A 72,089-nucleotide genomic window follows, 5' to 3' on the forward strand; every position below is an offset into this window, starting at 1 on the left:
AGCATTTGAGTAATCTTGCTTATCTGAGTATTTCTTTCTTGTCTTATCTTAATTCCAGAGGGCACACAGGGCCTGAACATAACTCTTCCACTAGGGCCAGTCTGAGGCTGCAAGGCATGCCATGATGCAAGACTTCCAGCCTGCATCATTCTGCTCCACCTCCAACATCTGCCGCCATAATGTCTTGGGGCGGTCTTGCTTCCTTCTCCCCTCAGGTGTCCACCTGAGGGCAACAACACAGTCATCTGACAACACAGTCATCTGTTGGATCCTTCCTCAGCACATGGCCAATCCAATTCCATCTCCTCCTCCTCACCTTGTCACTGATGTTTTCTACTCCTGCCATTTCCAGAACTGTCTTGTTTGGGATATGCTGCTGCCATCTGACCTTAAGAATCATTCTGCGGCATTTGGTCTGAAAGATGTCAATCCTCTCTTCCTCTGTCTAGGTAAGATTCCAAGTCTCACATTACTATAACAATAGGGAGAGGACCAGGCTCTTGAAGAGGGAGACTTTGATCTTTCTACTGATGTCTGTGGCCTTCCAGATGTTGGCTAGCTTCCTAAAGGATGCTCTGACCAAGGCTATCCTCTTCCTCTTCCTGATGCCAGCAGTACCTCCGCCGTCTTTGGTGACATTGGTGCCAAGGTAAGTGAAGTTGTCCATCATATTTCTTTCCATGGAACCCATATTCTTTTCATCAAATCCCATCGGAGTCATATTGATGCGCAATAAGCCAATGTCTCCTCACAAGACCCCTATATCTTGAACAAGGCTATCTACCCTCCTGTTAACCTCATCAAAGTCACCCTGAACTTGGGAAATATTTCCTTGAAATTGATTTATTTCCCCTTGAATGTGGTCAACAACCCCCTTCAGGAATGTATGTCATTCCTGGATCAGAGAATAAAGCTACTGGAAACTGCATCTCTCCAACCCATCAAAATCAGCTATCAATTGCAACAGTCTCTGCTCCCCAAACTGGGTGACAATATCGGGGGCACCCTCCCCCTGGGGCATTGGGGTGCTACACACACCTGGAGCAAACATCAAGCTTAAAGAAGGCACCCCTGACTTGCGCGGACTGTGCCCTCTTAGCCATTTTCCCCAACCCGAGTGACCCAGTCCAAACTAGGCCTCTAATTAAGTCCCCCTTCCCAAACAAAAGGAAATGAAATAACAGTCCATTTGAATCAACAACCCACAAAAGGGCAAAATATAAAGAACAAGGTACGGTTTCAATACAAATCTTGCCCTGTGTTTTTCTTAAAAATAAAAATGATGTAAAAAAATTAAAACTCATGCTTTTTGAATTATTGAAATTCCATGCAGAAAGATCATACAAATCTTTTTTCTCACATGACCTTCCAAATGCTAATTGTGACGTCATAAACTTGTGCATTTTCCCGTATTTTCTTAAAAAGTTGCAGGAGACATCAATTTTCAATGGAATTTTCTTTCAGATAATATTGTCCACAGGCATCGCCCACAAAGATTTTGAGATATGTGATTTTTCAAAGAATTTTACACAACATATCTAAAAATTAACGTGGGCGACGGCTGTGGACACTATTTTCTTAAGGAAAATAACCCTTGAAATGGGTCATTTTGAGGCTTTTTCTGTTTAAAATAGAGAAATGCATCAAATTAATGACCTCATATATCCAGAATGGTACTCCATCATGCTATATTCTTTCCTGATTTATTACAGTCATATACTCAACTAATATTTAAGCCAGTTTCAAAACTTTTTGAAAACTTTAAATTTTTAGGGCACAATAAAGCTAAAACCATACCTTCTTCTTTACATGTAGTGGCTAACCTGCTTAACTACAAACACAAGTATAACCATACGTACAAAAGTAAATAAAATAAACACTGCTATCTTATACCTCGGAAATAATCCAAGATAGCAACAGGCATAAACACGTGCAGGCAAAGCATTGACCCCACTGTCAAACTAAAATACCCTGCTCGCAGTGCCAATAATGTATATCTATAATAACTATAATACCACCTGGATATACAGTGATGGTGGAAACAGAGAAACACTATGGTAAAATAATCTGCGTCTTACAATGTACAGTACAGTACTATACAATAATGCAGCTGACAAAAACATGTCTGTCCTAGTCAGCAGCAGAAAAAGCTGTACACTTCACAGCAGGTACATATCAATGTACTTTCTATATGTAGGTTGCAGGGCAATTCATGTCTAGCTCCTCCAGGATAACTAATGTTAATTAGGAATATAGCTCACCTTATGTCTGGTAACTTAACCTTTGCCGGGCTCTCCAGCTGTCAAGTAGTGCAGTGCTTCTGATTGGCCTTGCTTCTCTTCATCCTATCAAATGAAAGTCAAGAGGTCAAAGTGTGACCCAGTTAAGATCCTATCAGAGATGTTTCTGAATATGAAACAAATCTGAAAATGAATATGAAACAAATTTGATTCTGAAATACATGTATCTTGATTTGAAAACTTAAAACATAGGTAATCAGAGATTACAGAGCTCACCTCAACGAATGTTGTCTTTAAGTAAGGCAAAGTCCCACACTAAACTAATAATCTAGGAGTGTGCATCCCTAGATGCAACATTTATGCAATTTTGGTCTAATAGGCCTTGCAGTTACTTGGGAATAGACTTATCTGAAAACTTAAAACTTGTCACTCATCCAGAAAATGTAAGTCAAATCCAGCATCTGAAGCAAGTTTGAGATTGTTCGTCCCTTGATGCATCATCCATGCAAGTTTGGTTCAGATAGGCCTTATAAATACTTGGAAATGAGATCTGGTCCAAAACCTTTAACCTGGTTACTCATCCGGAAAATGTAGGTCAGATCCAGCATCTGAAGCAAGTCCAGTAGTGTGCATCCTTAGATGTATCATCCATGCAAGTTTGGTCAATATAGGGCTTATGGTTACTTGGAAATGACATCTGCTCCAAAAACTTTAACCTGGTCACTCATCCGTAAAATGTGGGTCAGATCCAGCATCCGAAGCAAGTCCAATAGTATGCATCCTTAGATGCATCATCCATGCAAGTTTGGTCAATATAGGGTTTATAGATACTTGGAAATGACATCTGCTCCAAAAACTTTAACCTGGTCACTCATCCGGAAAATATAGGTTAGATTCAGCATCCGAAGCAAGTCCAGTAGTGTGCATCCTTAGATGTATCATCCACGCAAGTTTGGTCAATATAGGGCTTATAGTTACTTGGAATTGAGATCTACTCCAAAATTTTAACCTAGTCACTCATTCGGAAAATGTAGGTCAGATCCAGCATCCGAAGCAAATCCAGTAGTGTGCATCCTTAGATGTACATGTATCATCCATGCAAGTTTAGTCAATATAGGGTTTATAATTACTTGGAAATGAGAGATCTGCTCCAAAAACTTTAACCTGGTTACTCATCCGGAAAATGTAGGTCAGATCCAGCATCTGAAGCAAGTCCAGTAGTGTGCATCCTTAGATGTATCATACATGCAAGTTTGATCAATATAGGGTTTATAGATACTAGGAAATGACATCTGCTCCAAAAACTTTAACCTGGTCACTCATCCGGAAAATATAGGTTAGATTCAGCATCCGAAGCAAGTCCAGTAGTGTGCATCCTTAGATGTATCATCCATGCAAGTTTGGTCAATATAGGGCTTATAGTTACTAGGAAATGACATCTGCTCCATAAACTTTAACCTGGTCACTCATCCGGAAAAGATAGGTCAGATTCAGCATCTGAAGCAAGTCCAGTAGTGTGCATCCTTAGATGTATCATCCATGCAAGTTTGGTCAATATAGGCTTCATAGTAACTTGGAAATGAGATCTGCTCCAAAAACTTTAACCTAGTTACTCATCGGGAAAATATAGGTCAGATCCAGCATCCGAAGCAAGTCCAATAGTATGCATCCTTAGAAGTATCATCCATGCAAGTTTGGTCAATATAGGCTTTATAGTTACTTGGAAATGAGATCTACTCCAAAAACTTTAACCTAGTCACTCATCCGGAAAATGTAGGTCAGATCCAGCATCCAAAGCAAGTTCAGTAATGTGTTTAGTAATAAAGGGCTTATAGTTACTTGGAAATGAGACCTGCTCCAAAAATTTAACCTGCTCCAAAAACATTAACCTGGGCATTCTTTAGCTGAAATTGCAGCATCTGAAACCTTGACTGGTACAATGAAACACACTAGAAGCATCCTCCATGCATCTCTGACTGATATAGGCCACAGAAGTACTTGAAAAGGAAACTGCTCCAAAAACCTTAACCTGGGACGCCGACACCGACGCAGACACCGAGGGTATTACATAAGCTTCCCCAACTTCATTGAGGTGAGCTAAAAATAACACATAATTTTCAAGTAATACATTGAGAATATGATGAATGTATTTTTCTCTGTGGTTTATCTATATGCTACCTATACTGTAGAATTAATTAGTGCATAATTTCATGACGAGCATTGGTAGCTGCTCCCAAAATAAAATTTTCCGCTCTTATTTTACATGACTGAAATACACATTCCTGTACGAAAAAATCCAGGCGGAGAATAGGCGAAGAGTAAAGACGGAATCCGTCTGAATAAAGCTTGATCTCACTATTTGACATCTACAAGTCATCTCCCTGTATTTTAAAGTACTCATGCATGTAAAATTATAGGGCTGGGATGACAACTTTTAATTTTTTTCTATCATATCACAAAATTTGAGCCATGATACGATGTGTATCATGATATTTTGAATTGGATATAAAATGTCCTTTTTGTATTGAAATGGACAAAACATTTCTTCACAAATAAGAATAATTTATTTATCTGTTGTAAAACAAAATCATTTTACACATGTGGTGTTAATTATTATGTATTTCATATTTGTATCTATATCTAGCACATTTATTTTATATATTAAACCCAAAATTTTAAGTTAAGAAAGAAAACATAAAACAGAAATACTTTTTGTGATATTTCGATATTTCTTACATATGTATTGATATGCGTATTAATTGTCTTCACACAGAACAGATATTATCAGTATCTTGATATATTGTCCCAACCCTATATAAAATAAGGAATCTAGAATAACCTGCATAATGGTTGGCAATTAAGTTCATTTTTGTTACTATATTGCATAAAATTTAATAACTGAAAATCAAAAGGAGGGGGGTATGGACTTGGAAAAATTTATTTATTTTATATATTTTAAACTTATAAAGCCTATTATTAATTCTAATTACATCAGAAAATTTCTTAAAGTCTTTGATTGTTTAATAATTTTACCTGAATTCATTGTTCTGTAGTAATTTTGAAAGCAGAAAAGGAAATATTTTCATATGCTACCATCTGCCAAAAATTATAATAATCATGCAAGATTTCAAATTCAGTTTATCATTTCTATTTATAGATGTAGAATTATGAGGACAGAGAAATATGATCTTTTAAATCTTTCTCTCTAAATATATACAAAATGTTTTGTTGTCAGAAACCAGAAAGAATCCCTCCTTAACAGAAAATGTGTGGGAAGATTATACTGCAAAGGTACAAAAATTTTATTAAATGAATTCGAAAGAGCAATGTAAATTGATCCAGTGTAAGAGATGGAGTTAGGCTGCCTTACCATTTGGTAACCTTTTGGGTTGGCCAAAGACTATCCTTCTCTTGGTATTCTTGCTGGCAGGTGATGAACTCTTCTTAACCTAAGGGTCTTAAGGGTAGTGGGGTACAGCTGTCATCAATTCTGTAAAACAGAGCTATAAGATCAAAATAAGATCAAAAGAGGTCTCAATATTAATGTAGATGTGAAGTGTGGACAAGCTTAACAAATATAGGTCCTTATAAGGAAGCGAGTTCATTTTTTGGTATTTTACCCTGTCTTCCATGGTTGGCTGCAGTTGATTCCCCTTTCTGCACTCTTCTTGATGAGAGATTTTCTTCTCTACAATAAGATCAAGACTTGTGTAACTTTTATTCTATAGCTATTATCAAAGAAAGTCAATCAAGAGGTCAAATGAGTGCAATCTAAAGGTCAAATGAGTGCTTCCTTTGATTAAGAAGAAACAGAACACGAAATGAAAAGTTCACCTTCTTACCGGGTACTATTTTTTCCAATGTTGGTCCACGCTGGCATTGTGTATACCCTGTATCCTAATTCTCGCAATTGTCTCCTCTTCCTCGTTTGGTCCTGCCATCCCTCCCGAGAGCCTGTCACAGATAGAAACTAAGACACAAGATTAGTACAGTTCAAAATAACTGACAAAAAATGACAAGAAAATTCCTATAAAAGTATTATTACAAAAAATCATGTGAAGATTACATTTAATGGAATGGATATATAAAAGGAACATGCAATTAAAGAAACTTAAGTTAACTTACACAAAATAAATGTTGAATTCATCATTTCACAATATAGGGTATAAACTGAATCAAATGAAACACTCATCATAGTCTGCAGCTCCTGATGGACTGGATAGTCTCATCACCTGACAAATACTAGAAAACAGATTTTAATCACCCCACCCCCTCCCAACCCTATATTTAGTGCACTCACATGGTGCAGTGGTTCGAGTCATGGACAATTAAGAAATTTTGATTCATGACACTTTAAGTGAAATATGGGGATTTAAATTTTGACTTTAAAAGGTCATGATTGTAAATCAAGTCCAACCTTTGTGCATAATTTGAAAACTGCAAGATTTCTAAAATATCTTTAGAGAACCATTGGATGTAGAATAGCAGAAAACTAAATGACCTCTGACTTTAGATTAGTTAACATTAATAATTTTAAATTTAAAAAGGAAAAAGGTAGATCTTTAGGATGAAGATAATTCATGAAGCATATCATATGATTCATGCATTTTAATTTGAACAAAAAAATCCTTATTTATAATCTAATCTGATGTCAGGTCTGTACGTTAACCAAGATGTTGTATCATCAAGATATGTTGTTCAGTCACTGTATAAAGAGCACACTGCTGCATATATAATTATATACATAACATAAACACATACAAACATAACTTGCACAAATCATTACCCACACATGAATGTACACCTGTCATACACATATACACATGCACCTATTCATAACCACACACATTATACTACATACAACAAGCATAACCCACCATTTTTTCTTTTTTTTGTTTTTTTTTTTTTGTTTTTTTTTTGTTTTTTTTTTTTTTGTGTATTTTTTTGTTTTTGTTTTTTTTTGTATTTTTTTTTTTTTTTTTTTTGTATTTTTTGTACAATGAAGACTTTTAGAAGTCTCTGACTGTGGCTTATTCTAAGCTCTACTGGTTTAATGAAGGAAGCTAGAGGAAAGTACTTTATTGGGCTTAAACTATGGCAATATCAATTTACAATATCAATATCAATTTAGTAATGATCCAGTTGGATAAATCTCTTTATGTGGCAAGTTTTCTTATATCATTTCAACAGTCTGTCGGTCAAAATCCCAAAACGACACTGAAGTTTAATTATAATTAAACTTTGTTGCCTACTTGTAGTTTATTAAATTTAATTGAAATCATTCCAAACTTGTAGGGATTAAATCCAAAACCGACACTGAATCTTAATCATAAATTTTGTTTTTTACAGATTAACATACAAACAATTACATGTACATAACAGATAAACACAGACGACTGACGACAGAACCTTACCATCACATGATCTCTTTTTGTCTTTGACCAGTAGAGCTACAAGCTCATCATCAATTAAGTGGCATAATGACCATGTACAGGACAAGAATCCACTTACTGTACATCTAGCAGGCTGAGGTGAATTGAGGCGAGGCGAGGGTTGTGGCAGACAAACATACAGAAGAGTGTGTGCAGATGAGACTAACAATATACAATCTCTAAATGTAACATACAAAATAACAAAGGACACACATGATACAATGCAAATACTGCATATTCTTGTATAAAAAAAATTATATACCAAAATATAGAACACCTGAAGAATAAATTCTGTCTCTTTTCTGAGTAATCACACCTAAAATGTAGGTGAAATACATTATCTATTAAATGTATGCAGCAGATGCAACATTGAGACAGCATACATGCAAGTGTGGTTTGTAAGTGACTAATGTCAGACTCATCATCAGACTCATCATCAGACTCAGGATCAGACTCGTCATCAGACTCAGCATCAGACTCAACATCCAAAGAAACATCATCTGTACAAGTTTTGATCAGAACAAAAACCTAACTGCTAAGAATAAAGAGCCACTGAAGCAAGAAATATAGGTCAGATGTGGCAGCATCATATACAAATTTGGTTTGGTTACAGCATACAAGGAAGCATCCGTGGAAGCGTCGAGTACAAATTGGTTTGAATAACACAACAGTAGAAGCATCATGTACAAATCTGGTTTGGATAACACTTGTAACAAGCTGAGAGCAAATAAGATAACCTTACAAAGTACTTAAGCATAGGATATAATTCAAATGCAGCAGGAAGAGCATCCTCTTTTAATGTTTGATCTGAATACAGGACAAATAATGGACAGACAGCTATAGTGATTATAACTTATTATAATACAATAATACTCTTATAGTGTTGAAAGATCCAGAAATTTTCATAATCAATCATTGCTTATAACTGAAGTCTTAAAATCAATATATATGACAGGAATTATCTGTGTTTTAAAAAAATTATCTACTTTTTTGAATGTTGCGTTTTTGAGGAAAATATAAATTTGAATCATATAACAGTACTGCTAACACGTACGTTCCTTCAACCAAGCTAGTAACCGTTCTTGGTTTCGCGTTTCGATCATTTTAGGTATATGAACCTGGCAAATTGTACAGAGGCTTTTTACTTTGGAAAGTTTTTAAATTTCTGCAGCAACAATCGATTAGGAAATGTCAAATTGATGAATGAAAATAGCAAGCCTTGCGTTGATCAGCAATCAATTATCAGCAACAATTGTTTCATTTATAACATAATACATTGATATATTAATACAACAAAGCACTGCATTCATAGACTCAAAAAATAGTGGTATCTCAGGAACAGAGCCTAATTATAAAGGACCTGAAAAACTGAAAAATTAACCTCAATGTGGAAATGAGAATAAAATAATTGTACCTAAACTAGATAATAAAGCTAGTTAATTGAGATATTTATAAACCACACTCATATGAAAATATAACAAGAATTTTTTTGAATCAATACAATTATAAAGAAGACATCAGGCTGAAATAAAGAAAGAAAACTGAATTTACCAAATTTATCTAAAATTATAAATCTAAATTTAGGTCCTATTTAATCAAAAATTCACTTAAGAGACCCCTTGAGATGCACAAAAACACTTTACAGTACAATATAAATATATTACAAAACATAATTTAATGCACAAAACACAAACAAAATAATTTTTAACTAATTAACTTAAAGAGATGGGAAATAAATTAAGGTGGAAAATACGTAGATATACTCTAATTAACAATGAAACTCCTAAATTTAGAATGACCGAAATCTTGTTCCAATGTATACTGTTATACAAGGAAGGAGAAGAATTTATCTCAAGAAATTAAATTAATTAAAATCAAAATTAAAATATTTACCAATTCTAAATTCAATACAACCATGAGACTTTTTCTCTCATAAATGACAATGTCTAAATAACGGTGTGTGCTTGAGTTGAGAAATTTAGACAAAGCACCCACGAGAGAAAAAAATTAACATCTACTTTTTTTTAAGAAAGAATTAACCTGAGGACTGAATTCACATATTATTAAAGGCTACTGATGATTTGAAATGAATGAAAGGAAACAAAATGGTGCATAAATTTATAAAGTAATCCTGACCTTAACAATGAGAATTTAAGGACAATGAAATGTCAGACAATTTAAATGAATTCATTATCTAACAAAAGAAAACCCTAATTTTAATATACATTTTACTATATACCAGCTGGTGAAAAGAGGGGGAAATTACAGAAAAGATAACCAATTCTCACAACAATTAACCAAATCATTCCCAGGACTGCCAAGATATATATACAAAAAAAAAAAAATCAGTGCATTGTACAAAATAAGAATACAAAGTGTCAAAAAAACTCATCATGCACACACAGAATACAATGAAAATGGAGAGAATTTATTAAGTATGAAAAGTGAGCTAAATGATAATAAGAAAGATGGATTTTAGAATTTACATAACCAATAATTAATAATTTTTAGGAAAATTTAAGCCTAACTTTAGTTTTACCACGAAAAAATGGATTTAAAGAAAAGAAAGAAAAGGAAAATACTTTAATAAGTTATATCAACTTAATCAACAAGAAACTAAATTTATTGCATTTACTGCTATGTGCAGACTAATTCTCAGTTATCGAAGAAGAATAGCCTAAGCATGATAACTCTCCTGGCTTCAACCAAATTTCCCAAATAGCCCTAGGTCATTAAATGTGCTTGCATGCACATCCTTTCCGCTTCAGCAATTTTGATCAACTAAATAAATACTCTACTAAATCAAATTCTGTTTATCAACTAAGTCAAGAAAAGGGGAATTAGAGAAAATGAAAGGTCAATGAAAACTAATTCAAGTTATATTTGCCTAAATGCGTTACCTCAAGCACATTAGTTGATAGGAAAAATTAACCTACTTCTCAAATTGTTAATCTGATTTCAGGAAAAGTAAAATTCAATCTTTATAATAGAGGTAGAAATTTTTTAAACTTAATTAACTTCTTACAGTTTAATGCAATGTTACAAATATTTAAACCTTATTTTAGTTTCACCACAAGATCTTACAAAACAGTTAATTAAAGAATAAACTTAAGGCATTTATCAACTTTAACAAACATTAGTTACTCTCATGACTGACAACGTCTAAATAACGGTGTGTGCTTGCATTGAGATATTTAGACGCAGCATCCACGAGAAAATACAGGAAAATTTTAACACAAATTCATAGTCTTAAGATACTAAATTTAAAGAAAAAGGAAGAAAATTTAACCCTATTTTTCAAAATATACAAATTTTTCATTAAAAATTAAAAAAAAAAAATATTTAAATTTATTCTAGTTTAAACCTTGAAAAATTAAAATTACAGAACAGGGGAAGAAATTTAAATGCTAACTAATTTACTTTTATCACTTGAAAAGTTGAAATTAAAGAGCTAGAAGAAAGAAAATTAAAGGAATATACCCTAGTAAGTTAAATGGTATTCATCAATTAAATCAATATGCTACTGAATGAAATCCTGTTTATCAACTAAATCAATAATTTACTAAGTTAAATCATATTCGTTAACTAAATCAATACTATAAATCTTATTTATCAACTATACCAATACTCTTAATATAAATCAACTAAAGCTATATGCTACTATGTTAAAATTCATAGTCTTCAGATACAAATTTAAAGAAAAGAGAAGAAAATTAAACCCTATCAAAAAACACTAATGATTTATTAACTTTATTTTAAAAAATCAAAATTAATTAAATTTAATATAGTTTTAAGCTTGAGAAATTAAATTTAAAGAACAGGGGAAGAAAATTTAACTCTATTTATAAATGAAAAGACAACTCAGGAAAGAAAAAAGAAAAACTGTAACCCTTACCAACCAGGGAAGAAAGGGAAAACAACCCCAGTAAGCAGAGGAACATCTATAACTCTAAATAAATGTTCTACCACCCCTGCCATGGTAAGGCCTCGCCTCGCTGGACTCCTCGCTGGTGGTGGCTGAACCAGAGGGATCTCTGTCATCAGTGACCTGCAGCTAGAAAGCCGAGGACGACCCTCAACAACCTGGGCAGACGGCAGTTCCATCTCCTCAGTCTGTCCAACCTCATCCTCAACTGGAGCCTGAGCAAACAGAGGCGATGGCAATGCCACCTCCACGGTCTCCTCAGGTTCTGGCCAAGGAAGAGCCAGAACAGGCTCAGGGGATGGCAGACACACTTCCTCAGGCTGTACAAGCTCTGCCTGAGGGTCAGCAATCACACACTGTGGAGATGACACAGTCACCTCTACAGTCTGCTCAAGCTTCTCCTGGGGCAGTTCCTGTGCAGGCTCAGGAAGTGGCAGTGCCACCTCCTCAGGCTGCTGAAGAGCATCTTCAGCACTCAAAGTTTGCTTCACTCTAGTCCTACGCACCTAAAAAGAGAAAAAAGACCATGTTAAAAACAGGAATGAAAATGGTTTACATTTTTTATACAATAACAGCAAAGTGAAATATAACAAGACTTGAACACTTTTGAGTTCTCCTAAGTAAAGGGGGGGGGGGGGGGGGGGGGGAGGTTGGTAAGGACACACGCAATGTACCTTAATACCTACTGATAATTTTTCTAGGTATTCTTAATTTAAGATTATAGTGCCATCAGATGTTTGTAGACAAAAAATCAGCATGCATTACCAGGGGTTTTGAAAACATAACAATTGATGCAAAGAAAAATACACAAAAATTACTAAACATATATTCTAGATGTTTTGTTTATCCAAACTTGTTTTAGAAAAAGTGTAAAATAGCATATATAGATATTAAAATGTAGCACACAGTTCCTTTAAGTATTGGAATTCTTCAACTCCGGGGAAAAAGACAATAAAGTTCATTAACTGCGTTGCATATGTCCTTAAGTATCTGATAGACTTATCACTGCATATAAAATTACTCCAATACATAAGAGCCTGACTTGTAGCTTTTTAAAAGTCCTTTAGTAAATATGTTAGCCTACTGAGATGAAAAAAGAATAGATTCAGACCTCAAAAGCAATTGCATTGTGTGAAGTGTCAATTGCACTCTGATTTTCAAAGATTGTAAAATAATATGGTCTATTCAAGTATAATTACCACCGCAATAACTAGTAAATTGAGAGTCAGAGAAGGCCTATGTGGAATTTAAAAAAATTACATTAAAAACTATATACAGTTTAAACCTGAAGTTATCTAAAAGCTGATGGGGCCAAGAAAAAACTTCAGATATCTGATGATTTGAGATATCGAGCGTAAAATACTAAAAGTTGTTAAGACTTCCAGATCACTTTGACATATCCATGGTATTCAAGATATCTGAGTTTAAGATACCAAAGTTTAAATGTATTTGAGTTATCTCATCACAACAGAAGTTTTATGGATAACCATTTAAAAGTTTATACTAGTACAGATATACAGTAAAACATGGTTATAGCGAACACGCTTATAATGAATTGACACTTATAGCAAAGTGATTTTCATTCCCTGTGACTTTAAAATATATTGTAGACTTAACAAATACAACAAATCATGCTTATAACAAAGCAAAATCATATGTCCCTGGCACTTCGTTATAAGCGTGTTTTATTGTACATAGTTATATGATCATAAACTCTATAAGGTATTTTGTTCTTGGAGTTATATTCATAAACTCTTTAGGTGTCTTGTTCTTGAGTAAAGTATTAATGTTCAAAAATTGAAAACTGTTACATTTCATTAACAAGAGACACATGGGCCACATTGCTCACCTGAGCACACTCTCTAGGAAAAAAGCAGAAACCAGTTCAGTATTGAAAAGTTTATTGGGGACAAACTTGAATTTACTACCTCAGGATGCTTCTTAATATCAATATTACTAATCATGGCTTTGCTGTTCTTGAGCAGCAGAAATTTAAAAAAATTTTCCTATGTATTCTTATTTGTTATGTAAAACTATGATCGCCCATTGTGGCCCCACCCTACCCACCCTAAATTTGAACAAATTTGAATCTAAACTACCTGAGGATGCTTCTATAATACTATGACTAATCATGGCTTTGCTGTTCTTGAGCAGAGGATTTTTTCAAGATGATTCCTATAGATTCTTATATAAAACTTTGACCCTCTGTTATGCAACCCTCTAACCACTGAGGATCATAATTTGAAAAAAAAACTTTATTCCATAAAAATTAAGGTTGCTTCTGTATAAATATGACTAATAATGGTTTTGCTGTTTTTGAGAAGAAAGATTTTTAAAGATATTTCCTATATATTTTTATGGTAGACTTTGACCTACTGTTGTGGACCCGCCCTTCCCCTGGGGGTCATGATTTGAACAAATTTGAATCTACACTACCTGAGGATACTGAAAGACAACAGACAAATTTTGACCAGAAAATCTCACTTGAGCCTTTGGCTCTGGTGAGCTGAAAACTGTATGAGTAGCCAAATCATAACAGAAGTGGTGATGGATAGATGGATGGTTGGACAAACAAGTGTAGATGGACCTAAATGGACAGAGAAATAGACTATGTGATTCTTATAGGGTTCCTGCATTTTCATGCAGGATCCTAATTAAATACAACTGCAGTGATAATAGACCAAAGCACCATTTACATATAATTATGCAAAAGTCAACAAGAAGTCTGTGAGCAAGTTCTCAGAAGTAATACCCCTGCTTTGATGTGAATAAACGTTTATGTGAATATACACTCTGATGTGAATATTAATACCCCCTCATATTGACACTGATCGAATTTGTTCAAAAATGAATCCCACCATATGGCATGCCTAAACAATTAAGAGTGAGCTAAAATTTCAAGCATCTGTGGTGAGCAGTTGCTGAGAAAACTGTGACAAAAAGAACAAGGTTCACTTAGGGCCTTTTTTGGCCCTGTAAATTTCAGAAAAACTGAAACTGCTTGGTTTTAGTTGACAATGCAGTAAATATCATTTAGACCTTTGGTGACTGAGAATCTATCAAAAATGACGTAATTTTCTGGCTAGTCAATGCATTATGACGTCATGAAATGCGTCATTTTCCTCATATCCTGAAAAATTCTACAAAAACAGCCAATTTTTAAAGCTATTTTTCGATATTTAACATAGAGCGCAACCTCTGATCTAAAATATGCAACTATTAAATGATAGAACTATGTCTGAGGATTACAAAACATGTTTTATTTTTTAGATCAGAGGGTGCGCTCATATTTTTCCTCTTCTGTGAAAGTACTCAAATACACTTGTTTTCCTTAAAATTCAAGAACATTGCAATTCCATGAAGCCTGTTTTCCAAGATCTTTTGGCTTTAAGAAGAAAATTTTTTAATATGAAATGAAAGCACTATGTCTCTACTTTAACTTGATGTTTAAAATGGAACATAAAGTGTTAGTCAATAAATTGGTATCTCCACAGGGCCATTTTATGCATAAAGTGAACCTAGCTCTTTGGTATGGACAGATGCACGGATAAACAGCAACATATTTGAACAAAAATTAATCCCACCATATGGCATGCCTAAACAAAGAGTGTGCTAAAATTTCAAGCATCTGTGTATTATTCTGTGATGAGTAGTTGCTGAGAAAATTTCTTATGGACAGATACATGGACACCCAGACAGACACAAGGGTGAAACATTATAACCCCCTCTCCTTTGGAGCAGGGGTAAAATGATCATTTAAGACACAATGTGTTTTTCAATATATGACCAACTAAGCCCTGTCACCCTGGAGGCCTCAACCATAGGCATAGGCCCCATAAATTTCACATTTACTTTAGTAAAAAGCTAAGGTTCAATTTTTAATCAAATTTCATAAACTAAAGGAAGTCAATTCTTTATAATTATAATTAGGCAAACAGTTTCCTGTTAAATTCTTAAGAACAGAAGATAATTTTCAGAGTTTAAGGAGATTTCAATATATGTCCAATGCAACTTTGCTCCACCCTGGGGGTTGAGCCATGTACCAAGAGGCCATGATTTTTGCAGTTTTGACAAATTCAGGGCTTCCATCAAAGTTCACTGGAGCCTTTGCTAAGGTGATGTAAAAACCCAACTTTTCCCAAGAAAATAAAAATTACTAGTATAATTCATTATAATAACCCCCATATTTACACCCTCCCAAAACAAGAGGCCCATGGGCCACATCACTTACCTGCAGCAAAAGAAGCAGAAGTCAGTCTTTATTAAATTTTGAATACAAAAAAGTGGCCTGGGGAAGGGGGGGGGGGTGTCATGATTTGATCAAAGTTTTCTACACTAACTAAGAATGCTTCCATATTTTTATGACTAATAATGGCTTTTGTAGAATTTTCGAGATTTTTTCCTATACTTTTATCTTATTCTATTATAAAACTTTGATCATCCATTGTGGCCCATCCCTACGCTCCAGAGGTCATGATTTGAATAAGCCTGAAACACTACCTGCATGAAGATGCTTCCAGATGAATGTGACTAATAATCATGACTTTTTGTTTCAAGAAGATTTTAATTAAAGGTTTTTCCTATATATTACGATGTAAATCTTTGATTGCACATTGTGACCCCTCCCTACCCCCAGGGGTCATGATTTGAACAAATTGAATCTACACTACCTGAGATGCTTTCATATATATAAATTTCATTAATCAATGGCTGCACTGCTCTAGAGAAGATGATTTTCAAAGGTTTCTCCTATACATTTCAACATAACAGTTTGCTCAGCCATTATGGCCCCTCCCCTAACCACAGGGGTCATGATTTCAACAAACCTGAGTCTACAATTCCTGAGAATGCTTCCATAGAAATATAATTAATCATGTCTATACCATTCTTGAGAAGAAGACTTTTTTTTCTATTTACTGATTAAAACTAAATGATGCACATTGTGACCCCTCCCTACCACCAGGGTCATGATTTGAACAAACTTGAATCTACCATACTTCAGGATGATTCCATATTTATTTGGTCAATCACGGCTGCACTAGCTGCCCTAGAGAAGAAAAATTTTAAAGGATTTTCCTATGTATTCCAATTTTAACCTCTGATTGCCGATTATGGCCCTTTCCCACCAATTGGGGTCATGATTTCAACAAACCTGAATATACACTTCCTGAGGATGCTTCCATATAATATAACTAATCATGGCCATTGTGGTTCTATTCTAATCTCAGTGAGATTCGTCGAGACTTAAAATTTTGTACTGACGTCTCTTCTGAATCTCTGACTAGTGTCACACAAAGTGATTTGACAGGAAATATTGACCAAAATTCAAATGCTCGTTACCATCAAAATGGGTTGAATTGAATTTCCTGTCTTCTTTCAACTTTTCACTTCGGAATCCTTTTAATTCCCTATCACTATAAAACTTTCGTTTTTACCTTTACAAGGTTTAATTCAACTAAAAATCAAGTTGTTGATTTTTCATAGCCGTGTCTTATTCGTTTAAACCTCCGATGCTGAAGAGTTCCAGTCAAGGTCATAAAATATTTTATTCTACTAATTTGGGATGGAAACGAACCATAGTACGAAGTATTTCCTTCCATATGACAAATCATGGTTTTTATGTAGTTCAGAATATTTTAATTCTTCTATGTATTCCCTTGTAAAAACTTTGATCACCCATTGTGGCCCTATATCCTACCCTGGGGGTCATGATTTGAACAAACTTGATTCTAGTCACTACCTTAGGATGTTTCCAAATGAATATGTCAAATTAAAGCTAATTGCTGTTCTTGAGTAGGGCTGTGTATTGAGCAAAAAATTTCTATATGATTACAAATTACACTTCAAATTCAAACTTTTAACGACTGTAAAATCAACATGTTAACTAAAGGTGTCCATGTATTTTGTAATAATTATCTAAGATTTGCTACCTCATTAATGATAATATCATTTTTGATCAATTTTAATTCAAAACAGTAAAATACAAACTTTGGTGATTGAAATTTCCAATTTTTTCACAGAATTATATGAAAAAACTACTTGCCCGATACGTATTGGAATTCATTTTTTTCAATACGATATTGATACAGCCCTATTTTTGAGAAAAAGATTTTCAAAGGTTTTTCCCTATGTATTCCAATGTAAAGCTTTGATTGTCCATTGTGGTCCCTCCCTATCCTCAAGGCCATGAATTCAACAAATTTGAATCTTTACTACCTCGGATGCTTCCATATAAATATGACCAATCAATGCTTAGCTGCTTTAGAGAAGAGGATTTTTGAATATTTTTCCTAAATTCTATTCCAATGTAAAACTTTGATGGCCCATTGTGGTTTCACCCTACTCCTGGGGTCATGATTTGAACAAACTTGTATTTTCACTACCTGATGATGGTTTCACATAAGTTTCATTTTTTGGCTCAATGGTTTTTGAGAAGATTTTTAAAAGATGCCATCAACTTTTCACTATTTCATAATTATCTCCCCTTGGAAGGTGTGATCCTATGTTTCAACAAATCCTCTTCATCCATTTTGTGGCAAGTTTGGTAAATTGGCCCAGCTAGTGGTTCTTGCAATGAAGCCAAATGTGAAAAGTTTACAGAAGATGGACAGATAGACGTCAGACAAATTATCAAAAAAGCTCACTTAATGAGCCTTTGGCTCAGGTTATCTAAAAATTGGGGAGGGGGATTAAATAAATTTTTCTGTTTTATTACTTACGGGAAACTCCACCACATAGTCGTTGAACCACTGGGGGCGTCGTCTAATCCTCTGTGATCGTCGAAGTTCCATTCTAAAATAATAAAAACTGAATTATACAAAGCAATTTAGTATATTTTTTGATTTCATATACATGTACTGCAGCATTAAACTTCAATAGTATAATGATCACAGTCTGCAAGGCCATTACATAATGAAATGTAAAAATACCTAACAAAATGTAAAAAATACACAAGAGGTCCTAGGTAGTATAATATAAAATGATAGATGAAGCTTTGTTGCCCAAAAGCAAGAGAAATAGGATGATCAGAATCAATGAAATAATTAGTCAGTAAGTACTCAGTAACAACTCATAAATTAAATTCTAAACTATCCCCCATTTATCACTATCATCATGCAGACTATTAACAAAACAATAGTTCCTCGGGACTATTTTAACCCCATATTATAACCTCTCACATCATAACTATGCACTTAGTTGAAGATTTTCAAAGAATCAAAAAAAATTAACAATTATCACTTCATTATCAATAGAGCCCCCCCCCCCCCCCCCCCCAAGAAACACCAAGTTTCTTTATTTCCTTAAGCCAACTGGCTCATCAGAATAATAATATAATCATGTTATTAAGGAAAAAGAAAACAAAATCATACAGAGAGAGTGAACATAAAACATACATAGATGAAAATAGTCTTATACATAGATATTATTTTTTCTTAACAATGTGGCAGCATTCAAAAATTTGCCCAAATTTATCAAATCTTTAGAACTTAACAGTTGAATTAATTTAAAGACACTAGGCTTGTTATAATAATACTTTTTCAAAAATTTCTCTCTTAAATCAATATACAAAGGGCATTTCAAAATAAAATGAAATTCGTCTCCTATATCATGGAGATTACAACATGTACATAATCTATTAATCTTTGGTATGTTATGGTATCGACCTGTTTCAATATTCAACATATGATTTGATTACCTAAATTTTGTTAATAGTTGTCTAAACACCAGAACCCCTGACCCTCAGGGATTACAAGTTTTTACAATTTTGGAAGAAGCACCTTTGCTTATCATAACTATGCACTATGTTCTGTCATCTGCTCAATGCCAAGGAGCAGACAAACTTATTTAATAGAATTAATGCATTTTTACTATTTTTTCAATAGATCCCAATCTTACACCAGAACATCTGACTCAGGGGCAATGAAACTCATAATTCTGGAAAGCCCCCTTGCTCTTCATAACAATACACTTAGTTTCTTTGCTTTAAAACCAGGAGCAGAAAAGAATATTTTCAAAGAAATTATGCATTTTCACTATATAGTCAATAGAGCCCCCCCCCCCTCCCTTTTCACCAGAACCCCAGGGGTCAGGAATTTCACAAAGCAGAGGAAATTTTCGAAGATTTAATGAACTTTAACTACGATATATAAACAATAGAGCCCCCCCTCCCTTTCACCAAAACCCCTGACCCTGGGCCCACAAATTTCACAATTTTGGAAGAGGCACCCTTGCTAACATAACCATATTGTAACCCCTAAAAAAAACCTCTCGTTATATTTACAATAAAAATTTTACCTCTAAAAGATTTTGTCCTGTCCTGCAAGACTTCATTGTTTTGTTTTTGAAACACACATTTATTTCCCACTACCATTTTTAAATTACCAGTATGCAGAATGCAAAAATAATTATTTAATAAAGACTATGATGGTGAAAAGAAACTCCTAACTGTGAAAATTAGAAAATTAAATTAGACGAACTTCTACAGACCCTGAAACGTGCTACTACCCCACACGCACGCTGCACGAACGGTACACGCTCGCTACACGGTTTGCACGAAACGCTGCACGGTTTACACGAAACGCTACACGGTTTACACGAAATGCTTTGCACGAAAGGCTGCACGGTTTACACGAAATGCTGCACGAAACGCTTTGTACACGTTTCTCACACGCTTTGTACACAATTCTCGCACGCTTTGGCCTCGATCTGGATTTTCAATTCGGAATCTCTCGGGCATTATTTATTTTTTACGGGTTGAATATAGATTAATTAAGAGTCGAAATCTTTCACAGTAAGTTTTAAATTAGAACTCGCTACACCTGTACTACATGTTTATAAACCGATAGAAATATTAAAAGTTTAGTGGTTAATAATTCATGATTGTCATTCCGTTTGTAATCCGCTTGTTTTAAGGTGATATGCCCATCATCGTTAGTGTATATGCTTTTTTCACTGAAGTCTAAATTATACACTGCAAGAAAAACATTTATATTTGTCCCTCATAATTTCTTTCGGCATCAATTTTATTTTTAAGTATTATGTTAAAAACTCGTTTATTACTGAAATATAACTTTAGTAATTAATTTTAATAAATATATTGTACTGTGTTTATTTCCATGAATGGATTGATTTTCTTATGATTTAGCAATAAGTTTATTTTATTTAATTAATTCAGGTTCCCTCTTTAATATGCAAGTACATTGGAGAAAAGAGGATGATTGTGCATTTTTGGGGGGTCAGGGATGAGGAGGGGGGACCGAGATCTTACTTGTGTATTTGTAAATCTGACATGGCTAAAGACCACCGTCAGTCATTTCAGTAATTATACTATCGGGAATAAATAAAATAAAACATTTTATACCAACTTATAGTTTTAACATTTAAACGTTTTATTACAGAGTTAGAATTATAATTCTATATGGAAGAATGGAAGAAACACCCATGGGGAGGGGGGTATAAAGGATAATTAGCTCTCTCTACATGTACCTAAACTGACAACAGTATACATGTACCCATTACCTTGAAAATTCCTTCATTATAAAACTCGGTAGAAGGGAACTTTAATGTAACTTACAAATAGTCACGGCACAACTTACCATGCAATGTTCGTGTATACATGTCTAAGTACATTACATGTAAACTCAAAATATTTTTAAAAATACAAATGAAAGCTGCCTGATTTATAAAACAACTGATATGTAATTATTATTTATAATTTATTTCTAAACTTTTTTTTATTATGACTTCCGAACAATCCACTGTTCACGGAAATTCGGGTCGATTAAAAATAAAATCCACGGATATTATGTGCACCCATTAAATAAAAAAAAAATAAGCATTTAATATCACAAATTTAATCTCAATCGTTATTCTCGGGTGTATTTTAGCCATGATTGATAAAAGATAAAAGCAGAACAAGTTTCAGTTCCCTGCCCGTGGAGTCTGTGGTCGCTGTCGTAAATGACCTTGATCATATTCGCACATTGCAAATGGGAAGTTGAAGATTTAAAATATTCCAGTATATATCAGGTTGGCACCTGATGCACCACATGAATAAAGCATTTATTTCTTGATACAAAAGAAAGTCAATTATGCTTTTTAACACCGTTACCGACAATAATTGAAATTTAAAGCTTGCGTTTTTGAAATGTGCCCCCCCCCTTTCGGTAATTTCTAATCCTGCGTTCGTATATGCATGTGAATTATACTCAAATATTTTAATTATTAATCAACCAATGCTATGTGTTAGAAGACTATTAATGACACACAGTTTTGATTAAAATTATTGAATACAATCTGGTAATAAATAGACAAGAGAGAAATCCTGATAAAATTTCGTTTGTTGCTTTCTTTGGAAAATAAAATTAAAAAAAGCTGTGATCACTCCGATTAAGCATTAAGGACATACACAACGTACCTTACCTACTGATAATTTTTCAAGATATTCTCAATTTAAGATTATAGTGCCATCAGATGTTCATGGACAAAAAATCAGCATGCATTACCAGGGGTTTTAAATAATTGTCTTGTATAATTCAAAGAAAAATTTACAAAAATTACTAAACATATATTCTAGATGTTTTGTTTATCCAAACTTGTTCTAGAAGAAGTGCACAACAGCATATATAGACAATAAATGTAGCACTCAGTTCCTTTAAGTATTGGAACTCTTCAACTCCAGGGAAAAAGGCAATAAAGTTCAAACTACGTTGCGTATGTCCTTAAAATCAATTCATTAAAAATGTTGTACGTACACTGTAATTACATGTTGTTAATTTGAATTAACTCTCTGTCCATCTTGGAGAAATAAAAACGAAAAACTAATTAAATAAACATTACCGTATAATTTTATTTTGTTGGTCTCATAATTTTTGTTTAAATTTCACTCTTAAAATACATCCAGTATAATATCTCCGAATAATATGAGCTATAAACACTATATGACATCCTGACCCATCGATAGCCATATTTAAAGTGAAATGACTTCCGAATGATTCGTATACGTTTCTCACACGATTCTTGCACGAAAGTCGCACGTTTCTCACACGGTTCTTACACGAAAGTCACACTCGCTACACGGTTTGCAGGTAACGCTTTGGAGCTTACACGAAACGCTGCATGGTTTACACGAAACGCTGCACGATTTGCACGAAACGCTGCATGGTTTGCATGAAACGCTACACGGTTTGCACGAAACGAAAAGCGCACGAAAGTTACACGCTTTTTTGGGGTAGTAGCACGTTTCAGGGTCTGTATGACAATGCCACAGGCCACAATGCTCATCTGAGAAATTTATGGCCCTGCTGGTCTACATCAGCAGAACTTCTTGATAAAAATCTCTTCTTTACTTTGATTCCATATTGTGGACTCAAATCTAGCCTTAAGAGGGCTACTATGATTTATTCAAAGTTGAATCCACACAACTTTGGATTGATCAATATCAGGGTTCGACACTAACGTTAGTCCGTTACTCTCAGACTAATACATTTTCATTTGGACTGATAAAATCTGTGGCTAATTAGTCTGAACGGACCAATAAAAATTTCTGGAAAACAAATTGAATAAATTAACGATGTTCGATTCTCCACAACTTTTACTGGAAAACCCCGCATGTATTTTTAGCTTTCTAGCTTCTTGGCGGGTAGTTAAGTAATTCCGAGCCAACTTGGCGCTTTCTTTTAGAACTGATTGATATGAAACTAAATATTTTAGCGATCATAATTTAGTATAACACATAAAGATGTTTTGGATGATATGTATAACATTAAAGAAAACAGAACAAGATCGGGAATACGATCGCACTTCCTGATCGCGAGATTTTAACAAATGCTTTGTTCATTTCCAAAAAAAAAAAAAATTCATTATGTTAATTTTAAATTAATCGTTATTAAACATTGACGTTTCTTTTTTTTTTTTGAAGGACTCGTAAAATCGCGTGCGGATTAGTAAAAGTATTGAGGCACTAGTCCGGCCGGACTAAAGCCTAAAAATGTAAGTGTCGAACCCTGAATATGACTAACAATATGCCCTGTTAATCTAGTCAGAAATAGCTGACATTTTCCAGGCTTTCTTCATGATTTTGAACCATTGGAAAATTGCAGAACTGGGGCCATAATGAAGAGTCGAAATTTGGCCACCTCCAAGTGAACTCACTTGCAAATCAAATCAAATGTCAAACACACCAACAACTTATTAAGGACATTGGCAAGGTTCCTGGATTCTGTATAGAATTTGTTGAAAAATCTTCTGAAGCTGTAATGGTACCCAACATCTTTTATTCTGGCACTTTTTACCTACCAATCCACCCTTATTTTTAAGATTTTGTAAAATAAATGTTTTTTGAATTGTCAATGCATTTTCTATGTAAAAAGTTCATAAAATGAACTTGCAAAATTTTTAACCATAGGATTTTTACAAAACCCATATATTTCATTCTGTTCATATTATATATACATTATTGTATTCCTATATCTTATGGCATTTGGATATTTTGGCTGAAAATGCAAATATAAGCTAGAAGACAGACATACCAGCACTGTTATTTCTATTTGAGTTACTTCCCTTAGCATCCATTATAATAAAAGGAGAAATAAAAAACTGTTTGACTGTCTGTATTGTATCATTCATTTGAGTATGAAACATGTTTGTCATGAAAATACTGGCAGATATTTTTAATAATAGTTTTGTTTACTGTTACTGAGACTTGGTTTCCCAGTGGAAGTTGTCTCTGAAAGCACTTGATGTATACCACAATCTCTGTCTCTATCATATGCCAACTGAAGATGGGCCAACCCAAGACCAGATTTGGAAATCTTATTTGCAATCACCTTGGAAATAATTTTATTTTCCAGTAGATATGACAATGAATTGGTATTGTCTTGCACAGTATTCTGAAATTGTATGACTTCCATGTATGATTGGAAGGAAAAACTGTTTTCTTGTAAGATATGATTGTTGAACTTCTGTGCTTTTACGAGATGTAAAAGTGCTCTTGAATCAGATGCAGCATCATGGGCACTGTAGTTTTCATGAAGAAGATCCTTTACGAGATCGACCTGCTTGTATGAAGTGCGTTCTGGTAACTGTTTCCTAAACAATGGAAGTGTGTCCACAAATCCACAAATCAATTTTGAAGCAGGAATACTCTTTTCTGTTGCTAATAATATACGGCAGAAAATACAAGCATCAAAACGAGCATTGTGGGCCATCAAGACAGGTTGTGAAATTTTAGACAGCCAGTCTAGGAAGTTTTGTATTCCTTCTTCTGTAGATGTTGATGGAACGTGATATCCTTCTTTATACATACTCCCTCCTGAAACAGCTAATCCTGTCACAGCAGTTGCAGCAGGTGAAATGGGTTTAGAAGGCAACATATACTGGCTAAAAATTTGTCCCTCAAATGCAGCACCAATCTGTGTGATATCACAGTCTTTACCTACAGAATACAATGAAAGAAAAAACATGTAAAAGTATTATTATACATGCAAATACTTATATAAAATGGATCAAACTAAAAATAAGCATTTTTATATACAATGTACTTGTACAGTTTAGGCAAAGTAAATGTAAGAATATGAGAAAATCAATTTCTAGTACATTGACCCATATATGTACCTACCAAGTCCAGTTGTTTCCAGATCAAAAGAAACATAGGAATAATCTGCACTTGTCAATTTTTGGCAGGTTGGTTCAGTAAGTGGGTGTGGAATTTCAATGATGTCATGATTATTGTTGTTCAAATCAACTGCAGTATTGTATGTTTCACCCTCACGTAGTTCGCACCCTTAGCAAAATCAAATTGATTGAATTTTGATTTATTTTGTAGTTGTTTTCTGAGCATTGGATTTTCATTGTTTTTTGATTTGCAAAGAAATCAACTGTGCCTCCTTGCTAAATTGTATGGGAAAAAAGCATTGAAATAGCATTGAACATTGGATTTTGATTTATTTTGCATTGACTTTTGATTGAAAATGGCTGGATTTTTGCGAAATATGTAAATGAGATGAAGGATTAATCTGACGTCACGGAAAAATGCAAAATCAATGCAAAACAAATGAAATACAGTATGAAGCATTTATTTGATGTCACTTAGCATTATTGTGACATCACAGAAAAATGTTAAAGTAATACATATTAAAACATTTAAGTGATGTTATGAAACTTGAGAAGTAACATAGAATAAATACATATGGTAACAAACAATATCCAGCATCATGCTCAATGCAAACATTATTACTAATAATCCATCACATGTATCTTTACCAAAATTTTGAATACTTATCTTAAAAATTCACCAGTACAGTTATAAATTCAAGTAAATGAATTACTAACTTCCATGTAATGTATCCATTATTTGTATGGCATCTACTTCAACAGCACCATCTTTTCATCACCTTCAATATCACTTGTCTGTCACAAAACAACACTAGCTGTCTTCATCATTCTTAGATTCTACACAACTTTTTGCCATAATTTGAATAGTTTAGTCCACAGGGAAGAACACAACAAAATGTTGATCATTTCCATCAAAGTACATCATGGCTTCTAGCTTGTCTGGATGCAGCGCCAGCAGAATTTGAAATGGCTGATAAAGTGATGTAGAGTAATCACGTGATTTTTATCAGCCTCTCCCTGGATATATTTACAGCTGGTCAGCACTAATATAACCAGCAATATACACAGCTGATAAAGCTACCATTTATTTCTGAATCAATGCTTCAGAAAATAAATACAAATTCAATCATAGATTTACCAAAGAGATCAATTCATGTGTAATTTGTTATTGGTATGACATCATATAAATTCAAAATAAATGCATTGAAACAACATTTATTTAAAAAATCAAATTTCAATCATTCCAAAATCAATGGTCTGAAGATTTTTGAATTGGATTCAATCAAAAATAAATGCATAACCAATGTTCAATGTATTTTCAAGACAAATAAAATCAAAAATCAATGCAAATATAGCATTTGTTTTTGCTAAGGGCAGGTTTTCTGCTTGGTACTCCGTTCCTCCTTTTTTATTCATCTATTTCGTTTATATTTCAATGTTTTTTCTCTTTCATTTCCCATATCTCTTTTCCTGTCATTCTCTTGGGAAACCTTTTTGGTTACTTCACCAGGGGATAAAAGAACAGACTCACAAACCTGCAAATTGTTATTTCTTGGTAAATTTTCAATTCAAAAACATTTTTAAAAATATAATTAAATCTTATTCTCCATAACATATATTAAACACATTATACAGAATTTTTATATCATAAAAATTATGTCATAACTAGAAATGTTTACCTCTGATACATATCCATATCCTAAGTTCTTTTGTGCCACTGCAGCTGCAATTCGAAAGTCGTTACTTTCTGAACCTGAGTAAAAATGGGCCTTTGGAGCTTTACTGGATATAGTGTTGTTTAGACTTTCATTGGCCTGTGAACTGCCCAGGGATGACAGCTTTTCTGCTTTATCTATGTATTTCTGCAATAAAGTCATAATGCTGGTCTTCAAATTTACATCAGTGAGGTATCTATTGTATGGCAAGTTTTTTGGTTTATAGGTTAATGGAGATCGTAAATATCCACACCAAGAGTCACAAAAGGAATGGTCACCGAAGACATGTTTCCCTATTGCCAACAAGTTTTTCTTCATTTTTTCCCCATTTCCCTGATGCTGAGACACACAATACTTGAAGCATTTAGATAGATGTCCAATGGTTTTGGCAGTGAGTTCTCGAAAATTCTTGACTTTTTTCAGATCATACAGTTGGTTTGTGAATTCTTTTAGTGTATGGTTCTTGTCACACATTTTTTTCAGATCTGGTTTCACCTCACTTCTGGCTCTTGCAATTGTGGTGGAATCGTTGTCCATAATGATGGTATCTATGGAGACATCCTGTTTGTCTAATTCCCGAAGCATGTTGACACACATATCAGATTCCATTGCCTTCGAACTTCCTTTCCAATTTTGTCTACAGTCATGTTTAGCTGAATCACATTCCCTCCTTTTCCCAACCTCACATGTCCTACAAAACTTGTTGCGTGTTGAAAATGCTATACATTTTCCGGACTTGTTGCCAATAAATGTTGCATGTCCTAAAAAAAGAGGGGCTCAAATAAGCAGAAAACTTATATTGCAGTGTAAGAAAAAAATTAATTTGGATATATGTTCAAGAAATAAAATGTACACAGAGACAATTTTATTTTTTATTTATATGATTCCATTATAATTCCTGCTGTGTGGAAACTGAATTGAATCTTATATCCAGTACTTACCAGATAGGCTACTATATGACCTCCCTGATCCCCTCTTTTGCCATCCACCATCAAATGACACAGATAATCCCTCTGAACTGTCTCTAAAGTATGAATAAATATGTATGTCATGAAGCCTAATATTATTTATTTCATTTGATAGAATTTGATGTTTCAGAGATCTATGTGATACTTTGTTACCTGCAGAACTCTTAGCATTATGGTTTTATATTTTTGTCTTTGACCATAACACTATATATCCCGTAATGCAAATATGGTGCAATTTACGCGCATGATTTTCTGTGCACCGTTTGTGGATGTATTTGTCGAATTTCCATCATTGGTCAATCAACTACCTTTCATTCTCTAGTATTAGGAATATTCTATTCCCAACCTGTATATTTAGTCCACCTCCTAACCATTTATATTCATCTCTACAGGCCATTAAAATCACTTGTTATGAATTTTGTGCCATACAAAGAAAATTCAAAACAAGTGAGTTTATTGGTCTGCAGAAATGACTATAAAGGTTAGGAGGTGGATACAATATACAGGTTGGTAAAATGTCTATAATTTAGGAATGAAAGGTAGTTGATTGACCATGTTGGAAAGTGGAGAAAAACATTCCCAACTGTGCGCAGATAATCATGCGCCATAAATTGCACCATATTTGCATCATGGGATCTGTAGCGTTATGGTCAAAGACTAAAATATAAAACATAACGCTACAGTTCTGCAGCTAATACTTTGTCTGCATGTTATTTACATATACCATGACAAGGAAAGAAAATTTTAATACACTCATTGATCCATATATTCATCTGCATATTTTTGAAGCTAAACATGTATATATTATTAATTACCCTGTCATTTCTTTTTCCTTTGCTGCAGCAGCTGCACAGCTAGTCTGGGCAACATTTTCAACTGCACATCCTATTTCTCTCTCTCTCTCCTTTAGAGTCGTTTTTGAACAGGGGGGAATATTAAGTGTAGATAATAAATTCAACATCTTCCTTTCACCAATGCCACTGTGTAAAATACCTGAATCAAACACAGTTTATATGAGTCATGTTTTTATGTCATGATTTCCTAATGCATTTGTAGTCAAATAGTATGTTTGTAGATTAATTTATTAGTTGACATAAATGATAAATTATAAGTGATTTAAAAAGCAATTTAACTTTTCATTGATTTATTTAGACATATCATATCATAAAACAAAGCTTTAATAGCTTTTACCTAAAGCTAACTTGGTGTTTACATCCCAAACTCTTTTTCCACTTGAAGACTCATTCATCCCATGTCTTTTTCCTGTTGGTACAATGTTTACGCCATCACACAATGTACACCTTATGTATAAAAGAGAGCCTAACCCATATCGTCTCTCATTCACAATATCTGTGATATTCAATGGAAATTTGGAATGACAGACAGAACAACCCTCTAACAGTTTATCAACTAAGAATCCCAGTTCGACTATTCTTCTACCTTGTCTCCAACTAATCACTGTCAAACTGTCTTTGTTTTGATCTACATCTTCATCACTGCTAAAAATGTGTCCGTCACGGGAAGCAGAAAAGTTAACTGACGAGGCACAGTCTGGTGTTTCAGGCACACGTCCTGCACTATCATTACATGTTTCAACATCATTGCGCTTACCAGCATAACTGTGATCAACATTGATATGCTGATTGTCTCTCCCCTGGACACAGCGTTCAATAAAGTCGTCGTTACTTTTCTTTCTTGCTGTTGAAACGAATCTACCTGTTGAGGACGATCTCGCTCGCTTCATGTTTTCCTAAGTAACATACTCTTTTCTGATTTTCACAGTTTAGAGAGTTCTAAAACGGGAGATCACTCATGAATAATTTTACTAGGGGCAGATTACTCTAATTGACCGCTTTATAAGTGAAAAAACCCATGATCTAAACCTTTTTTCTCCGGATTACCGTGACTTGCCAATGTCCTTAATAACACAATGCTTTAGGAGATTTGTTTTACCAATATTGCTAAGAAGAAAATATCACTCCACATTTTGATACAGGTCTCACAAGATTTCAAAATACAAGAAATTTTTAAAAATGAACCTGACAGATTCATAAAATGTTGTTACCAGACAATTTATATTACCAAAAAACCATAAGCAACACATGTATTGGTAAGTACTAAAAGCATTATACTGTTGATATTAAGATGTGAGTTAGATTTTGAATTCAGTTTAGTACATGTACCGAAAATGGGCCTGAGAATGCCGCCTCCAATTGGAGGTGGCGATTACCACTTTTCACAATGGTGCTGGTTCTGACATTTTCCTGGCATGTCAAATATCACTAGAAATATGTCCATAGGACATGAATGCCCTGCCAAGGGTATATTAGTAATGCCACATTTTAACACAAATTGAGTAAAGTGAGGTCAAGGTCAAAGGAAAGGTCAAGGTGAAAAAATTTTGATGCAGTTGAATAGCTTACATCAGTATGTATCAGCATATGAAGTTTGACACTAATTTAAGAAAAGTGAGGTCAAGGTCAAAGGAAAGTTCAAGGTCAAAAATTGTTGATGCAGTTGAAAAGGTTACATCAGTATATATTAGCATATGAAGTTTGATAAAAATAAATATGAATGTTTCTTTAAAGCTGAGCTAAACAATATAAGAAAAGTGAGGTCAAGGTCAAAGGAAAGGTCAAGGTCAAAAAATATTGATGCAGTTGAATAGCTCTCATCAGTATGTATCAGCATATGAAGTTTGACACTAATTTAAGGAAAGTGAGGTCAAGGTCAAGGTCAAAAAATTTTGATGCAGTTGAATAGCTCTCATTAGTATGTATCAGCATATTAAGTTTGATAACACTATCTTGAATGGTATCTTTAAAACTGAGCTAAAAACATATTTAAGAAAAGTGAGGTCCAGGTAAAAGGAAAGGTCAAGGTAAAAAATATTGATGCAGTTGAATAGCTCTCATCAGTATGTATCAGCATATGATGTTTGTTAAAAATATCTTGAATTGTTTCATTAAAACTGAGCTTAACACTAATTTAAGAAAAGTGAGGTCAAGGTCAAAAGAAAAGTCAAGGTCAAAAAATGTTGATGCAGTTGAATAGCTTACATCAGTATGTATCAACATATGAAGTTTGCATGATTACACTACCTTGAATGGTATCTTTAAAACTGAGCTTAACACTAATTTAAGAAAAGTGAGGTCAAAGTCAAAAGAAAGGTCAAGGTCAAAAAATGTTGATTTAGTTGAATACCTTACATCAGTATGTATCAACATATGAAGTTTGATTACACTCTCTTGAATGGTATCTTTAAAACTGAGCTAAACACTTATTTAAGAAAAGTGAGGTCAAGGTCAAAGGAAATGTCAAAGTCAAAAAATGTTGATGCAGTTGCATAGCTCTCATCAATATCTATCAGCATATGAAGTTTGATAAAAATATCTTGGATAGTTTCTTTGAAACTGAGCTTTGAACAGAGCTAAACGCAAAGTGTGACGGGAGGACAGATGGAAGGACAAAAGGACGGAAGTACAAAAGGATGGAAGACGGACATGACAAACACTATATGCCCTGGCCATATTTATGGCAGGGCATAAAAATTATGAAAAAAAACCTGGAAAACATCACCTATTTTTGACTACTGTTGATCCTGAAAGGATAATATGACTACACAATTAGGAATGTAGTAGAATTTTAGCCCAACACCATGGTTCATACTTTATAAAAACTGATATATGTCCATAAGGCACAAATGTCCTGCCCAAGGTTCATTAGTAATGAAATATGAAAATTTGTGTAAGTGCATGAAGTTTGATAAATACATTTTGGAATAGTTTCTTTAAAACTGAATAAAATACACAGTAAATAGTTAAATCAAAGGTCAATGGGTAGGTCAAGATAATTCAAATGTGGACATGATCATTAAATTCTCACCAGATAATGTATCAGAGCATAAATTTACATAAAAATACCTTAAGTAGTCTTTGAAACTGAGCTAAACACAAATTTAGTAAAAGTTTGGAAGGTCAATGAAAGATCAAGGACAAAAAAAATTGATGAAGTTGAATAGCTCTCCTCAATATGTATCAGCAAATGAAGTAAGACAAAATTATTTTAATTTGTTTCTTTAAATCTTTGCTAAACACAAACTTGAGAAAACAAGATCAAAATAAAAGGGAAGGTCACAATAAAAATGTTGATGCAATTGAATAGCTCTCTAAATGAAATTTTGATGCATAAATCTTGTATACCTTCTTTGAAATTTAGCTAAAAACAAATTTAGGCTGTCCTGACCACTCTTTGACAGAAAAATTCTGCAATTTAAATTAAGAAATTTTAGAGCTAATTTTGGGCTAATAACTTATATAAAAATGTTATTAGTTCTTCAATATATTTGAGATGAGTTGTTCTTCAAAATATTTTGCAAAGTTCATTCTTTGCAAATTATATCTTACAATTTTCAACTTAAAATTTAACTTAAAAGTTTTGAATACTGTATATTAATGGGTTGATATTTTAGAGATATTTAGTGACTGATATCCTAAAAGTTGTTTTTTATTAGCTTAATTAATTAATTTTGAGCAATATAGGGATATGGTAACATATCATTTGGTAAGAGGATCATTTTCTGGTAACATGCCAAAAAAAATTAGGGTAGGTAGGTAGGTGATGACTTATTTTTCACTTTTACTCTTTATTTTAAAAGATCCAGCTAATTATTCACTACAATGTTTTTTTGTCATCTATACATATAAATAAATATACAATAAAACAGGTGTAGTCAATATAGGGATATGGTAACATATCATTTGGTAAGAGGATCATTTTCTGGTAACATGCCAAAAAAAATTAGGGTAGGTAGGTAGGTGATGACTTATTTTTCACTTTTACTCTTTATTTTAAAAGATCCAGCTAATTATTCACTACAATGTTTTTTTGTCATCTATACATATAAATAAATATACAATAAAACAGGTGTAGTCTCAGACGCGGATCTAGAGGGGGGTTTGGGGGGGTCCGGACGCCCTGGAATTTGCATAGTGATGAAAAGTATATTTACTGAAGTAATAAGTGGAGACTTCAATGCACGTACTGGACATCTACTTGATTTTATTCCACATGATTCTATAAATGAAACATTTTCTGACTGCCCTGTGCCTCTAGACTATTCACCCGACTCTGTTTTACCACGCAATAATACTGATAGTCAAACCAATCTACATGGTGAACTTTTAACTACTCTGTGTAAAACTTTAAACCTTAGAATTCTTAATGGAAGATTCCTTGGTGATTCCCTTGGTTATTGTACATTTTATAATTTTAATGTTTCTAGTTGTGTTGATTACATGTTGGCTACCAGCCATGTTTTACATAATGTACTGTATTTCAATGTTACGCCACCTTCAGAAGTGTCTGATCATAGCATTATTTGTACTATATTTAAGTGTGGTGCTTTTAATTGCCCAGTTAAATGTGAACCATATATTGAATGCAGATCTACCCCCTTGAAAGGGCAGTACATTTGGTCTAATCAATGTAAACTTGCTTATCAAACAGCCCTTGTTGATGTAGAAAGCTCTAACAGCCTAGTTGAACTTGATAAAAGTCTAAATGAGAAAGACATTAGTATTGATGATATTAACAGTAAATTAACTAAAATATACTTAACAGCTGCATCTAAAACCCTTCTCTTTAAACCACCAATATATAATTGTAAAATAAGAAAAAGAAAACCAAAACCTTGGATGTCTAATGATATATCTCTACTAAAAAGAGAAGTCCGCAAACTTGGAAGAAGAATTCAAATGAATCCAAAAGATTGCAATTTATTACAGGCTTTCACAAATGCTAAACGAGAATTTAACAGAATGAAAAAGAAATCAAAACATGAGTTTTATAAGACAGTAACTGACAACATCGACAACCTAAATCAGAACAATTCAAAAGATTTTTGGAAGGTCCTAAATAAAAATAAAATTAAGCAAAACTCAGATTCTTCCACTCCAGGACTTCAAGCATTTATGAATCACCATCAAAACTTACTGTGCTCTAAGGGCAATAACTCCTGTGAACATGTAGTTGAATCTGAAATACAGAAACTTACTCCCCTTGACTATCCTTTCACATACAGTGAAGTCAAGCTTGGCATTAAAAATCTAAAAACTGGTAAATCACCTGGACAAGACCTAATACTCAATGAATTTATTAAAAGTGGTTCAAGTACACTTCTATATATATTAACAAAACTCTTTAATAAAATTCTTTTTTCTGGGGAAATACCCGAAGCCTGGAATTTGGTACAAATAACTTCTATTTATAAATCTGGTGACCCATGTAACCCATCAAACTATAGAGGATTAAGTGTTACAAGCTGTATGGGTAAACTTTTTAATGGACTTTTACAATCCCACCTAAATTCATACTTGGAAACAAATGACCTTCTGAGTAATTATCAATTTGGATTCAGAAGAAACCACCGTACCACAGATAACATATTTATTTTAAAAACTCTTATAAATAAGTACTTAAAATATAAGAAACAAAACATTTATGCATGTTTTGTGGATTTTACCAAAGCCTTTGATACAGTTGATCGAACTTTAATGTTACACAAACTATACCAAAAGGGCATAGGTGGGAAATTTTACAATGTTATAAATAATATGTACTCAAACACTAAATATTGCTGTAAAGATGAATCTTGCTATAGTGAACATTTTATAGCTACACGCGGGGTTAAACAAGGAGATAATCTTTCCCCAACACTTTTTAATATATTCATTGATGACTTCTACTCGCAGTTAGTTAATTATAACACAAACCCTCCTGAATTAGAGAATATTGATGTCGGACATTTATTCTTTGCAGATGACTTAATTCTCCTCTCTACTACTAAAGAAGGTCTCCAAAACTCAATAGACTGTCTCTCAGAATATTGCATAAAATCAAAATTGACTGTTAACCTTGATAAAACTAAAGCAATGATTTTCTCAAATAAGAAACCTGACACAGCTCAACATTGTTTTTATTATAATCATTCAATAGTTCATCTTGAACATGAATATAAATATCTGGGAATTATTTTTACTTATAATGGTAAACTTAAGTATGCAGCTGAACACCTAGCTGACCGGGCAAGAAAAGCTTTTTATGCAATGAAACACTCTTTACCATTTCATAATAGCTTATCTGTAAAAACTCTTTTAAAACTATATTCTTCACTTATTGAACCTATCATTTTGTATGGTTCTGAGATATGGATTTCAGACTTTAATATTAATATAAACAATTGTGATCAACTACCTTTTGAAAAGATACAGCATTTAATATTGAAAGACATCTTGGGTGTACAGAGAAAAGCTTCAAATTTAGCCATTAAATATGAGCTAGGAACACTTCCTATTTGTTGCAAAGCTTTCATCTCTATGTTTAAATATTATAAGAGACTAAAAAACCATAATAATAAAAATGGAATTAGAAATCAAATTCTTATTGCTGCTTTCTTAGAAGATGACATTCTGTATAATAATGATGTAAAGGATAATTGGCAGAGTCAGATTGATAAATTAAAAAAGAAACTTAAACTTCCATCATTAGATATCACTGATAGCACATTTAGCAGCTACTTGAAGAACTTCTACATAAAAAATGTTAATTTGCAACTTCAGAACATTGAATTCACCAAATGTGGTAAATTATTATTTTACAGTCAAATTAGAAAGAACTATGAATTACAAGACTACTTGAAATTTCCAATTAATAAATCTGTACGTTCTAAATTAACAAAACTGAGAATTTCTGCACACCCTTTAGAAATTGAAATTGGCAGATATTCAAAGCCTTGTATCCCAAAAGAATCTCGTTTTTGTCACTATTGTAAAAATGTAACAGTTGTAGAAAATGAAATACATTTCATATATGACTGTCCTATATATAAAGATTTGCGAAAAAAGTATTACCCTTTGAACATCTATAATTTAAATGATAACATGTTGAAGGAAAATCATTGTAAAGTACTTTGTAATCCTGACAATGCAGTTCATTCTAGAAGGCTATGCGAATTTTTACATGAATGTTTTGAATTGCGTTCTAAAAATAGAGCACAATAATATATATTTAATGCATTAATTAGTTTATCTCTGTCCATATTATACTGTTTATACTATTTGCATAATGATTATGTATAACTTCAAGTTGTAAACGTAGTTGACTTCACTGATTTGTACACTTGCATGTATGTATGTACTTTAGGCCAACATTTTTTTATATTCTGTTTTACGGGAGCGCCGACCCTAATTTGGGCCAAAATGAAATAAAAATAAAAGTCCCCACTTCAAGTTTTATTTTTATTTCTCCTGTCGATAGTTTATTTATAGTCACTGAAAAAATAAAAGAAATATAAATAACCTTTTTTACAAGCCTTTCAAAATGCGATTTGTCATTGGCTGAGGTACTAAATAGATTCATCCAATCACAGTATTCGAAGCGTGAAGAGTCACTGCACAGCATAGCGCCAAAATGTCAGAATCGGAGGGTTTCACGTGTTTTTAAATAGTCAGTTTAAAAAGTGATGTGTCAATGTTTAATATTAGAAAAAATATAAATTTTAATGAAAGATTGAATGAAATATACGAATCAGTGATCTTGATCAAATGTCATGCGGATGGCCACGTGGAAATCAAGTTTCTGTCAACCGCTTGTTTTGAAAGGTTTTGAGTACGTATTATCTTTGACAATTGCTTCAATACATTGAAATACGTCTTGAAGATTTTTTTTTAAACTTAATTTTAAGACAGAAATGTTTTCTTTTACAAGTAACGACAGAACACTAGAACAATGTAGAACTGGTAGAAAGTGGCATGACTGAGGAAATTCGAGTCACAACTTTCACTCGTTTTATGACAAATCTTGGAATTCAGAATTACCTACGAAAATATATCAGTATATATGCTTGATTGATACAAGACATTATTTCTTTTTTTATCGCTTTATGGAATTTTGCGTGCTATGTAACAAATTAATGTACATTGATTGATCAGCGTATTCATATCAGCTGATGTAGTGTATATGTATAGCTCTTGTTTAGTAAAACAGCTTTTTTTACCACTAGAGAAAAGTATTGTTGTAAATGATACGCCCTTACAAATATTATTTCAATTCAAGACCTGGTTTCTTTTTTCATTCAAAAGTTGTGGATTAGAACCATTTTTCGACAATTAAATTTTTAAATTCTGCAGTAAACAGAATATTATCATGTGTATTTTACATGTGTATACTATGGGAAAGATGTGTATTTTCTACAATTATGTTGAAAGTTAGCATGCTCAGTAAGAAAAATATTAAGGATAAAAAGATATCATATATACTATCAGATTGAGGAAGTTTGAATATGTTTTCAGTAGAGATATTGTGGTACGTTTTTTCCACCTACGTATATATTAATTGGAAGTGCGTTGAAAAAAAATATTATACAACTTTTCTTTTTATCATGTCTCATGTGCACTTCTGTGAATTAATTTATTTTAGCTGATCCATTGAATGTCTCACTGTATTTTCTCAATAACTTTGCCAGAACTAGTCCAAAATCCCCAGATCTCATAATTTGCTGAATACCTAAAAATAAAAGATTCTGAAAAGTTTATGAGGGGTGTGACAGAAGTCCTATAGGTTTACTGTGTGACAATATGATATTTGACAACTGAGAAAAGACTATAGATTTGTATGTTTGATTTGCATTAATGTTACAAACTGCAAGCTTTATACTAGAAATGCACCCCTGCCCCAAATATCTGAGAGAAAGTTAAAATAGTTCATTGATCCATTAACAGTACCAATTCTGTGTTTTGTGTACATAAGTTTTTCAAATAACACTGTTTTTCTAACAAATAAAGGTCATACAAAAAAATTCCAAACTTAATTAAAAATAAAAATTTTTATTGCATTTTTTCATTTTATTTTTATTTTTCTGACCGACTGCTTAAATTTCGAGCTTTTATTTTTATTTCGACCCCCCGACTCAAATTTTTGAAAAAAATTCCCGTAAAACAGAAAATAAAAAAATGTTGGCCTTAGTATATGTTTTAGTAATCTGAAAACACACTGTATTTTTCATTTTGTTTGTAACATGGTTGTATGCCAACATGTTTGGTGAATCAATAAATTGAATTGAAGTAAAGAAAAAATGACTTTGGACCCCCCTAAAAAACGTGAACCCCCACCACCACGAAATAGGTTATTTTTCACATTTGGAAAATAGATTTTAGGGGGTTTTTTTGTTTTTGTTTTGTTTTTTTTTTTTTTGGTTGTCAAGGAATTTTTGGTTTGAAATTTTTTTTTTTTGAATGGGATGGACCATGGAGCCCCCCTGGAAAAAATGCCTGGATCCGCACCTGACTCTAGACTTTAAAACACTTGAGCAGAACTTTACATTTTACTGTCCAAGACATGCATCAAGAGAAATCTATACTATATTGAACAGAAGTACAATTCAAAACTCGGATTTGGAATAAAGAGTTAAGAGTCAGTAGGTAAAAATTAGGGTCGCTTCGGTTAACGGAAACACAAAACATTTTTTAGCATTTTTACTTGCTCAAAAATAGACTTGATATTGATCGAAGCAACCTTTATTTTTGGTACTGCCTTCAATGCCAAAATTAGATGGTCACCATTTAATATTCTTGTTATGAGGTATATAAGCTGCTGTTTGTTTGTACTGGTGTTTGTTTGTACTGGTGTTTGTTTGTACTGCTGTTTGTTTTTATTTACAACCACCCTGTAGCTTAAAGCATGCATCACTAAAGGGCATTTAATGGTCATCCAGGTAGGACAAGATCAGTGAGTAGTGTTTAAAACCAACAGGTATGAAGAGATCATTATACCAATTGGCTAGTTAACAGGTAAACACTCGATTTCATATACCAATAGACTAACAGGCTAACATTCAGAGAATAGATCTATACATATGAATATTCATTAAAAGAATTTTTGTTTCAACCTACTGTAAAATTTATTTTATTTAGTTAATAAATATATTATTATTAAAAAGGAAAATATACACTGCCGTTTTGATTTTATTTCCTGATTAGACTAAATGCATTTGAAATGTATTTTAAATGATCAAATAATGATTATAATAATATAGCAGCAAGCCCGTAGGAAGCAATTTTAGTTTTTTGTTTTTTTTTCCGGGGGGGGGGGGGGGCACAGCCATACATTTTCAGTTGAGGGGGCACTATCAACTACCAATAATTCCTTGACAAGCAAAAAAAAAAAGGTCATCAAACGTTTTTATTGAGGGGGCACAAGCATATAGTAGCTACTGTATATGTTTTTTAATAGTAATCTATATATCGGCAAAATTATTGGGGGGCACGCCCCCCCCCCGGTTCCTACGGCCATGAGCAGTACATATATGTAAACAAATATTTCATAAACCAGTCTTAGTCAGTTAGTGTTGGGATTATGTTGGACGGTGATCAGAAATGGCGGCGGGAATGTTCGAGTAACCACCGGTATTACATTTTCAACAAAAAGGTCATTATAAGAGTCCTAAATCGATTATTACAACATTCATAAACTTACCTCAGTTGAAAGTAGTCTTCTTCTGTATCCGATGAAATATATGAAAGCTTTGATTGAGTGCAAGGAAGGCTTTTGCAGAAGCAAATGCAAATCACTGCTATTAGGATAGATTCCAAATCTCAGTGTGACGAAATCCTATTCAGGCCCAACTCACGTGATCAATGGTGGTCAATGGAGCATGACGATTGCGGAAACTAAGAAAGAAAGAGAATGAAAGAAAGAAAGGAAAGAACATTCTTATAAGGGATTCGAAAGAAAAGACTTACCTTATATATTATTATAAAAAGTTCATTGTCTGCATGCAATGATAAAATAAAAATAACGAAAAAGTATCTTATGCAGGTTGTTTACGATTTTTTTTTTTCAAAAAAAAATATTTAATGACATCTGTTAGAGTTCATGTGATGTGACCCACCTTGAAAAAAATCTGAAGATTTCAGAAATAAGGAAGAATAGGGCTATCATGGGCAGATACAAGATTTGTGATGGGGGGGGGGCGTGGATAACTTCGTTCAGGCAAGGGGTCTAGGGGCCGCCTTTAGGGACCAGGCAAAATTTGTCACAATGATGGGACCGGTACAAAACAAATTTCTCATTTAAAAAAAAAAAATACATGTCCCATGGCTTTCATATTGAAAAAAAATATTTGTCCCCTGCCTTTAGACTTAAAAAAAAGTTACTGTCCCATGGTTTTATCTTGATGTTCGTGAGATTATTGCAACCATAAAAACCAAAAAAGCCGCACAATTTTAACAATTACATTTATATATTAACCGAAGAAGTCTTTCAGATTACAATTATATCAAACATTGATGAAGGTTTAATTTAAAATATATTTTTATTCATTATAAATAAATGGCATAAATGCCTAAAATCATTCTATTTTAGAGATGTTACTCTAGAATTTGTTAGGAGTATATTTTGAATGATTTGTTGAAATAATTTGTTTGTTCATAACTCTTATTATTAAGTTTGTTTGTTAATTTGTTAATTTTTGCATGCAGCATTAATTTGAAGATTTATGTTGCAACTTTGTATCCTTTGTTTGACTTTAAAAGATACTATGAATTTTCTGAACAATTTATTTTTTTGAAAAGATAGAATATGTTTAAATATATTCCCATTTCTATTTTTTTTTCCTGTGATAACTCTTTGAAAGTAAGAAGTGTTGATTTCTTGATCATTCCACCGGAATGCAAATTTAGCCAAGCGAAAGGTCGGGAGCTAAGACCTAATATGCATGTAATTCTCGTGCGGCTGTCTTTGTGTTTGACGTCAGTGGGCGGGGACTATTGAAATTGACATGTGAGACCTGGTAAAATCTATTAGTCTATATTTTTAAAATCTAAATTTACAATTTTATTTCACAATGAAAAAAAATATAAGGAATCACTGTCTAGTTAGCAGAGTATGCCAGGGACATCAACGATAGTTGGAAACGTGGGATAATTTATGCATAACGGGCTTCTCTACTAACTAGACAGTGATTCCTTAAATAATAAATGTGTCTCTTGAGTTAAGTACTGTAACCCATTTAAAAAAGTTTTTGTCCCATTGGTTGTTATACTAAAAAAAAGTCTTGGTCCCATGGTTTTCTTCAATGAAAAAATTCATTGTCCCATGCCTGTTTGTACCGGTGCCATCATTTTGATAAATTTTGCTTGGTCCCTTAGGCCCCCAGTGGGGCCTGGTGCGGGCCCAGGGGGCGAAGCCCCCGGAAGCTCCTGGCTCCCGAGTAAAACCACTGAGGCACAAAAATAGTGGTTTTGGTTAGTTATGTACATGTACACTATGGGCGCGCTTGATTTGTCCACAGCCGGTGTACACTTTTCCTTAATCAAGTGCAAAAGTGTACACTTTAGGTGTACACTATCTACACACTGTACAGGGCATGTGTAGGTATGATATTTCACTTTTTAAAAGAAAAAAAAACAAAATAAAAAAAACAAAACAAAACCGAACAAACAACGATTTCCGGTTTGAATTATTAAGTATGCGATAATTCATAGTCTAGGGAATGCAAGGTTTTCAGACTTGGTTATTTAATAAAATTACCATTTATTAATTGAATATTAATTATAAAACCTAAGTATGGCATTATTATTACTAGTCATGTCATACTTTGAAAATCTTAGGGGGATGCGCCCCCCCCCCCCCACGCCAGTGGCTATGTTTTTGAGACACATCAATATGAAGCGCAAGTTCAATGCCATAAACTCAAATTAATGAAAATATTAATTATTTGAAGATATCACGGATGTCATCCATTCCATTAATTACTGCGGAAAAACGATGGGGCGAATAAGGAGAGCAAAATGCCCATTTGGCGACAAATAAGAAAATTAAAAATTAATTTCAGTTATGAAAAAGTTCCTTGACGTTTCATTTAAAATAATGTATACATACTAATACCTTAAAAATATACTTTCATGACTCAAAAATCGTGCCTTTTCGGGAAATATTTGCAGTCCATTTATTCCAAGGTTATCATATCCAAACAAAAGAAAAAGTTAAAAAAACAAAAAACAAAAAACAAAAACAAAAACAAAAAAAAAAAACTCCAGCTAGATGATGTTTAAACTTATTTTCATTATTTTAAACTTGTCTAATTTTGTGCTGTATATTTTTTTGCGAGAAAAAAATTAAGATAATATTGGAATAAACGATGAAAGTATGGTACTCTCAACCTCTTTAACATTGAGTCATCGTCGGAAACCCACGGTCGGTCTCGCTTCTCTTACCTCAAGAGAAGCGAGACCGACCGTGGGTTTCCGACGATGACATTGAGTATATGGGAAAATATTGGAGGGTTATGTTATTTAACATTCTAGTACACCACGTGTTGCATTGAGAACCAAAATCATATTTTGATAATTGTTTACTTATATGTATAGGAACATTATCCTGGAATATGGTTGTGGTTCTCAATGCAACACGCACTAAGACTTTGCTAAGAACTGCGAACTATAGTATTGTTCTCCTACTACTTCCAAGTCAATTTTCAAAAGTTAACACATTTGAATGATTTTTCATATCTATATAGATATTTATATGAATTTTCATAAGACATTACTTCTTCAGGAAAAAAAAGAGAGATAACTCTAAAATTTGGGTAAAACTTGTGTTTTTCACTATAGAAATCAACGGAAAATATTTTTAAAACATCTCCCCCCCCCCTCCCCCGGTGAAACAAAAATTCCTTTTTACAGGTAATATGGACTGTCAGTTCACAAATTCATACCAAAGCTTTTTGTGTTTCACGGGGGGGGGGGGGGGGGGGCGGGGGCGGGCATACCGGTATGTTTACAGACAAAAAACTACAAATTGAAATGCTTATTTTTTCACCAATTTCAAAGGGTTTTTCAACTAAAACATTGTATTTTCTAATAATATGTGTTTAATTGTATACGCGTAAAACAGAAGAAAAGATTTAAGGAACATTTATTCATATCCAAGAATATTTAAAAATATGTTGATGCTTTAAATCCCGATTTCAGTGGAAAATATCGTCTACCTCCCTTCTTTAAAGAGCTGGAATTAGGGGTAGTTAACTATTTAACACTGGCATTATATTTATCAGTCAATTACCACTGAACTGTTCTTTGCATTCAACAAAGATTTTACGACCATATTGCCATTAGTTTTAAATTAAGTGGGTGTAAAATGTAGGCGGGAATCGAGAGTTAGCGTGCGTAGTTCTTTGCAATTTGTTGAGTTGTGGTTAATTCATTCAAACATTTAAAAAGTGATCGATACATATTCATAACATGGTCCACTTAATCAAACAGATTAATTACACCCCGCTCCGAAGGAGGGGATGGCAAACTGTTTTACCTTTGTGTATCTGTCTGTCTGTTAGTCTGTCTTGGTGCGTGTCTGTCCGTAACAAATTTTCGTCGCAGTTTTCTCGGCAACTACTTATAATAGATGCTTTTATCACACTTTTTGTTTAGGCATATGGTGATATTCATTTTTGTATGAATTCAATGCAAACTTCCTGTTTATCTGTGCGTCTGTCTGTACCAAATTTCCGTTGCAGTTTTCTCAGCAAATACTCATTGCAGTTGCTTGAAATTTTAGCACAATCTTTGTTTAAGCATAATTAGTCTGCGTCAGAATGATTTATTTACTCTCGCTATCTTGTAACAGGGAGAATTTACTGTATAGCGCTCTTCTTGAAGAATGAAAATCTCGAGTTTTGCCGCACTTTCAATATTCTCATAGTGAAACATGTCACTTTTGATATTTTCCACTGTGAAAATTATCATTTTAAAATACATCACTTTTGTTAAATGGATCAAGTAATAATTAATTAAAATAAAACAATTTAGAAAAAAAAAGACTCCGTGCTTATGTGTTTGTGTTATAACGTATCATTTTGGGAGTAATATATAGCAACGAAATTTAATGTAGAGTTCTTTGAATTTTAAAGTAAAAGATAATAAATATATTAATAAATTTCGATGTATTTAATTTGTTGTCATCCTGTGCTATTTGAGAAAAAATACGTCCAACAGACATTGTGTTGTCTGTTTTATTTTATTTATTCATTTATTTTTCAATTTACAAAAATTAAATGTAATACACTACATAGATAATAATATTACCCTTGTATCATATCAATCACCTACGTATCGTATCAATTTTATCTGTCAATTACATAACATTTTTTGTATTTCAAAATTTTGTAATATAGATCCTAGTTGCTTCGCTATGAAATCGCGAGACCAACCTTGACATGTAATTGGTAATGTTTTTTTTTATTATTATTATTTATTTATTTATTTATTTACATTTCTGTCTTTACATTTATTTGTCTTCTTCTTCGTTCTTGTGATACTTAAGCAATTTTATTAGTGCTCTTAACTGAAAAGTAGTTTAGATTTCTTTATCATAGCAATAATATAAAAACGATAGTAATCGGCAGTGTGTGTGTTAGGTGCTGTGGGTCTTGCGGTAGTAATCATCTCTATATTGGTTGGAAGACGGTTGCATTTTCAAGGACAAAGACTCCCTGGAAACCGAAGTTCCTCTCCTGTAGAAATGGAACATGTACAGTTGTCAGAAGGAACAAGTACGCACATGTATGATATAAATACGTGTAAACGCGGTACACAATGGAGGAAAATGACGAAATTTGAATTCAAAATTTTTGACATAGTATATCAAAGTACCAAAGGTTTTGCCATAGCAAATTAAAGCATTATATAAGTAGTTCTTACAATAGAAATCAAAATATCAAAGATTTACGCTAGTTAATCAAAATCTCTTTACTATAAATGAGAGATATTTATGTTTTAATTAAATCTCAAAAAAGTTTAACCTAAAGTTTAACATAAAGTGTGGAGATTTTAAAGTATCAAAGTTTCATAGTGAATTGAGATGCATGTATAAAAGTATCTGACTGACGTCTCTCATACAAATTGTTAAGACACCGGTCGACAGGGGATGCTTTCTCCTTCATGGCATATACATGATTAAGAAATGCATGTATAGTTACTTCTTGATTTAATATTATATTACTAGTATTTTTTCCTTACTTCTCCCTCCCCCATCTCTTTTTGTGTAAACTGTCTAAAATCAAAATGCTGTACATGTGTATTTACTTTACAGTTAATAATTTTAAAAATAGTGGTTTTTCAATAAGCTTGTTTCAATCAATTAATGAATTGAAATTGATTTTCAAAAATCAAAAAAAAAAAAAACAAAACAGAAAGATTAACAGATATTATCTAGCTTAAAAGCACTGAATAAGATTTTGCTATTATGTATGTGTATTGTTGGTTTGTCAATCTTATAATATGTAAGCCCCCCCCCCCCCCCGGAAACACGCACAAAGGAAATACAATAGTAAGTGAATGTGGATTTTATCCTTAGCATACATTCTCTCTCTCTCTCTCTCTCTCTCTCTCTCTCTCTCTCCTCTTGCGTTTGTCAAAGTTTCTGTTATATTAGATATATTTAGATCATAAAGTTTTAAATGTTTTTAAAATTCACTGGAACACTGCAGCGTGACTTACACTTTAATTTATGGCATTCCATATACAACAGCCAACTGTTTTTTACCAATTGCTCACTGTCCCTGCCAACTGCTCACTGTCACTGCTTATAGATGTATTACCTATTTCTTATGCTTACACGCACGCTTGAGTGCAACAATATTACTAGGAATATTGAAAACGAAAACCGAATTACAGGCCTGACATTAACCACAACTCCGATGAAAATAAGACACCCATTTAAAATTTCACAAATACAGTCATGTACCTTTCATAAGGTTAAAAAAAACATTCAAAAGATATTACTTCAGATATTTTACCATATAGGCAATTATGATTTTTCAGCAATATTTCTAGTATAAATGCATATACCAACAAATGTTACCCAAGATCCTACTAAAAGTTTGTTCTTTTGTCGTATGTGCCCCCCCCCACCCCCCACCCCATTCTCCACCTAAGAATGATCTTCCCTACAGATATAGAAAGTTAGAAACCCCCATCCCATTTCTGACGTTATATAAGTCTTTCATTTCTCCCCCATCAAAAAAGGTTTTGAATTATTAAAATATTTGCCTGCAAGGAAATGTTGGAATTAGATGTTTTGTATTTAAGAAACACTATCCGTCCTCTGATTTACTTCTTTCTCGCCTTCATTGTTCAAAAAATTCCTGAATCCGCCAGTCTTCGTTATTATATGTAATATTCTTGCTATCAAAGGCTATATTCAATCATATGCGTATTGAAATTAAGACATTAAAGACAAATTAGGCATTATTATGCCTCCTGTCAGTTTGTCTCTATATAGTCAATACCCAACTATTGTTGCATAGTGGTCTAAGGATTTATATAGCGTAAGCATGCTATGCCGAAATAGAGCACGGCTTCTTTTTCTGAAGAAAATCCGACAGCGCCCACGCCGGGGATCGAACTCACGACCCCGAGATTGTCAGTCCGACGCGCTACCAATTACGCCACAGACGCCGTTATCTATAGCACTGTATTATAATATATATAAACTTACTTTCAAATATTTTACACTAAAAGAAAAAAAAAATAAACAAAATAATTTTTATAAAATAGCATCTTGCAATTTTTTACCCTTCACACAACTAAAATTCTCTGAAACTATCTGTACATGGAACATTCAAAATTAAAGAAAAAAGATTATGACGTACATGTAGCACAACATGACGTCATAATAGGGGTGTACTAACATGAATATAAGAGGTGATGAAACATTGGAAATGGAGAAAATATTGTCGTTTTTATAAAACAGTCAGCATAATAATAACAATAGTGTTGTACTTTGCATGCACTATGCCTAAATAGTAGTCAGGGTTTGACACATAGTGCACTCGCCTCCGGCTCGTGCACCATGTGTCAAACCCTGACTACTATTTAGGCATAGTGCATGCAAAGAACAACACTATTATATAAATAGACAGTTATGGAATGGGTATGAGGGAAATAGCAAATTTATGGTTCCCCTCGACAGGAAATAGTTTCATGTCGAGGGGAACCATAAATTTGCTATTTCCCGAGTACCTATTCCATAACTGTTTTATTATACCGAAACAAACAAAGGAGATTTATTAACTATAGACTTAGACATTTTTAAAACAATATAGAGGCTTTTATATAAATAATCAAAAATGCGCGTGGTTCCAATTTTGTAAATATGTAATACATCAATAAGGAAAAAATAAAATTATTTTTTAAAAAATAATAATTTCACTAACATTTCGAAGGATTATCGTTGTCCTCTTTTTGCTTAGAAATTCCAGTATGATTTTGGCATAGCATGTCGAAATGTTTTGACGTCATAGTTACATTGCTAATAACATTACGTCACGGACTCGAGATTCCTTCAACGCTCAGCTGTACCAGTGAAAACTGTCGCTAGTGCTCAGAGTCGCTCTAAAAATAGAAATCCCAAGCGGTAGCCTTGCAATTCGCTACTCGTATAATTATACCCAAAGATAGTTATAACCACGTAATATAGATGTTATTGGTGTTTAAAATGAAACATTTTGAAGCAAAAAAAGTTATAACACTCTTGAACAATTCTGTTTTATTCAATATTTACTTCAAAAATCCTGAAAATAAGTGTATGGTCATTTCTTAATTGACATCGCGATCGGCATGTGGGCTTCGTTTATCTTCATCTCTTACGTGAGAAGTTGGACAATTTGACTAATTAAATTAAATTTTTAGACAGTTTATAACCTCTTATTGAAAAAAGGCAACAACGGAATCGTACGAGGAATTATGTTTTGAATCGTCGAGATCGGCATCACTTTTATTAGGCAATAGGCAACCGCATACGAATCGGCATGTATTATGATTTGTAAAGTCGATTTATTGTAAGTAAGACAGTGTTTTAAAAGATAAAATAAGAATAATTATCTTATTTTATTAGCGATAAGTTCATTGTAAGCACGAATAAATTTAAATCTTGATCACACAAGTCTAATGCTAATTCGAAACAAAGTTGTGACGCGAATTTCCTCTATTGTGTTTATAACACTAAAAAGCACTGACTTTTTTCATATAATTTAGGACTACTGGTGATTTTTTCTAAATAGGTGCTTAAGTGTTTATTAAATTAAAATTCTCTGCAATTAATTATGAATTTAAAGCAGTTTTTCATCATATTTTGTGGTTATAGAAGGATTCCCTTCGACTAATTTTCATTAATATATCCCAACTCAGTATCTACATGTATGATAACTGATGATGAATCATTAGATGACCACTTTGTACAAGTATAATAATAACTATCCATCAAAGTTATGTATGTAAGTTGATAATATGTGTTTTGACTGAATTCATTTTACATTTCTAAGTATGGTCATCATGTCTATAGATATCTGGCTTTGTTCAGTTATGATATAGGCATTGGAGACATTTATTAAACTAAATAAGTAGATACAATGTCAGTGAATTATTGTTAGGGTGGGGATGGGGAGTTTAACCTTCTTTACAGTCAATTATTAAACTTCAGTCTGAAGTTTATGAACCTCAGGGTCCACACTGAATATATAAGCTAAGGAAATATATAACCAGATAATATGTTGTAAAATCAGCTTGCACATGCACTACAATGCTGGACAAGTCACCCCTAAGACAGCTCTCCTGTAGAACAATTCACATTGACAATCACCTTTGATTCAAAGAACTTGGCCACTGTTTGGACAATTTTCCACCTTCCCAGACAACTCGAGCGCTTTGTAGCTATTTTATGCTACACTTAAAGCAAAATGGATTACATCATTTTATTGTGATTCATGGATGACCTCCTTTTCATTCTGAAGTTATATGTCAAGACTACATACTATGAATAATGGATTTGATGAACATTTGATATCCAGACCAATATTGTTTATTTAAAACAGCTTAATTTAACAAAGCGACATTTTGATTGTAAAATTTCTGTTAGAAACATGGTGCTTAAGATGATAATTTATTACAACCAATGTCTTGAAAGTAGAAATCAAAAGCAGGGGAAAAAAGTAAAAGAAAGAGCACAAAAAGAATACAGATACAATAAATAAATTTTCCCTGAAAATGTAAAATGTTAATAATTAAATGGTTCGATGCAGTCTCTTCTCCCATAAATTGTTAAATCTGATGCACTTGATCAAACTGATGATGGGAGTCATTATCCAGTAGTTTAACTGTAGTGTTATTCCTAATTTAATAATTAAATTATTTTTTTTTCACTACAACATTTGTTTGTATTCTTAGTACCTGTATCCTGAAATCGCCATTTTGAAGAGCGACTCAAATCACTGATGCTCATAACTAATTCAAAATAATTATTTTCCCGAATATTTTCATGTAGAATTAGTAAACTACACTTAGATTATGTATTTCAAATGAAACCGGCATCAAATTGTACCTTTTACTGGTTTTACAGACGTTAAATAAGTCAGTCTTGATAAATTCTGAAATCGCCATTTTGAAGAGCGACTCAAATCACTGATGCTCATAACTAGTTCAAAATAATTATTTTCCCGAATATTTTCATGTAGAATTATTAAACTACACTTAGATTATCTATTTCAAATGAAACCGGCATCAAATTGTACTTTTTACTGGTTTTACAGGCGATAAATATGTTAGTTCTGATAAATTCTGAAATCGCCATTTTGAAGAGCGACTCAAATCACTGATGCTCATAACTAATTCAAAATAATTATTTTCCCGAACATTTTCATGTAGAATTAGTAAACTACACTTAGTTTATCTATTTCAATTGAAACCGGCATCAAATTGTACCTTTTACTGGTTTTACAGACGTTAAATAAGTCAGTCTTGATAAATTCTGAAATCGCCATTTTGAAGAGCGACTCAAATCACTGGTGCTCATAACTAATTCAAAATAATTATTTTCCATAATATTTTCATGTAGAATAAGAATAATTAAACTACACTTAGATTATCTATTTTCAAATGAAACCGGCATCAAATTCCACTTTTTACTGGTTTTACAGACGTTAAATAAGTCAGTCTTGATCAATTCTGAAATCGCCATTTTGAAGAGCGACTCAAATCACTGATGCTCATAACTAATTCAAAATAATTATTTTCCCGAATATTTTCATGTAGAATTAGTAAACTACACTTAGATTATGTATTTCAAATGAAACCGGCATCAAATTGTACCTTTTACTGGTTTTACAGACGTTAAATAAGTCAGTCTTGATAAATTCTGAAATCGCCATTTTGAAGAGCGACTCAAATCACTGATGCTCATAACTAGTTCAAAATAATTATTTTCCCGAATATTTTCATGTAGAATTATTTAACTACACTTAGATTATCTATTTCAAGTGAAACCGGCATCAAATTGTACTTTTTACTGGTTTTACAGGCGATAAATATGTTAGTTCTGATAAATTCTGAAATCGCCATTTTGAAGAGCGACTCAAATCACTGATGCTCATAACTAATTCAAAATAATTATTTTCCCGAACATTTTCATGTAGAATTAGTAAACTACACTTAGTTTATCTATTTCAATTGAAACCGGCATCAAATTGTACCTTTTACTGGTTTTACAGACGTTAAATAAGTCAGTCTTGATAAATTCTGAAATCGCCATTTTGAAGAGCGACTCAAATCACTGATGCTCATAACTAATTCAAAATAATTATTTTCCCGAATATTTTCATGTAGAATTAGTAAACTACACTTAGATTATCTATTTCAATTGAAACCGGCATCAAATTGTACCTTTTACTGGTTTTACAGACGTTAAATAAGTCAGTCTTGATAAATTCTGAAATCGCCATTTTGAAGAGCGACTCAAATCACTGGTGCTCATAACTAATTCAAAATAATTATTTTCCATAATATTTTCATGTAGAATAATTAAACTACACTTAGATTATCTATTTTCTCTATCTAGAATTATTAAACTACACTTCGATTTTCTTTTTGAAGCTAAACCTACATCCATTTTAATTTCCTTAAGTTGGTACAGACCGTGAACTATAGCTTCTGATGGATTTCTGACGAGCGACAGAAATCACCGATGCTCATAATTTATTCATAATAATTATTATTCCAATTTTTTCTCTAGAATTATTAAACTAACCTTTTATCATCTACTCTTTGTCATAACTGCATCCAATTTTTTAAATTGTTAGAGATGGAAATATAATTCTGGTAGGTTATGAAACCCCTTTTTGAGGAGCGACCGAATAACTTAAATAAATTTAAAATAGCGTTTTCCGATTTTTTCCCTAGAAATATTGAACTACACTCAGATAATCTACTTTAAATCAGAACTGCATCCCGTTTTACTATTTAATGTTGTAACAGAAGGCATACTAGTCGGTTCGTCTAAAACAATTGAAAATGAAACCGTAATTTTGAAGAGCGACTGGAATCACCGACGCTCTTGATTTGTTCAAGATAATATTTCTTCAATTCTTCATATTCAGATTTATTAAACTCAAAATTTATATCAGCTACATAAAATTAAAACCACATCCATTTTTTTTCACTTTTTCTTATCAGTTCGCCGGACAAGTGGCCAACCACCCTAAACGTATTTAAAATTATTATGTCGTCATTATTTATTTGTTCAGAATTATTTTCCCGTTATTTAATTTATCTGTTAAATAAAAAATAGGTCGAAATGAGATAAGAATTAACACTTTATATTCTGGTGATATACAGGTATTTATGGTTCATTGAAGACAAGATACAAGTGTACATAATGAAGTGGTTATAAAAACACACTTCACACCTTTGGTAAAAATTGACCACGGGGAGCTGTGTTTGTGAGTTATTAACATACAGGTAATTGTTGACACCTGTCTAAGATAACACCCTGGGCATGATTCACACCTGTTGAAACAAATGACTGAGAGATTGTTAACCGTAGCATGTTTTTCCCCCTTCTTTTCTTTTTAAATATATATTCAATTTACAAAATTTCTAATTAAATTTGAAGTCGTTTATTTCCTTTTAGAAAATAGATAGATTTTAGAAATCTAAAACAATTTAATAATCCTATACGAAGAAAATTCAATATTAAGTTTTAAATAACATATATAATTGTTTTGCATTCTTTTAGGATTAAAATAAATAAATAAAACACTGAAAGTTAAGACTTCGGTTACTATTACCGTGGATTTAAAACCAGTAGAGCACCGCTTTGATTTGAAGCGACTAAAATCCCCAGGCATGCGCAGAGGCCAGTGATTTGAGTCGCTCTTTTCCCAAAATATTCTATTAAGAGCGACCCTGAGCACTAGCGACAGAAATCACGGTTACACCGCCAACTGTTCATTTTAATTGGTTAAAATTAATAATAAATATTCATGAGGGAGTAGTCCCAGGAAGTAGCTCCAGGGAGTAGTCCTCAGATGGGGGAAATAGGAACTTCTCGGGGAAATAGACAGTTTTATGGTATTAATTTTATATAGAGTAATAAGAGTAGAGGTATAATAATATCATCTATAAGCAGTGTCAGTAAGAAGCTGGCATGTGGCAGTATATGAGTGATACTGATACATATTATCTAAAAGCAGAGACAGTTTGCAGTGAGCAGTTGGCTGTCGTATTACATGTACATATGTAATTCTTTCTTTCTCTTTTTGTCCCCCGCTTTCGCATTAAATTTCATTTGTCTGTCCGTCAGTCTGTCAGTCTGTCTGTCACAAAAACGTTAACCTTGGTATTAATTTTTGAATGAGAAGAGATAAGGATTTCATATTTCACATGTATATTACCTGTTACACGAACTTTCCAAATATACTATGATTTTTTACCCTGTGATCTTGACCTTTAAGTTTGACCTACTTTTAAAAGAATTTAACATTACTTTAAATTGGTCATATCTTTTGCATGAGAAAAGATAGGGCTTTCTTATTTCACATGTATATTACCTGTGACAAGACCTTTCCAAATAGACTATGAAGTTTGACCCCGTGACCTTGTTTGACCTAATTTTCAAAAATTTTATCTTTGCTTATAAATTTTGATTGCGAAAAGATAGGGCATTCATATTTGACATCTGCATTACCTGTGACAAGATGTTTCCGAGCATGCTTTGATTTTTTTTACCCCTTAACCTTGACCTTCATGTTTGTCCTAATTTTCAAAAATTTTAACTTTGGTGATTACTTTTGATTGACATATGATAGGACAGTCATATTTGACACGTGCATTACCTGTGTAAAAATGTTATCGAATTTGCTAAGATACCTTGACCTTCAAGATTGACCTAATTTTCAAACAAATTTATCAGTTTGCTAACTTTTGAAGGATGGAAGATAAGGCATTCATATTTGACAGATGTAATAACTGTGACAAGCATTTCCAAATGTACTATGATTTTTAACCCAGGACCTTGACCTTCAAGTTTGATCTAATTTTCAAAAATATTAACATTGCTGATAACTTTTGATTTTGAGAGTTTACGACATTTACATTTGACATGTGTATTACCTGTTTCAAGACCTTTCCGATTGTATACTCTGGTTTTTGATATTTTTTTTTCACTTGTGCACTGATTGTGACAAGACCTTTCGGATTGTATGATGATATTTGAGACCTTGATGTTGAAGTTTGATGTATTTTGTAGAAGCTATAGTCTTTGTCATAACTGTTATTAATACAAAATTTTATGTTTTTTTTTGTATGATGCACAGACAAGACAGGACTTACAAAAAAGTGTTACAATATATGTCATAAATAATGGCATCCCATCCACTAGGACATCGAAAGCGGGGAAACACAATTCTTTGAATTTGCTTGTTTCTTTTCTTTTTTAAAATAAAAGCTGAACTTGAAATGTACATAAATCAAAATTGTTAAAAAATTGTGACAAAATTTTAAAGTTTTTAAGTCGATGCATAGTATTATTTTCATTTTCAAACATCACTTTAAAGCAATATGAGCTGCATTTTTGAGAATTTTATTTTGCTGTTAAAATGCGTTATTATGATAAATTTGTAAGTAATTTAAACTTTTTTGATCAATTAGACAGAAATAAAGTATCAAATTGTTTCAGAACAAAGGATTCTGTACAATCAAATATATAGTATTATATAAGAAATCAATATTGTACAGGACGACAATAATGTAAATTTGCTTCTATCAAACCTTATAAATAGTTCTTCTATGATCGCCAATATGAACAACAGAAGTTTATATACGTTCTTTTTTTTGCGTCATTGAAACAGTTAATTACAATTTTGAAACAAAAATTTCTGACATCAAAGTTACAGCTTATATTGCTTTAAAAAAGGATTTGTCTTTTTACTTTCAGTACCAAGTTACTTGGAGTATCCAACGTCGATTTGATGTAGAAAATTCATATACTGTAACAGAATTAGGACATAGGAATATCGGAGAATTACTGAACATATTTGTTTTTATGATATCCCAATGAACCACAAAGTACAAATTAAAAAAAATCCACGACAAAATATGATTACATGCATGTCAAAGATGTCCATTTTCGACTAAAACCTTGTTATTAGAATTGAACTCTTGTTTTGTTATTTGTTATTTTGGAAGATATTACAATGATTTATGTAAGTAGTCAAGATTAGTGACAAAATGGACTGTCCTTTAATTAATGAAAATCTATATGAATACAATTAGGTTGATCAATTTCGCCACAAGCATATACCTTTTTAGGTCACTTGAGTCACTTAGGTGACCTACTGCTATTCGGCCGTTTTTGTCTGTCGTCGTCCGTCGTGCGTTAACATTTGAACATTTTCAGCTTCTTCTCTGAAACCGCTGAACCAATTTCAACGAATTTGGGCATATAGCATCTATTGGTGAAGGGAAGTAAAAATTGTGAAGTTCATGGCTCCTGTCTCCCTGGGGCCCGAGGGGTGAGGCTAAAACCACCAAAATTAATGCAATCTTTAAAAACCTTCTTTACTCCTGGAAATCAAGCAGTCAAACTGTTGGCATGATTGTAATAAGCATTGAGCCCTCTATCAAAATTGTGAAATTCATGGCCCCAGAGTCAGTGGTTCTGGTGATAGGGTGGGGCTTTATAGATTATAAAGTGAACGTGTATTATTTCTTTTGAAAATCTACTACAAGGACCCGGGAACTCGTTTTATTGACCTTATAATAACTAATTTAGGATAATGGGATAACTTCTTTAGCATTTCCGTTGTCTTTTCTGTTTATGTAGTAACATTCTCTATCACCAAGATATGGTGCTTATGTCTCCAAACTAATTTAGTTCGCAAGGGCATGATTTGAGTACAATCAGTTATTAAGCCGAGTCAAGCCATGTCAACAAATTTGATGTTAGAGGGTTATCAAAAAACTTTATAACTCGTTTAAAGTCAGCATTTCACAAATTCTATGGTCGTTATAATGACCTTGGATCAAATGTTAACAGAGTTGGACATGTTTCATACAAATTGTTAGGTCAAAGGCCATTGTTTTCATGCTAAGTTTGACTTTCCCTGACCAATACAGAGAGAGAGAGAGAGAGAGAGAGTCTGTGGGTGTGACTGGTCGATCAATATGGGATAAGATCTAAAAAGGGAGGTTTACTTCTCCTAGACTCAACCTCAGTTGTCCTTCTTTATTTTGCCATAGTCATGCTTTTTAAATTTATAGAAAAAATCATTTCTTTTATGAATTTAAATGTCATAAACTTGTCTATTTGTAAATAAACTTAGCTCAGATATGTACCCGAGAAAGGAATAATTTTAGTTGAATTTAATCACAGAATCAAAGACAAATTCATCTGATTTAAAAACTATAAAATATCAAAAATATCTTATCATTAGTAAATTGCATTTTTTATCCAAAACAAAATTATGTTGAAATTTTGTTGAATGTAGATAACGCGAAGGAAAAGAAGGTTTTGATAATTCAAACTTATCATGAAATAATCTATCGACCTTATGTTTCCGGAAAACTTCTCTTGAACTGAAGGACAAATATTGACAGAGCTGCTTGATTACATCTTTCATCTGCCCCTTTGTTTGTCGTCATCTGTCCCTTTGAAATTCGTAAATGGTCTTTTTGAAAAGGTCAAAGAACGTCCATATTTGGATTCTCCGTCACCAGAATTCAGGCTTGGATCTGTGATTATCTTAGGAAATTATAGGCTTTTTAAACCGTCACGTTTTACGGAAGAGAACAGTGCTCAAGCAACCCATTTTTTCTTTAAACTTCCATTTGCAAACAAAGGAATTGATGCAGTAAATATTAGGAATATTCTTAATCACAACAGGGTCCAGTATTTTATGTACATATTCCATCATATTGCAAGTTGAATTATTTCTTACAAATATAAATCGACTTTTTCCAATCTTTTTAATTTTCAAAAAATAAATCAAAATTGCCTATATACATCTGAAACATAACCCTCCTTTGTGTTCATATTCTTCTTCATCCAACTACTATAGTCCTGCTGGACAAGTCTTAATAGTTAATAAAGAGGATGTTAAATCACTTATTTTAAAAGAGCCAAAATTTAGGAGACTTCGTTCATTTAATTAGGGTAATAATTTCATAAATATGAATTCTCAGTAAAATCACGTAAGGCGATAGGCCAAAAATGAAAAAGAAGAGCAGGCCTTGACACTATATCAGAATGGATTAAAAGTATCTGATCTGATGAATTTTGAAATCTGATTGAATTTTGAAAGGCAATATGAACGCGATATATCCTTCTGTCTTCAGTATAACCAGAAGTAAAAAAAAAAAGAAAAAAAGAAATAGATTGATTACACGATTGATATGTACTGGTCCAGCTGATAAAGCAGGTAAAATCATTGTCTTTGTTGTAAGGCTCATTATTTTTATATGAAGAACAATGTATTCTAAAACTCTTATATATAAAAAAAAAACAAGAACTTTCGTGCTACGGCCTTCAATTTCGCATCAATAAATATATCGGCGGCGTTTTATCCGTGAACAATATTCATTTACTTCCATACGTTTAATATATCCATTTAAATTCAAAATAAAAAGATTCAACAGAGTCTGACACATCGATCTGTTTCATTTTTTGACATTTTACTAAATATATTAATAACCTAAAACAAGCATTTTGATAAACGTCATGACTTTTCGGTCGAATAATTTCTAAAACGAGGAAAACTATTGAGAAATTAGTTGATGAATCAAAAATATTAACAGTCTTGTTCAAAGTCAACGTTTCGCAAATTCTGTTGTCGATACAACAATCTTATTAGCAATTTTGTCGAATGTAGACTGACATGTTTAATGCAAATTATTAGTTCATTATTTTCAAACTGAATTTTCATCGGATTTTTCAGCTTGCCCGATCATGACAAGGAGCACATAGCAGATGTGACCGGTCGAGAGATGCATACTCCTCCATGGCACCTGATCCCACCTCTGATGTTTCTAGAGGTTCATGTATGCTTTGCTCTTCTAAGCTTGATTACTATTCGTTACCTTCATATTTCTTCAAATGATTATTTGTGGAATTTTCTAGAAATTGAAGATTTTACTAGATATGCATTTAAAACGACCAAACGTATGGATCTGTAAGAATTTTTTGCTTTTCTGAAATTTTTTGAAAATTAATATACCTTCAAAATCTATCAATATCAAATCTAACAACTCACTCAACGCACTTTAATGTCTTGTAAGTCTGTAAACTTCTGTGTTACTCCTTCAGAGATGGAATAGTATTTGTTTATTCTGAATTCAAAAGACAGTGTGAATGGACGTGACTAGGTAATAAAATTGTAATGCATGAAGAAATACTGAGTAATTCAAGCTTGTTGATGAAGGTAAACAGTGATTGTTCAAACCAATATTGTAATATTGACAAAGGCGAAAAATTTGTAATCGGTGACATACTTTTTGGTTTTCTGTCATAAATTTGTGATTTTACCGAAACCAATATGCTGAAATTACCTTTTTTTAATCACTTAACAAACTTAAAAACAAGTAATCTTAATTTTTCTGATTCAAATCTCTATTTTTAAACTGCTGTGACATAGCTATTTAAAGCATTACAGGTAATCATATATTTATGTCAACAAACAAAATAACAATATAGTAATCGGATGTCAAAGAAATGCTATACGTGCATGTCCAAATATTTCTTATCGTTTATGTTAACTTCGTTTTCATAATAGTGCACATAACCAAGTATAAGACTCAAATTATTTTTCGGAACTATATATATTTTTTAAATTTAGTCTTACATCACAAAATGCGGAAATGTGATTATTTAAAATTGCATATTGACTGTTTTGTTATAGATTAATTTCAAAAAGAAGAGAGAGTTTGTTTTAGATATTGATGAATGAAATAGTGTAGAAAATGTGTAAAACTATGTGATAAGAAATTGTAAGTTGTATTTCATTGAGGACTTCTTAATTATTATTTAACGAAATCAATAGGCTTTTTAGGATGCAAAAGAGCTTTTTTTAGTCATAACTCTACTTAGAAATATCTTGTATATCAGGAAAATGTAGACCATAACCATTCCCAACGATAAATTTAAGCACAGTCTTTTTGACATCATTAACAGCTGCTTTTTCAATAAAAACTCGTAAATGTACTTACCTTGTTATCGGTCATTTGCAACATTATTTTGTTTAAAAAAAAATTGTTTGTACACAAGTACTCTGAAGATGCTTGAGTTTTTGATTGACAATATCTATGTAGTTTTCGGAGACCAAGTCCCCTAAAAATCTGTCAGAATTCCCATGGGTACCAATTGCACCCCGGTATAAGCAGACCTATTTTGTATTTATATGAAGCAGAATGAAATATATGGAGATAACGAACAGTATTCAAACTCAAAAGTCCATTAAACATTACAAAATAGGTGCAGAGCAAACACGGACCTCCAAAACATCAGAGGTGGGATCAGGTGCCATGGAGGAGTGAGCATCCCCTGCCGACCGGTCACACCCGCCGTATGCTCCTTGTCATGGTCAGGAATAACAGAAAAATCCGTCGACAATTCAGTGTGTAAATAATGGCCTAACATTTAGTATGAAAAACGTCAGTCAGCATTTGACTCAATGATAAATTGTATTTGCTGACAAGGTCATTGTATCGACCATAGAACTTACGAAATGATGACTTTAAACGAGACTGTTGATATTCATGTTTCATCAACTTGTTTGTCAATAATTTACCTCGTTTTAGAAATTGTACATACGTAGAGCATGCTCTTGCGTATCGAATCAACTGAGAGATATAAACCCCGTATGCAGGTGATGAAGGTATATTGCTGCATAAGTAAGGGAAGTTGACTATTGAAAAGTAAAAGTCATCACGTTTATCATAAAACTTGGTTGTTAGATTACCATTTTTCAAGTAAAATATCCAAATATGAAACAGATGTGTCAGACTCTGTAGTATCTTTTATCTCAAGCTCACCGAGATATATCGTATCGACATAAGAATGGAAATAACCATTGTTAATTGACAATACGTCGTCGATATATCTAAATGTCGAGTTGAAGGCCACAGCAAGTGTTTTCTTCTTTTCACGTATAAGATTTTGGACAAATTCTACTTCATATGAATACAAAAAAGTCTGCTAATAACGGGCCGCAATTGGTACCCATGGAATTCCAATAGATTGTTGGAAGACCTGGTCTCCAAAAACCACATAGATTTTGTCAATCAGAAACTCAAGCATCTCAAGCAGAACTGATTCCAAATCTTATACATGAGAAGAACAAAACACTTTCTGTGACTTTCAACTCGACATTTAGATCTATCGACAACGTATTATCAATTAACAATAGTTATTTCCATTCATATGTCGACTCGATATATCCCAGTGAACTTAAAACAAAAGATGCCAAAGAGTCTGACACATTACTAGAAAAAGACAGTAATGGTAACCTAGCAGTAAAGCTTTATGATAAATGTGATAACCGTCGACTTCCCTTACTTAAGTAGCAATATACCTTCATCACCTGTATATGGGTTTATGTCTCTCAGTTGATTCGATACGCAAAAGCATGCTCTACGCACAAACAATTTCTAAAACAAGGCAAGCTATTGACAAACAAATAAATGAAACAAGAATATCAACTGTCTCGTTTAAAGTAATCATTTTGCAAGTTCTATGGTCGATACAATGACCTTGCCATCGTATACAATCGATCTTTAAGTCAAATGCTGACTGGGTTTTTTTATACTTATTGTAAGGCCATTATTTACACACTGAATAGTCGACGGATCTTTCCGTTATTTCCCGATCATGACAAGGAGCACACGGCGAGTGTGACCGGTCGGCAGGGGATGCTCATTCCTCCATGGCACTTGATCCCACCTCTGATGTCCGTGTTTGCTCTGCTCCTGATTTTTATTGTTTGAATGCACTTTGGAGCCTGAATAATGTTTGTTATCTCCATAATTCATCTTACCTTTCTTAATAATACTTTAATGTTAACTCAATACAGAGAAAAAAAAAAGTATGATAATCAATGGACACGCTTTCACTAGAAACACTCAAATATTATTAATCTTAAGTAATTTAAGGTTAAAGTCTATTGAAAGTACTATTAGTGATCTCAATGAAGGCACTTGATTTTAAGGTATTTTAAAAAGCATATTGACTATTGGTTCGAAACCATTTTGCTATAAGGATACTGAACATTGATCGTAATAACACTCTCACTAATGCACAAGTGCATTAGCTCAATTAGCTCATAATTGAGATACTTATATCTTATAGGTTATGGGCACTACTTAGTAAAATAAAAAGTAGTACAAAAGTGCTTTGTAGTGCAGCTGAAAATGTTAGAAGGAAAAGACGACGATATTGTCGGTGATTAAGAGGAGAATAACTGTACCTAATATTGGTTCGACAGAGCTCCCCCGCATCCATACAAGAGAAAGAGAGCAAAACAAGAATCTGAGCACAAAGACTATAGATATTTTCCGACAACAATTATTTTCTGTTTCTTTATTGACATCTTCACGGTGTGTGTCACAAATCAACAGGGGATGTTTGTTCCTCCTAGTCACCTGATCCCACCTCTGATGTTTTTAGGAGTCTGTGAATTTGTCTTGTGTATGATTCCTTCTCTTCATTGAATTTATGAGAATGATCATTGTTCGTAATCTTCAAATTTTACATCCTTATCCTTTGATCTACTTCACAAATTTATTTAAAGCTATACTAGTAGTTGTAAGATAAGGACTTTAATTTATATTTAAAGGAAATCAATTGATTTTTTATTGATGATTTTTTAAATGGAATCTTAAATCATTTTAAACATTACTTTGACTTAACACCTCGCTTAGTTCGTTTTACTTTACGGCATAAGATGAACTTAAAAGGACAAAGACAGGTTGGAAGACTTTGTAACAGTCCTATTTATGTCTCTACTGAATTTAAAAACTATACAAACTTTATTTGACAAATCCCAAGAGCACTATGTACTGTGATACCCTCTCCAAGGAAATGTATGACAACAAAAATTATTAGTGCTTTATACAAATTTTTATCTGTAATCTTGCATCTACTCAGAAGATCCAAAATTTTTAAGATATACAATGTTCTTGGTTTTCTGGTGCTTTCTGAGCAATTTCTTGTAATTTATAAGCAAATTCAGTTAAAGAACGTGTGATTGTTTTTAATAAAATTTCACTATTTTTTTCTATTCTTGAATATTTGATAAGCACTCCATATATAACAAGGTTTTTAGACGTTTTTTCATGTACTGATCAATGAATGATGACATATAGTGTCATTGCAATTTGATATGATATTCAGGTTACTGAATTTTGAAAACCAAGATTTTCATTTTAATCGACACTTTGTGACATATTATGCCTTAAGATAGAAGAACTTGCACAAATAGCCTTGAATCAATACCACTTTCCAATTACATCATAATGTAAATCATAAACCCTAAGTCCCTTTAGCATCAATAAAATGAATTTTAAAAACAAAATATACTCTATTCAATTTGAAGTGCATGAAAATATTGACCATCAGATTAAAGTTGTGGGGGAAATTTCTTGGGTATATAAATGTTCGAAAGTCAGTGCGGCAAACACATTAGGAACGGAAGAATGTCTGTAACTATTACCCTCTTCCTCTTTTGGGTCGCAAAATCGGCAGTTCATTGCTGTACAGAGCATCTCATTCTTGGCTACCGTTTAGATGGTTTTACTGCTGAGGAAATACCAAATATCGGTGTGCATGCCTGTATAAAGGAATGTCTCCTGCGCAAGCACTGCCAGTCTATCAACTATAATACACAACAGTTTTTATGTGAAATAAATGACAAATCGTCTGATATCATTATGGACGGAAAAAAGAATCCCGACTTCTTCTTTTCTAATGTTGCGAATAGTACCGCTGAGGTGACTTTTTTTTTTAAAATTTATTATTCATTATCTAATTTTCAAACTCAGATGTGTAAATGAATTAATTAATCACTGTTAACTTAAGCACTAATATGAGATACACAGACTTTTGGATTTATCTTCCGCTTATTTCATTAAAAGCTTGGGAGTTGAAGAATTAATATCTGTTGAATAAACATAAGAAGGATTCCAGTTTTGCATGAGAACAGCTTTATAAACTTTAAATTATTTTAATACAGTTTGTTATGTTTGTGAAATATAAAGGAATAAAATACTTGTTTCGGTACAATGGTTCTCAACAATACCAAAGTAAAATATCGTTTGGTTAAGTATACCTTAGTTTACAAATATTATTGCATAGTTTAATAGTGTGTCTTAGTAGATCAATTTTTTAAATCTATAAATCATTTCAGGTTTATTTTATCAGAAAAACAGTTCTTTTCATGGAAGATTAAAAAAACAGTTGTTTTTTTTTTTAATTTTGAATTCGTATGTTTATTCATTCCATTTGTCAACTGTATTTTTTCTATTTCTTTTAAAACTATTCTTAATTTTTGATGAAGAATATGGAAGATAGTATTGTTCTAAATCTCAGAAAGGGTATATCTTAAAGTATTGCCATTAAAGAAAAATGTGTGAATAATTGAATATCAATTATAGTAAACAATGATACGTTTTAGTAAAATAGGGTAGGTTATATTAAACTTTTTCTGAGCGTTTGTTGACTGACATATACATCCCATGTCAGTAGTAAACTTTCCTTTTCTGGAGCATACAAATAGTAAAATAATCAGTGTGTAAAACAATTAAATCTAAGTATTCGTTTATCTGCTCAATATTAAACATATATTATGACATCAGAAAAACCACATATGCAGGGCTGCATTGTATGTGCTACATAATCCATATTGCTACGATTTGAATATTAATTAATATCTTCTTTTAAAAAGTCCAAGAATATCTTAAAATAATATTGTGTTTTTTCACAGGAAATCTTGGAACACTGCAGAGATTCACGATGCCCGTCTTTCTACAAATGTGTACATACACACGACAGTAATGCATGCCTTTCAGTCGGTAAATCAAAACATTATCAACTCTTTTCATTAACTTATCTATATTTTATCAAATAATTTGATACATGTTGAAATAAACTGCATAATTTGACTATCACAAAATCACAAAATTAATCATACATGCAGTAGAATGATTAGAGTACATGTTAGATGCATGAAATGGAAAATAAATTAAGCTAATTATTATTTGATTGTATTTCTATCGTTACTTTCTCATTTATTTTCCTCAGAATAATAGAATTTAATGAGGACGTTTTCAAATATCAGGACAATGTTTTGTGAACCAAGTCAATAGCATGATCATTAAAGCACAATGAAGAAGAAAATTTTTTTTTACATCATTATACATCATATCTGTCATAATATGGCATCTTATTTTTTAGTTGGTTATTTTATATTAAAGAAGAGCTATATAGTTACAAACACTATTTATTAATTATGAATTATAAAAGGATACAATAATAATGCACTATCAAATAATACGTTTGTTACACATTGATAACAAATGTGTACATATACTTATGATTACTTCGATTTTCTTTTTCAATTCACAAAAGTAAAAAATATCATCAATCTTTTTTCATTTATTATTTTTAAAGCTTTTAGACTAAAAACCAGATGAATTCATGAATTGAGATTCTTTTCTTTTTCTTTTTGCTTGGAAAGCTTCCATAGAAATGAAGTTTTTTTTCTTAATCAAAGTAACTTTAGGTGAAAAGAATTGTAAATTGATGACCCGGTCGATGAAATAGTCTTATATTTCATTCATTCATAGAATTAATCTTTATTATATTGACACTTGAACGGACACTTCAAAATTAAAAAAAAAAACAACAATAACTGTAAATAACTTTCAAATTCTACGTGTATTTTGCAGTAAATCTTTAAGACAATATTTCAATTCTGACTTGAGAGAGAAGACTGGAATTTTTCTTTCGTTTTTTTTTTTTTCGTAAATCACAATGCCCGTGACGTTGACATGTCTTGTCTTGTTAAATCACCCGAAATTGATACCATTTACAATATTTTGAAATTCTGGTGACCATATATGTAAAGATTCTTTTATATTATTTGTGACTTTTTTGCTTGATTATGTCGTCAAATATATTTTCTGTGAAACTAGTCCGCTTAATTTTTAGTGGCCCTCGTATAATAAAAAAACCTTTTAATTCTGTACAAGTGTAAACCTACATTAAACTTAGTGAAAATCCAAATTTCAGAAAACGTAAGTGAGTTAGGGCTAGGTATACGTGTTTCTATGCGAATGAACAATATAAAATTCATAAAGCTTATAACTATTAGAGAAAGTTAAAATATATTCTATAATAATACACGGTAGCCCATGACAAGTAAAAGCCAGTACACATTAATGACTTTATGGCATCACATTATGACGTCATTTGTTCATTACTACACAAGGTTATAAAGAATATCAACAAAATAGCTTCGATGCAAGGACATACCCTATTTAATTTTACAGAAACAAAATATGATTAGAAAAAGAACTCTCTAAGTATTGAGGATGTTGCTGCACAAATATTGATAGTTCTATTGTATATTTCTAAGGTTTTGAGTTGAAACAGGAAAAAATGCAAAGTCCAGTGTAAGTTTTATTAAATTCTTATCAAAGGGGAAAGTGTATAGCATTTATACAGCAATTTTATTAATCTATAGAACATTCTTCTAACCATTATTAATTTTTTATCTAAACTTAAAAAGAAGATACCCTTGCGCCGAAGCTGTTTTTTTGATTTTCTTTATTACTCGAAGTCGAAAAGAGCAATGACGTCATAATGTGTACTGGATATAACATGACGTAATTATAAGTATGTATCATAAAATTAGCGCAACTTTCTCTGTATGATAGATATACCTCTATGAGTTTTTAATTACTCATTTGCATAGAAACGCCAATACCTAGCCATAACACACTTGCGATTGATTGATTGATTGTTGTTTAACGTCCCTCTCGAGAATGTTTTACTCGTATGGAGACGCCACCACATGCCGGTGGAGAGCTGCAAATTTTGTCCTATACTCGGCACTTACGGCCATTGAGCAGTGAGGGATCTTTTTCGTACCAGCACCTACTGCGACACGGGACCTCGGTTTATACGGTCTCATCCGAAGGACCGGTCTCCACGTCCCACAGTGGGATTCGAACCCGCGACGTAAGGATCAACTCCTTACTTCGCGACTCTAGTGCAGACGCTCTAACCACTGCGCCAACAGGGCGACAACACACTTGCGAAATCTACTGTCTAATTAATTTTTAGGGAACATCTATATATCACCAAACCCCCTAACTCCGTCACTCTCGGGAAACTCCGCGCTGTTTGAACATGAATGCGATTGTAACATCATTTTTTGCATGCTGAAAATCTACAACCAAATGCCTCGAAAATAACAGTCAAGTTCAAGAATTCATCAAAAATAAAAAAAATTAAACGTAGTCTATTCATCTATCATATTTTATGTGAAATCAGTAAGCACTTTTTCATTTGTGCGCTATTCCATCGATACCGACATGTGCGTCAATTTGCTCATTTTATATGTCAGCCGTATTTATGCAGGTCTTTGCCAAAGGATTAATTTGACATGCCATATTGAATACATCTAAAAATATTTTATTTTTCGTCTCAATTTGCCCTAATGCACTACACGTTGGAGATGATATTAGAGTGACGTTATTACATGTAAAAAAACAAAACAAAACAAAACAAACGTTATATCAATGTTATTTTTTCTGTTGTTGATACTTTTCCTAGGATGAAATTTTCAAAATACTATTTTATATATTTAAAACTTTTTTATGTTTATAAGTTTAAGAAAAGGGGACAAAAAACTTAACTGGAAACAAATTACTTTTTAATACGTTGACATATTGTAGAGGGTCCTGGTGACGGAGTTAGGGTTCGTTGGACGTATTGTGCACAAATGTGATGGACGTTCTATCTACAGTGGTTTTTCATAAGCCCAATAACTGCATTTTTAAAAATTGCATTAGAAACAATGTTTAAGTTCATTACTAAGTGTAGCAAACTAGACTTTATCAAATAAAAAAATAATTCAGAGAGTAGCCTGGCATGTTTTCCGCTTATGGTGACGGAGTTTGAGAAGTAGGATATACTACATGTACTATAGGATTTCATAGGAAACAGTCATTTTTCGGACTTTGATAAATAAAAATACTACAATAGCCTTTTTGCTCAAAATTTATGATGTGATGAATTATACTAAAATGTACAATTTAAGTAAGAAACGAATTTTTTACTGAGTACATTTATTCGAGAATTATAGATACTAAGAATTCATACAGAAATAACTATGAGATTCAAAAATTCCTATGTTTAAAATTTTAAAAACACATTTTCAGTATGTTGTCTTTTAATAAAAGAAAGATAACAACCTCCTCTAAAGGAACTTCCGTTTTTCATAACTTCACAAACACATAATGACAAAGTCCCCGTACCTCTGAATTGTAAGAAATCATTAAACAAAAAACAAACAAAAAAAATTAAGAATTTTTTTTCGCGATCAATGATGTCTTAATTCTGTTATATTTGACAAATGAATATAAAAATGAATTCTTTAAAATTGTAAATACGATGTATATATAGTTCTATATATTATGCGAAAAATTACGAAATATTGTGCAACAAAACTCCAGCTGGCTATCTAGTCTGAAGCTGCTTCATGATCCTTGAGCTAGGTGAGATGTATTTGACAATGTATAGCAAAATTAGAGGTGTTGAAATTGTGAACACTCTATTTTACAGACATTCCCGTTCTAAGGTATTGGTAATCATAATCAATTAAAAAGAATGACTACCATAAGATCTTTCCTTTGAAATAAGATATATTAATTATTTTCTATGATTGGACAGGTTGTGCTGCTGGAACTTACGGGAAGGACGGTCAGTGTATCCCCTGTCCTGTTGGTCAGTATAATGGCGGAAGTAATATGCAGTGGTGTTCGATATGCCAACCAGGGACCTATCAAGACCAAACCGGTTCTAGCAGTTGCAAAAATTGTCCTAGTGGCACTTACCAAGCTAAAAAGGGCAAAACAAGTGTATGTTTGTTTTCGAAAACGTAATGGTCTAATTGTTGCTAATCTAATTACATTAATTTTCTTTTTTTACTGCTAGTGTGATCCCTGTCCTATCGGTCAACATAGCCCTAATGTTGGCAGTGTGCAGTGTATAGATTGTCCACCTGGAACATACCAGGACCAGGCCAGGTCTAGTAATTGCAAACCCTGTCCCAGTGGCTCATACCAACCTGATCACGGCAAGACATCTAAAGGTAGTTTACTTTCAAATTTTTAAGTCTTTACTGCATGGGATATATGTACAACTTTTAACTCCTACCTCTTTAAAGGCATCATCAGTTTATAAAGAATTTCTCATTGTGTTCTCTACAGCTGTCTTTCTGATTTCAATATATATTTTGTTACAAATGGGTGAATTAAAAAAAATGACCAAACACATATTTATCAACCCACACTAAAATACAGGCAATGAAAATAGATTTCTATGTCTCAGCATATGTCTTTAGATAGTGTCTAAATACCTGCCAAATATCTCTTTGATATCTCAGTTAACAAAAAAAAGTTATGCTCAAAAATGATACTAAAATTGTCAGGAGTGCAACACCTTTTTGTGACATTTTGAAATTTCAATATCTTTTGGAGATCTATCTGTGAAATAAATAATAATGCTTTATGTTGAAAATAAAGACTTTCCTGATAATATTCAAAGTATTGAGCATTAAATGTGGACTGTAGTAAGTTTTGTTTAATCAAGTTGTAGTCATGGCTGATGTTTAAAAAAATGTTATACCATGTCAGGAGTGCAACAGAAAAAATGTAGTGTTGCCAAAAACATCAATTGTAAAATTCTGAAAGAAAATTAAGACAAAAAAGAATTTTCGAAGTGTAAAACAATAACAGATATACATTTTAAAACTTAAAAATTTTATATAAATCACAAGCAGCATTAATGAGAGTCAAGTATATGTGCATACCCATTAATGTCAGGAGTGCAACATTTGATATTTTAAAAAAAGCTCCCAAGCATGAAAAAAACTATTATCATTATATGATTTTTATTTTGGAAAATAAAGACAAAAAGAACATTTTTACCGAATAGATTTATCAATTACAGGATCTGGCTGTGCTTCAGATCTATATTTCTATGGTCAGGAGTGCAACACATTTTTTTAAAGATTCAAGCTGTGTGACGAAAACACTTCTATTCATACTTAGAAGTATTCATTAATTAATAATGATCTTTTTGCATAATTTAATACTAAATTATTGACAGTTTTATTATTAAAATCCTTCCTTTTTCAATTTTATCAATTCAGATGTGTTTTTCTCTTTTTGAAATCTAATGAACGTTAAAAATAAACACACTAAAAAATTGTCATAAAATTTAAGTAATTCCTCCTCAACTTCACTGAAACAACAGAACAAGTTCTTATGTGATTTTCACTTCACAATTCTACTTTAAAGGCCCCAATGCCTTTGGTCTGGAGTGCAACAAATATGTTTAGAATTATAAATCATCCGATAAGAATAAAAACTAGATGCGTTTCTTGTTGCTAGGGCAACAAGTGGTCTTCCGACCGAACTTTTCTCCAGAACGCTATCTCACTTCATTTAATACTTTATTGAAGGTATTTTTCGTTTGCGTTTATGTAACACAGTCTTTCAACATAGATCATAATTATTAAAGGATTTCTGTAGAATCTCTGTTAACAAAGCTGTAAAAAATAAGCAAAAACTATCATACATGTCTTCACGGAGAAAAATATTATTTACAACTGAAAAAGGAGAGAACAATCTCCCGCCCCAGCAGGATTCGAACGCGCAACATACGAGAAAGTTTGGGTCGGTCATATCTTTGCAACAAATGCATCATTCAAAATGATGAAAACATACATAGAACTCTTAGAAGACTCTCTATTAACCCTGTAAATTTCAAAGAAAAATATTGAAAAACAAAAAAGTTGCAAATTTAACATTTTTGAATTCACTTCCGTTCGCGACCGGAAGTAAGAACGACGAAAAATTAAGGTCGATCACCATATTTCCATTTTGCGTTTAAACGCAATACTTTTGCGTTTAAATGCAATACTTTTGCGTTTAAACGCAACAATTTTTGAGTTCAAAGGCAATTATCTCTGTGTTTAAAGGCAGTCATTTGTATCAAACCTTGCAGAGTACAATGGACCCACGCATACTTATATCATATCTTTTATTTCTTTCTCTTTTTACTTATGAGGAAATTGCGTATTGTTTAGCTTTATAGAATCAGATTTCTCCAAGCAAACGCTCTCTGAAAGGAAAAATCACTAATAAGAATTTATAGAGGAGAAAAAAAGTCGGGTTGTAAAAACAAAGGCAAGCTAAGAAAGAGAAATGTCTTAAGCTTATTATTCTAAATGAAGTTTTGGTCAGTTGCTCTGTTAAAAAACTGTCTCTTACGTTGCGGTCATAAGCTTAACCCATGTATAAAGGGATTTTTGGAAATACAACATGATGAACTATTTAGACTTAAATGAACATTCATAAACCTTCCTATGGTTGCATACAGTAAACACACATATGTGATGGATTTATATGAGATCAAAATCAAAATCAAATGAAAACATAATGATCGATGTGTACTACATGTATCAAATTGACAAGTGCTATTAATACCACTGAAACATTCTCTATAAGTTGTGATACACGTAAGCAATTGATCAGAGACTTTATTAAGAGTTTTGGGTTCTAATACATTTAAGACATTCAGGTTTTTAGGATGCCATTGTTTTTTACTACAATTTTCAAAAACTGGAAAATTTTGCAAAAAGACACAGAACAAATCGGACCTTCTTAAAGTTGAAGTGTCGAATCCTAGTACATGTACATGAAATTATAAGCTTTGACGAATTCATGTTTCATTTTGAAACTACAGTATCATTGTGTTTAAATGCAAAACAGATCCTTATAAGGAAGGATTATTGCGTTTAAACACAAAGATCATTGCGTTTAATCGCAAAAATTATTGCTTTTAATCGCAATACTATTGCGTTTTTTTTTTTCGCAAAAGTTTTGCATTTTAACGCAAAAGTTTTGCATTTTAACGCAAAAGATTGCGTTTAATCGCAATCTTTTGCGATTAAACGCAATATACATTGCGATTAATCGCAATCTTTTGCGTTTAAACGCAATAAAAAATATTTCTTTCTCTGAACTGGCCTCAACGGGCTTCCGTAAAAACCAGCCTTAAACGATAAAAAATATCAAAACGACAAATTGATTTACAAAGTAAGAATGCGTTATTGTGTGTTATAATTTTTAAAACAATGTTAAATAAAATACATATCAGATGTCAGGAGCGCAACACAATAATGTAACATACTGTCACTTCAAAATCTAGTATTTTTTGTAAGAGAACTCGTATATAAAAATTCTTTTTCGGCTTAGATTTACAGAATTGACTTGAACGGACAAAAAAGTGAATTTTGGGGAATTTTATTGCTTCATATTTTTTTCATATTAAAACTTTTCAAACAAGAATTGAAAAAAATAATGTAAAATAACAATCAAAAAGCCAATTTTTTGTCACATATACAAAAGAAGATACTCAATCAAGGTCTAGATTTAATCATTTATACCCTTCTTACCATTTGAAGCATAAAAAACTATAAATTCTTGTGATTATGTATTTTAGAAAGTCTTTTTAGGTGTAAAGATATTTTCTTTTTTCAAAAGGAATTTTACAATAAAAATTCTGAAACTTTTTTTATCCAATTGTCTATTATATTGTCACTTCCGGATTTTAAACTAGAATGCATGTGCAATTTGATGATACAAGTGAAAAATATGTTATAAGTAGTTGAATTTTTCCAAAACGTTTCAGTTTGGTGGTATTTTTTTTTTAATTCACCCAAATATAGCTTTCCTCTTCATTATTTTGTTAGTATTAAATTATGTGTGCATGTATCTACATGTATTAAATATTTTTTTTACTATGAAGAAATAAATCATTGAATATTATTAACAGATTCCTGTAAACCTTGTGGAGCTGGGACATATCAGCCAAATGCAGGTAAGTTTAGCCTGCAAGAAATTCATCGCTTTACACAATCTGACTCAGTCTGTAACACACATCTGCTCAGTTGATGTGACTTTCTTTTGTAGGAAAACAAAATTGTAGGCAATGCAGAGCTGGTTATTACCAACCAGATTCTGGACAAACTTCATGTTTGTTTTGTCCGAGTGGCTCTTATCAAGATAGAACTGGACAAAGTTCGTGTCAGGACTGCTCACAATTCAACAAATGTTGCAATCAAAACAGGACAATGTGTTACGGTATGCTTTGGAGTATTTTTCTTCAGAATATTATGCATGTACGAGGGTTGTCAGGTAAAATCATTGACAATGCGTTTTTGTGAAAGATAATCCGCGCACTAACTAAAATTTTTAGCAATTGACATATTTGACATTTTTTTAAAACAAAATCAATAAACAAATAAGGATTTTATTAAACTTGAATGCGCACAGGGTATGGATACACTGCGCAAGAGCAAAAAGCCATGTTTTTATAAGAGAATACGCGAGTATTATTACAAAATAAAAGCATCAAATTGACAAGGTTAAGGTTTGAAAAAACATATTTTTACGTCACTATTTATTATGCTGTCATTTGGAAAATTTCAAGGCATTCAAGGCATTTACTTCATTTTTTTGTTAAGTTTC

The 72,089-nt window shown here is 32.6% G+C and overlaps 2 protein-coding genes and 1 long non-coding RNA gene across 3 annotated transcripts in view; 1 reads left to right on the forward strand and 2 right to left on the reverse strand.

Moving 5' to 3' along the window:
- Positions 1-1,936: 1,936 nt before the first annotated feature.
- Positions 1,937-5,930, reverse strand: LOC133187767 (uncharacterized). Its single transcript, XR_009721239.1, has 3 exons — positions 5,861-5,930; positions 5,611-5,730; positions 1,937-2,345 (listed from the first exon to the last, which is right to left on the reverse strand). It is a non-coding gene; the product is annotated as an uncharacterized LOC133187767 (long non-coding RNA).
- An 18,338-nt stretch (positions 5,931-24,268) lies between these two features.
- On the reverse strand, positions 24,269-28,855 carry LOC133188017 (uncharacterized). The gene is made up of 5 exons (XM_061323407.1): positions 28,710-28,855; positions 27,868-27,950; positions 26,891-27,687; positions 26,743-26,746; positions 24,269-25,032 (listed from the first exon to the last, which is right to left on the reverse strand). Exons 1-5 carry the CDS (start codon positions 28,853-28,855, stop codon positions 24,269-24,271), a joined length of 1,794 nt encoding a protein of 597 aa, XP_061179391.1.
- A 33,106-nt stretch (positions 28,856-61,961) lies between these two features.
- LOC133188018 (signal peptide, CUB and EGF-like domain-containing protein 1) overlaps positions 61,962-72,089 on the forward strand; it is a 10,595-nt gene continuing 467 nt past the window's right edge. The window contains exons 1-5 of the mRNA XM_061323408.1: positions 61,962-62,244; positions 67,222-67,409; positions 67,486-67,642; positions 71,395-71,439; positions 71,532-71,702. Coding sequence (XP_061179392.1) covers positions 61,962-62,244; positions 67,222-67,409; positions 67,486-67,642; positions 71,395-71,439; positions 71,532-71,702 — 844 coding nt within the window. The remainder of the gene's footprint in view (positions 62,245-67,221; positions 67,410-67,485; positions 67,643-71,394; positions 71,440-71,531; positions 71,703-72,089) is intronic.

Source organism: Saccostrea echinata, unplaced genomic scaffold, assembly GCF_033153115.1.
Source record: "Saccostrea echinata isolate AGI-Se365-2 ecotype Australia unplaced genomic scaffold, CSIRO_AGI_Sech_v1 ptg000015l, whole genome shotgun sequence".
Classification (NCBI taxonomy): domain Eukaryota; kingdom Metazoa; phylum Mollusca; class Bivalvia; order Ostreida; family Ostreidae; genus Saccostrea; species Saccostrea echinata.

Excerpts from the sequence above, each read along its gene's own strand:
- LOC133188017 (XM_061323407.1), bottom strand. The coding sequence starts at position 28,855 with ATGTTGAATTTATTATCTACACTTAATATTCCCCCCTGTTCAAAAACG. Across the intron at positions 27,951-28,709 it reads AAGGAAAAAGAAATGACAGG|AGACAGTTCAGAGGGATTAT; the intron begins GTAATTAATAAT and ends TTCATACTTTAG. Across the intron at positions 27,688-27,867 it reads GTCATATAGTAGCCTATCTG|GACATGCAACATTTATTGGC; the intron begins GTAAGTACTGGA and ends CTCTTTTTTTAG.